Raw genomic sequence first — 60,948 nt, 5'->3', positions numbered from 1 at the left:
CGACATTCGGCACTAGTCCCGAATATCAAGCTGGAGCGAATGTCGAGCCTGATCTGACATCGACATTCGGCACTAGTCCGGAATATCGAGCTGAGGCGAATGTCGAGCCAGCTCTGACATCGACATTCGGAACAAGTCCCGAATATCGAGCTGTGGCGAATATCGAGCCAGCTCTGACATCGACATTCGGAAAATGTCGAGCCAGCTCAGAAATCGACATTTGGCACTAGTCCCGAATATCTAGCTGGTGCGAATGTCGAGCCAGCTCTTATATCGATATTCGGCTTTAGTCCCGAATATCGAGCGGGGGCGAATGCCGAGCCAGCTCTTACATCGACATTCGGCACTAATATCGAATATCTAGCTGGGGCGAATGTCGAGCCACCTCTGACATCTACATTCGGCACTAGTACCGAATATCTAGCTGGGGCAAATGTCGAGCCTGCTCTTACATCGACATTTGGCACGTGTGCTGAATATCGAGCTGGGGCGAATATCGAGCCAGCTCTGACATCGACATTCTACACTAGTCCCGAATATCAAGCTGGGGCGAATGTCGTCCCAGCTCCGACATCGACATTCGGTACTAGTCCCGAATACTAAGCTTGGACAAATGTCGAGCCGGCTCTGACACCGACATTGGGCAAAAATCCCGAATATCAAGATGGGGCGAATGTCGAGCCAGCTCTGACATCAACATTCGACACCAGTCCCGAATATCGAGCTGAGGCGAATGTCGAGCCAGCTCTGACATCGACATTCGACACCAGTCCCGAATATCAAGCTGAGGCGAATGTCGAGCCAGCACTGACATCGTAATTCGGCAATAGTCTCGAATATCGAGCTGGGGCGAATGTCAAGCCAGTTCTGACATCGACATTCGGCACTTGTCCCGAATATCGAGCTGGGGTGAATGTCGAGCGAGCTCTGACATCGACATTCAGCAGTAGTTCAGAATATCGAGCTGTGTGGAATGTCGAGCCAGCTCTGATATCGACATTCGACAATAAACCCGAATATCGAGCTAGGGCGAATGTCGAGCCAGCTCTGACATCGACATTCGGAACTTTTCCCGAATATCGAGTTGGGGCGAATGTCGAGCCAGGTACTTATCCCAAATATCGACATCGACATTCGGCAAAAGTAACGAATATAGAGCTGGGGCGAATATTGAGCCAGCTCTGACATCGACATTTGGCACGTGTGCTGAATATCGAGCTGGGGCGAATATCGAGCCAGCTCTGACATCGACATTCTACACTAGTCCCGAATAACAGGCTGGGCGAATGTTGAGCCAGCTCCGACATCGACATTCGGTACTAGTCCCGAATACTAAGCTGGGACAAATGTCGAGCCGGCTCTGACACCGACATTGGGCAAAAATCCCGAATACCAAGATGGGGCGAATGTCGAGCCAGCTCTGACATCGACATTCGACACCAGTCCCGAATATCGAGCTGGGGCGAATGTCGAGCCACCTCTGACATCGACATTCGACACCAGTCCCGAATATCAAGCTGAGGCGAATGTCGAGAATTCAGAATATCGAGCTGTTTGGAATGTCGAGCCAGCTCTGACATCGACATTCGGCACTAGTCCCGAATATCGAACTGGGGCGAATGTCGAGCCTGCTCTGACATCGACATTCGACACTAGTCAGCAGTAGTTCAGAATATCGAGCTGTTTGGAATGTCGAGCCAGCTCTGACATCGACATTCGGCACTAGTCCCGAATATCGAACTGGGGCGAATGTCGAGCCTGCTCTGACATCGACATTCGACACTAGTCCCGAATATCGAGCTGGGGGAAATGTCGAGCAAGCTCTGACATCGAAATTCAGCACTAGTCCCGAATATCGAGCTGGGCCGAATATTTAGCCAGCTCTGAGATCGACATACGGCACTAGTCCCGATTATCGCGCTGTGGCGAATGTCGAGAAAGCTCTGACATCGACATTCGGCACTAGTCCCGAATATCGAACTGGGGCGAATGTCGAGCCTGCTCTGACATCGACATTCGACACTAGTCCCGAATATCGAGCTGGGGGAAATGTCGAGCAAGCTCTGACATCGAATTTCAGCACTAGTCCCGAATATCGAGCTGGGCCGAATATTTAGCCAGCTCTGAGATCGACATACGGCACTAGTCCCGATTATCGCGCTGTGGCGAATGTCGAGAAAGCTCTGACATCGACATTCGACACTAGTCCCGAATATCGCGCTAGGGCGAATGTCGAGCCAGCTCTGACAAAGACATTCGGCAAGTCTCGAATATCGCGCAGGGGCGAATGTCGAGCCAGCTCTGACATAGACATTCGGCAAGTCTCGAATATCGAGCTGTTGTGAATATGGTGGCAGCCTTGACATCGACATTCGTCTGTAGTCCCGAATATCGAGCTTGGGCGAATATCGAGCCGGGGCGAATATCGAGCTGGGACGAATATCACAAGCGATTAGGTCTGGTATTCCAAAATTAAACCAAATTTAACTAAATTAAACTACATGTTTATAATATAAAAAGTTGGGATTAATATTTCTGTGCACAATCGTCAAGATTATTCATACAAAATGGAAAACTAAAAACAATTAAGAATACTTTCAGAAAAAGAAGTACATAAGGCAGAAAAACAGATGCACAAAATTGGAATCTGTTTTACCAAATTATTGAATTCTAAGAATTGTCTTAGATTTTCTTTAAGATATTTTAGAATACCGGTTCTGCTTTTCAATTTGCAGACTCCGTTTTATAGAAAAAATATAAATACATAATCTGCGACTCCTAAATGTTCATTAAGTATGAAGGGGAATTTGGCAAAATATCGCAGGTAAACTGAGCCTTTCTTAATTTACACACACAACTTTGATCTTCTAAATTTCAGTATGGTACATGAAATTAATGAAAGACAAAAATCAAGTTTGTAATTAAAATCAATTCAATTATGCAATTCATGAATTAACTTCTTTTAAATTTTCAAATTATGCCCTCGATAAAATTGACCGCCTGGGGACTTATAATCCCAGATATTTTCGTTTTTAAATGATTTGTCTGTAATTTGTACTTTTCAATATGTGTTCGAAGACATTTTATTGGTTTTTATGATGATGTTTAAATTTTCAGTTAAGATTTTAATAGTAGGTCCTTTATCCACTAGCAGCCATAAAAGTACTTTACAGTATTTTTTGTATTGTATTTAAATAAAGTATCGCATACACCTTGATTGCATTTACACATACATTTAACACATGTACCAATTTCAGGGAATTACGACTATATATAGTAGAAAGCTGGTAATGTGTCTGGTAATAGCCTGTATGCAAAGTTTAACCAAAAGCGCGCTGATAAGTAGCACACTTTTGGGTTCAATTCCCGATTTTGACCCCCAAGTGCGTGTGACCGCATGGTGTGGTGAGAAGTATACCGCACTTTGAGGTTCAACCCCAGAGTGCGTTGTCACACGCCCGTGTTGGCATGGCCAGTTTCCTCGTACAGCCAAGTCAGCCTCATTTCAGTATATAACAGTCTTACTTGTTGGTTAACTATGTAATGAAATTAATGAAAGGATATAAACTTAGTTGTGCTGCGTTTTTGCTGTTATGAACGCAATGGTCAAACTTATTATTCAAGTGTTTTTTTCGAAATTTAAAACGAACTACGCGAGTATGTGGGGCGAATTCCGAAAACGATAGTCAACGGCGATACATTTGCAATCGAATTGCAGTGTTACATAGTCATATAAACTGATTATTACGGCCTATTTTCATAAGTTGGGCAAAAGAGTAAATGAAAAGCTACTGACGAACTCTTCAAACGAAAACTACACGTATGTGATTGATTAGTTTAAATTTTAACATGACTTGTTTGTACATAATATACAGTAATCTGCTTTCAAAAAGTCGAAGGGCCATATTCTTGTTGTCATATATCCTGTTTCAATAATGAAACGTTTACAAGTATGATACTTTTTACATAATTACTTTATCTTGAGACACATTTAGAGTTAATACATAGCCGATAAATGTTATTAAACACGTTTTAGAATGCATTATATCGCAAAAAGTACGTACCACCAACAAATATCAGAAATACATTGTATGCGCGTTAGATTAAATAATCGATACAAATTCCATCACAAATGAATTTATTTAGTTGTATCAGAACGCCTTAAATTAACGTAGTAATACTATTAATAAAAGCGAATTTTGAAAATGACGTTTTAACTGCACGAAACTAATACTGAAACTATTGTAAACTTCTATTTTGGGGGATTCTTTAAAGCGCATTACCTTCGTATCGATGACCCAAACTGCAGGATTGGCTGTCTCGGATTACCGACAAGCAAAAATGTGTAAAGTTGTAACGTCAAGCAGTTGGTTGTAATTAACGATTGAACTTTAAGAATGTGTCATTATCCTGTATGCAATTTTAAAAATAGATACACGTGTATTTACAATGTATTTTTTATTTTAAAGAAATTTAATAAACAATACAAAGCTGATATGTGCAGTACTGTTAAACCCAAAGTGCGCTGATAAGAAGCACACTTTTGGGTTCAATTCCCGATCTTGACCCCCAAGTGCGTTTGACCGCATGGTGTGGTGAGAAGTATACCGCACTTTGAGGTTCAACCCCAGCGTGCGTTGTAACACGCCCGTGTTTGCATGGACAGTTTCCTCGTACAGCCAAGTCAGCCCCATTTCAGTATATAACAGTCTCACTTTTTGGTTAACTACTAGTATGTAATGAATTTATTTGAAGGATATAAACTTAGTTGTGCTGCGTTCATGCTGTTATGAACGCACTGGTTAAACTTATAATTCAAGTGTTTAATTCGAAATTTAAAACGAACTACGCGAACATGTGGGGCGAATTCCGTAACCGATAGTCAACGGCGATACATTTGCAATCGATTTGCAGTGTTACATAGTCATATAAACTGATTATTACGGCCTATTTTCATAAGTTAGGCAAAAGAGTAAAGAAAAAGCTACTTACGAACTCTTCAAACGAAAACATCACGTATGTGTTTGATTAGTTTAAATTTTAATATGACTTGTTTGTACACAATAAACAGTTATCTGATTTCAAAAAGTCGAAGGGCCATATTCTCTTTGTCATATATCCTGTTTCAATAATGAACGTTTACAAAGTATGATACTGTTTACATAATTGCTTTATCTTAAGACACATTCAAAGTTAATACATAACCGATAAATGTTATTAAACACGTTTTAGAATGCATAATATCGCAAATAGTACGTAACACCAAACAATATCAGAAATACATTGTATGCGCGTTAGATTAAATAATCGATACAAATTCCATCACAAATGAATTTATTTAGTTGCGTCAGAACGCCTTAAATTAACGTAGTAATACTATTAATTAAAGCGAATTTTGAAATGACGTTTTAACTGTACGAAACTAATACTGAAACTATTGTGAACTTCTATTTTGGGGGAGTCTTTAAGCGCATTACCTTCGTATCGATGACCTAAACTGCAGGATTGGCTGTCTCAGAGTTGGTTGTAATTAACGATTGAATTTTAAGAATGTGTCATTATCCTGTATGCAATTTTAAAAATAGATACACGTGTATTTACAATGTATTTTTCCTATTGTAAAGAAATTTAATAAAAAATGCAAAGCTGATATTTGCAGTACTATTTAACCCAAAGTGCGCTGATAAGTAGCACACTTTTAGGTGCAATTCCCTCAAGTGCGTTTGACCGCATTATTACAATTTGAATTTAATTTATATTCTTAACTGAAGAACAGTGAGTGGTTTTTTTTTGCTTGTTTTAAGGAAAGGGTATATTTTACTAGATTTAATGTTTAATTTTTGTATCAGATAGTTATTTTGAAATTAAATATGAACATAAGAGGAACAATAAGAGTTGTGTGTGAGTTCGACTAACTACTATATAATCACCCTGCTTACAAGGAACAACACGACTGTTCTGTGAAGTTGATTTGACTTTGAACGACAAACAAGTATGTGGTGTACAGAGTTTGTGACCTCGGTGAAAGATACACGGTGTCTCCCTGATGAAGCGATATCCATGCAGGATATAGAGACAGATAGACCACCCTCAGCACTGGCAACCCCCGCAGTTGTACCGGTACAGTCCGTAGAGGAGATTAAAAAAAAGGAGTTTGTCTATAAGCCACGTCCAAAAACAAAGGATGTTATCCATAAGCGTCCTTGCACGCCATATTTGGGTGAGCGATTAAGGTAATAATACAATTGAGAAAAAAGAAGCAAATTTATGAAAATATTAATATGTATATTTGTATACTTCTAGGCTGGATAAAGGAATAACCACTAAGAGTAAATCACTTGATTATCAGGTGTAAAAAAATTTAGGAAGCTATAATTCAAGATTAATGTGAATAGTATACGTAGATCTACGTGAGATGCAATAAGTACTTGGAAGAACTGCATTCTTGTTCCCATTAAAATTAAATATTGTTTGGAACCTCATTTGGAAATTCAGATGGGGTAGGTTATTATCTGAAAAATGTAATTAAATATTTTATTTCATCCTCATCTTACTCTCAATTCATCTTAGTAATGAAGCAAATTAATTAAGTCAAGTGGATTGACAAGGATGTTTGTATATGAAATTTTTTTTGGTGAACAAAATATTTTTTGGAATTAAATTGTCCATTTTCTTCAAACAGAAATTAATATAAACATAAAGTACTAGTAGCATTGTCAATATTACTCTGCATTTTATAAAACTTAATTTTTAACGATGCTGCTTCAGCAGCTCGTCTAAGTTATCATACCATGAAACAAGAAATATCTTTAAAAAAAGGGTATACGGCGTTGATTGTGGTAGGATTTGGCGAAAGGTAAAGAGTTCAATGAATGAGATCAGAGATAACGAATGTCTTTTTCTGTGCAGTTCTTAGCAGCATCACACGCAGTACGGGATGTTAAGCGGAGTTTTCGAGGCTTATTTTACATTATTACATATTGGTGGTCATAAACCTATAGATATAAAACAGAAAACCAAAAGAAGAATGGAAGTGAAATTAAAACATATGAGTCAACCGGCCACACGCGAAGTATCCGCACATATTTTAAATATTTATACGCGCGTTCTTCGAACAAACCTGTTTAAGTGGTATGTCGGGCATTGCTATTTGAATCAATTATTAACAGTATCGAGAATCATCGCGCTCATGCTTAATACATTAGTCAATATGGTGGAATAATTCTTGTTAAATTAATCAAAAATAATATTTATCATGATTTATGTTGAAAACACATTAAGAATCTATTATTGGCATACCATAATTATATCGCTGAATATCTTCATTTAACATATTTCTGGTCTAAAGAAAATTTCAAGTCACCATAGTTCATGGATAGCGTCTATATTATATAACGATTATTTTACTGTCCGCGAACTCAGGTAAACACATAAGGTAGTCGTGAAGACGCAGCGATGACTTGTAAATAAACTCTAACATTCACACACACTGGCCGCGAACTGACCCTGATACCTTGCAGGTTGAAATGCAATGCATTTAAGTGAGGCTACGCTTCCATTGCTCTTTATACTTTTACATGTTGACAGGAATATGGAAGTCAGTACTAAATATGAGAACGTAGCCTTTAAGTTCAAACACTCTTGCGCTGGAAATCCTCTGAAAATAAAAGGTGCACGCACAAAATGTATTGATGTCGAGAGTTGAGTGTTAAACTGTTCTATCTATTAAGCCTTTTCACTAGAGATACAATTGTTTCATGCAGTTAAACAGTGTTACAATGACGCGGACATGTTTCCAATGTTCTGGTGGTATACTCAAATCAGCCAATGGAATAAATGAAGTGTATTCATTCGTGTCTAGCCGATGGAAATTGTATTTGAACTTTATTGGACACTTACACAGGTCAGGTAAGGTCAAAAGTGACGTTAAACAGCTACGCCAAAAAATCCTTCACAATGGCTAGCTTTGTAAAAGACCGAGCCAGTCCGATTGAGATAACTCGATTTTTCTAATCGGCATATCTCGCTGATTAGCATTAGGGCTGCAACGAATCCAAAAAATTTGTTCGGATCCGAATCCAAATATGGTTTCTTGCAGTTTTTCGGATCCGGATCCCTCAGATAAGAGAAAATTAGAATTTTCTGTCTAAATTAAAGTAATCATTTTTTTAGAAGTATAATTTGACTAAAAAACATTAAAACATTTATTAACAAAAAACATAACACATTTCTCGTTTAACATTGTAGGGATATCCAAATAAAACGAAACCTTAACGCTTATTCACTTAATGTATGCTCGTTAAAATACACTTTTCACTGTTCATAAGTTTGATGTTTGTTTTCACAAAAATTAACATCAACATTGCCCGGGTCCAGGCAAACCCTATGAGCACTGACAGGGTCTCCTGCTGTGGAGAAGATTCTCTCACTGGGCACTGAGGTTTCTTGCATCACAAGATAGCATTTAAACTTAGTTTATGACGAAATATGCTTTCAAGACAATACATAATGCAGGAACACAATTTGACAGGTCGCGAAATTATGCAAAATTTACCTGAATCAACTTCTAGGCGCACTGGGTCCGCTACCGTTGTTTATAATACAACTCAGAAAGACAATAAGGATTGAAAACTTACTTATTGCCATTATGAATTGCATTTGTAATGTGTAGATCCTCCATGATTTCGAATTAGTTTTGCTCTCGGGGCTCATTACGAAATGTGTAATGACAATAAAGGATCTCGAATGATCTACTTTTTGACTGTCACATGTCAATTAATATCCACTATTACACAAATGATTTATCTTTTAAACAGAACCAGTCTGTATAAAAAAAAACAATACTTGTGAAAACTTCGCTAGGTTACATACAACTATGAAAATAAATATCCGGAACCGAAATTTTAAGGGGTGGATCCGTACCTCCGAATCTGAAGTTGGATCCGATATCATCGGATATTTCGGGTACCCGTTGCAGCCCTAATTAGCATTGTTAACATTCTCCAGCAGAGTTGTCGTTCGTGCCTCAACATACAACAATGGCCGCGCCCAAGAGAAAATTGTTCACACTCGTGTCAAAACTTTCTTACAGCATACATCGGCTTGTTTGGCTATTTAGAAACTGTCATTTAGGATAAATGTGTTATTTATTTAACTAAATCTCCGCTAATGTCAACAATGGATTGAATTCGAAGGATATATTCGATGTGAATGCAGGACTTTCTGGATCTTGACAGCTTGACGCGGCAAAACTGGTATGTTTAACCAGGTTTCCCGAAGGAAAAAACTGGTTATTAGATTTGCGAATCCGGGCGGGCTGGCTGCCGGGCTGGCTGCCGGGCTGGCGGGTTGGCGGGCTGGCTGGCGGGCGGGCGGAACAAGCTTGTCCGCTCTCTTATTCAAATAGTTTTCAGCCGATCTTTACGAAACTTGGTCAGAAGTTGTATCTAGACAATATTTAGGTCAAGTTCGAATATGGGTCATGCCGGGTTAAAATCTAGGTTACGGGGTCACTTAGTGCGTTTTAAACATTGAGCATGTTGTCCGCTCTCTAATTCAAATAGTTTTCATCCGATCTTTACATAACTTGGTCAGAAGTTAAACCTAGACAATATCTAGGACAAGTTCGAATATGGGTCATGCCGGGTTAAAATCTAGGTCACGGGGTCACTTAGTGCGTTTTAAACATTGAGCATGTTGTCCGCTCTCTAATTCAAATAATTTTCATCCGATTTTTACGAAACTTGGTCAGAAGTTGTATCTAGACAATATATAGATCAAGTTCGAATATGGGTCATGCCGGATCAGAAACTAGGTCACGGGGTCGAAAAACAGATTGATTTTGAAACAAGGCGGGTAATTGAGATTAACAATCAGTAGCAATGCACATTTTGAGTTGCAGTTGTCTCCCTTTATGAGACTTTTTTTATTTAAAACCTGGTTTTGTGACAATTTTGTCCCTTGTTAGTTATCAATTTAAGTCACATTTTGCTTTGTAAATTGTAGTCGAGAATTTTGCGACTTATTGAATGACTATGATACCCGATATCATCATATCACATGGGATTTGCAGATCACAAAGCTGTCCTGAAAACATTGATTACAAAGTCTTTACTCAAATTACTGGTTTGTATTCTTTCTTTTTTCTATTTTAGTATTTGATACCAATTTAAAGTCAAATGCACTATGTCACAGTAAAAGAGACATTAAGGCGATTGTGGCCAGTTTGGATCTAGATCAGCCTGAAGTCGCTTGAATGCTGTTTGCTTAAAAGCGGTTTTCTGACAATAACAAAAGGTTTAATTGGATACTGATAAGACTGCCCTTTCCCTTTGACTTGGCTCAAATAATAGTATTGTCATTAATCAAATGATTTTATTTCGAACATTAATCAAGTGTTTTTTTCTGGTCCCTCGGGATCAATGACACCAGCACTTTCGTGTTGAGAATTGAATACTGCTTAAGACGATGCTAGGGGGCGTGAAAGATGTTGCATCTTCCATTATCTCTAATAAACTGACTCAATAATACCGAGTCGGCAATATTTGACTTTATTTTTGGTTTGGTTGATCTGACGAGGGATCGAACAATTTCAGAATCTTCCTAAAAGCCTAGTGGTAGAGTGTCGTCTTTGATTGCAGGAGGTTGTGCTACGGGTTTGATCATCAGAAGCGACATTGTAAACTAGCCAACTTTGTTATCTAAAAGGCTGCTAAACCTGATATACTAAGATAATGTGAATTTTCTCTCACATGATGGTCATCAGTTATATTATATAAAAACTCACAGCAGTAGTAAACAATGGGACAATAATGAATGAACGCATTTTTCATTTGTTTTTGACACTTTGAGTTTGACATGGCCTAGATTGAAATATGTGACTTGACTTTACCAGCACTCTTGTGACAGAGCTAAAGTGTAAATGAACCATTGAATATCACCTAAATCCAGATTGGCTATTATATAGAAGTTCGGAAAGTTTTAAGGTTGTGACAAGTAAGCAAAAATGGGTCATTACCGAGAGGCTACAACTGATCTATGACTGTTTTAAAACAAGAAAAATCAGTGCCCGATTTATATTTCATTACATAGTTCAATAAAAATTAATTTCAGAAGACCGGTAACAGTTTAACGTTAATGTTACCAATGTGTCAGACCAGGGCCTTGATTTTGAAATCTAGGACATGCATGGTCACATGATGTCATTAAAGATCATACATTTTTTTAAACACATATAAATGTTAACTTGTATTTGTAACTAATGTAGATGTTATAAATAGTAAAATGCACTAAGTCAGAAGGCATTTGACTTGTCTGCTGGTATATCAGTATATCAAACTGTATAATTGCAAATATGTGATTAAATTAAATCCAAAATATAAGTCACTCCCATCTCTCTCCCGCAGCGCGCATACCAAAAGGTCCTGCTGTGTACCAATCCAGATCCAGATCCAAAAATATTATACATAATTATGTATCATGTTGTTTAGAGGGGATGATTTTCCCTCTGTTGTATCATTGTATTGTTTTACTTTTTTAATCAGTGTGTTTAAAGATATATTAACATAGCTCCAGCGTCAGAGCTTCAGGCAATGAATATTTCACCCCCTGATCTTTTTTCTAATGGATATTTTAGCTAGTTCCTACATTCAATATAGTCAAATATTATGTTAAGTAGTATCTGTACACATTGGTAGATTAAATGTGTACATTAAATATTATTTTTTAGTATTTAAAAGATATAGTACAAGTGTTCATGCTAGATTAATTAAGAGCCTTAGTCAAGCGGTATTTAAACATTTTTAAATGGTAAAATTTTCTGAAATGAACACATTTTCTCTCGAGCACTGGCAAGATATAAAATGTATACCATTTAACCACTTTTATATGAAGCCCTGACCATATCTCAAATGTTTATCCCTTTTCTCTAGCACCCTGGTCATCTCCTGTTGATCACCTAACAAACACCTATCAAAATGGCAAATTATATGCAGAACAGTTCATTTTAAAAATTCAATGGTTGAATGGAATATTTCAGAAAAAATTGACATCCTTTTCACATGAAAATTTAACTTTCACAGTCATGGAAAAAGAGCTTGCACCGAACACAGATCAAAAATACTTTTCATTTGTGGATCAACCCATATCTATGTGCATTAATATCTCAAGTCTTCATGAAATCAGGAGAATAAAGTGTATTTTATGTACTTAATTGATCTGGCTATAGTTATCAAATTATTAAAAGCTCAATCAGCATATTTATATCATTATTTATGCTTTGTGTATTTTAAACATATACACAATCATGCAGTTACATGATAGCAATAAATAATAACAAAGTCACCCATACTATAATGGTCATTCGCAAAGCCTATGGTAAAAATGTGAACACATTGAGTGTAATCGCCCTCTCGTGCCAGCAAAAACAACACATTGACAGGTAGTCATTTTTGACAGTTCTACTTTCACTTTCATTTTGTGATATCAAACTATCAACAATTATGTGGCTGAGAAAAATATCGCTATTGCTTATTTAACATATTTTCTGTACATATCTTCAATAAACTTACATCAATACACGATTTTCTTCAAACATTCCTGACAGGCTACCACTTTGTTTACATATTTCGCTTACATTTTGACGTGCATATGTAGGACCGCATTACCGCTTACGAAATATGTATGGCGTACCATTTTGGTCGAATGTCAACAAGACCTACTTGGTGACAAGAGAAATATACCATTGAAGATCACTTCGATATAAAATGAAATACACTTTGAATATAAAGAAGTGAAACTGAAGTATAAACTTGTTCGTCGAAGTACAATTTGTTCTTCGACGTACATGTTTGTACTTCGACATACAACATTTCTTAAAAGCCGATCAAAACACTTGTCTCATGAGCCGCTTTTCCTGCAGATTTGTTATGCCCCCCCCCCCTTCGAAGAAGAGGGGGTATATTGTTTTGCACATGTCGGTCCGTCGGTCCGCCTGTCCATCGAATGGTTTCCCGATGATAACTCAAGAACGCTTACGCCTAGGATTATGAAACTTCATAGGTACAGTGATCATGACTCGCAAATGACCCCTATTGATTTTCAGGTCACTAGGTCAAAGGTCACGGTGACTCGAACCAGTAAAATGGTTTCCGGATGATAACTCAAGAAAGCTTACGCCTAGGATCATGAAACTTTATAGGTATATTGATCATGACTCGCAGATGACCCGTATTGATTTTCAGGTCACTAGGTCAAAGGTCAAGGTAACTGACTCGAACCAGTGAAATGGTTTCCGTATTATAACTCAAGAATGCTTACGCCTAGGATCATGAAACTTCAAAGGTTCATTGATCATGACTCGCAGATGACCCCTATTGATTTTTAGGTCACTAGGTCAAAGGTCAAGGTCACGGTGATTTGAACCAGTAAAATGGTTTCCGGATGATAACTCAAGAACGCTTATGCCTAGAATCATGAAACTTCATGGGTATATTGATCATGACTCGCACATGACCCGTATTGATTTTCAGATCACTAGATCAAAGGTCAAGGTCACTGTGACACGAACCAGTTAAATGGTTTCCGGATGATAACTCAAGAACGCTTATGCCTAGGATCATGAAACTTCATAGGTACATTGATCCTGACTCGCAGATGACCCCTATTGATTTTCAGGTCACTAGGTCAAAGGTCAAGGTCACTGACTCGAACCAGTAAAATGGTTTCCGGTTTACTGCTTCAACATGATTTTCAATATCAAGTAAGAGTTTTTTTATATGTTATGTTTTAAATACTGATCATGTCAGAGTAAGGGGTGAAACAATTGTTGTATGCAGAAAATAAGTATTTAATTTGGCTTATATTTACACTTAACATTTTTAATGTTATTTTTTTTTTAATGAGCCTCTGATTTCAAGTATTCTGTTTATTTTTTTGGTTTCATTCCATATTCAAAAGGAAACATATCCTTGAGATAATATTTTCAAATCTCAACCCATTTATTTAGCTAAAGAATTACTTAATTGAGAGCTTGTCACAGTATTTATCAACTTTATGTTGTATATAACAATTTCAATGTTGTGCACGCTTGGAATCAATGAAAATAAAAACTTGACTTTCGTATGTACCGGTATGTAAATGCATTTGTTTTTCTAAATTGAATGGGACATAGACTTAGGGACATTGCCCTTTAAATTATCCTTACAGTCGCAGATATATACGGAATATTACGCTAGTCAATTGTCCCAAGAGTTTGTATCACTCGAGTGGCTTGTGTGATGACGTATCACACGAGAGGCGGAGCCACGAGTGTGATGCGCAATAGCACAAGCCACGAGAGTGATACACACTCTTGGAACAATTGACTAGCGTAATATTCCTTTTATTATATACAACAACTCACGAAAACAGTTAACAAATGTATTTTTTACTTAAACAAAACTGACATAACAATGACTAAAACGGTACGCCATAGTTTACTTAAGACGCGTATGAATACAGTTGATGTAAATTAACGTGTACACATTCGAACCGGGAAAACACAGGTTTCCGACACGCTTACCTTAATGCCATCGTTAATCCAATTTTTATAACAATTAAGTTGAGAACTTTAATCCGATGTTTATAACAAAAACGTTTAAACGATATGCACTTCCACTTCTATCTTCCATGTCTTTATCGAAACTTAGTTTAAACCACACTATTTTATTGTATTCCTATCGAAATATACATTTATGCATGATAAACACACACTCCAAAATACGTTTTTAACACATAGTTTACTGTTAAAAAACACCACGTCCGACATGTCCTTACAGAGTTTAGATAAAACTATTGTGTTTTGTCACAGAAATGACGTCACACGATGTACTACGTAATATATTTCGTAATATAAAATATTTCTATTTTCGGTGCGTGTAATGTGACGTCATTAAATTGGTCGAAGAAGTCCGGCTAGTATGGTAATACGGAATTGGAAACAGCGAGTAGCGTAATACGGGATTTTTTATTTCAACGATTGATACAACCTGTATTTTGTTAAAGGCATTAAACATGTATATAATAAATTTAAATAAATGAGCCTCACTCTTATACAAAGGGGCCTAATACATGTGTGTCACTTGTTGTACCAGATTAACTTGTGCAGTCCGCACAGGGACAAAACTTTCTGTTTTTATGGTATTATTTTTTACAGGATGTATTTTCTTAGCTAACATCAAGTTTAGGCGGAAAGTGTCATCCCTGAGTAGAAAGCACGGGATAATCTGGGACCAAAAATTTCACACATGCATTAAGGTCAGTTTTCCCAGAGCAAGGCTCGTAATAAATATACGGGTAAGCTATGAAGCTCTGTTTTCCCATAATAGCTAGCAGTTTCATGTTCTACTCTTTATGAATACTGCTGTACCATGTCCGCAACATTTTGATTCTGTACCCTTTGATTCATATATGTTTATATAGATATGGTTAAGGGAAGGCACTTTTCAGCTAGTCTGGATTTTCTGTTAAGAACAGACTTTCTTAAAAAATAAATCCATAAATGTGGAAATTGTCATCCCTGATTAGACTGTGTGTACTGCACAGGCTAATCTGGGATGACCTTTTATAAATATGCATGAAACCTGATATATGCATACTGTATGCGCAGGCTTATCACCAATTTCACTTTACAAACATGCATTTAGCAGTGTTTCCCAGAGTGCTGCTGATTAAAAAAACACACAACAAATAAGGGATGGGTTCACGTGCAGAATACCGATTTCACAACTGCACTACTAATTAAAGGAAAGCAGCCATAGCTCTCAGGGAATGGAAGTCCCAGTAGGTACAAGCTTTGCTGTATTATTATTTTCTCTATTTTCAGAAAAAAGTTGTTAGAGGGTCGTGTCGAGCCAACTAAAGGATTACGCTATGAAATGAGAAGTGTAAGCACATGTTTATGCATTCTTTAAGGGAAAGAATGAGTTGAACAATATATAATTTAAATACTTCATAAACAATTTACTCCAGTTACTACGGATAGTTTTTGCAATATTTACATTTAGTTATTTTATAAGACTAACCTCTCAACATTTGTAATATTTTCATTTTAAACAGAAGAAAAAAGGGTATGCATATAAACCTATGCTGTTTAAGAATTTACACAGTGGGACAGTGGTCTAGTGTTATGATGCTGGTCTAGGGATCGGAAGGTCCCTGGTTCGAATCCCGCACAGGGCACTGGATTTTTCTGAGCAAAAAATTAATCCAACACTTGCTCCTCTCCATCCAGGTGTATAAATGGGTACCTGTGAGGGAAATAAGCCAATGTGCCGTGGCTGCCTGGTGCGCCATATGTAAACGGACGACTTAGATCCCAGTGATCGGGGGGTTAATGTCAAAGTCGGTTGAAGATGTATATCGAAGCAGACTATAAACCGCACCTTTAACCTTTAACAATTTTCACTGACACTTTTGTGCAAACCTTTATAATTAAATATAGAGTTGTGTAGCGTACACTTATGATAACTGATTCAGAAATGTAAAGTGCATACAAAGTTTCATATTTAAGTCTTGTACATGCATTTGTGAATTTTTAAAACTAATTCTGTGTTGTTTAGAATTGGAACAGGTGGAGTGAAGCAAGGTATTCCTTGGAGGTCTGGAGAGGAGCTCTGAAGAAAATTGAAGGTAGAAATTAATATTTTTTTGTTAAATGTTCAATAAAAGGAACAATCAATTGAAATAAAAAGGTTTTGATTATGTAAACGAGCCTTCCTCTGGGAAAATGGGGGTAAATGCATTTTGTCAAAGTATCGGGTATCGTCAAAGATAAGACCTGTGCACAGTCCGCACAGGCTAATTAGGAATTTCTGCCTTGAATTGATGTTCCCTTAGAAGAGTTTCCATTAAACGAAAAATACCATAAAAGAGGAAATTGTCATCTCTGATTGGACTTTACGGACTGCACAGGTGGATCTGGGATGACACTTTACACACATGCATGAAGCTATAAATTTTCCCTTCCCTGAGCATGGTACAATTGGTTTTGATTATATCAATTTTTTTTGTCTGCATCAATAATTTATGGCGAATAACCTAAACCATTGACTGGGAGCTTCGAAAGAAACTGAAAATTGGTTTGGGTATGTTGTATGCTTATGGTTGGTGTTTTGTTATTAAAGGAATGGATAAGTACAAACATGTATCTATAGTACTTATCTATAGTACTCAAGGTGACCAAATGGCTGAGCACATCCTCTAGGAATGCAGGGACTTCCAACCACTGCAAAAATATTCATAGCCCAAACCAGCCAGTCTGCAGAAACTGTACCATCTTGTGGAGACTTACAGACAACCGCCCACTAAATCCTTGCCTCCAGACTCCAAGTGTAGTTGTGATTAAGAAGAAGTTTTTAGAGTTTGATTGCTTATTATATAAGCCTTGCCCTGGTTAATCAGGATTTAATGTATGTGCTTAAAGTGTTATCCAAGATTAGCCTGTGTAGTCTGCATAAGCTAATCAGGGACAAGAATATTTGCTTTTCTTATATTCGTCATTAAAGGAAAGTCTCTTGTTAACAAAAATCCAATTTATGCAGAAAGTGTTGTCCCTGAAAAGCCTGTGAGGGCTTCTCAAGCTTATTTAGGATGACACTTTATGCATTAAGCCCCATTCTGCTCGAGCAAGGCTCATATTTAAATCAGTGTTTAATTGAGCCCTTGTTTTTCTATTTCATTGCAGGTCACCAGGGAATGGGCGTGGTGTCCTACTTCACCTTCCTGAGATGGCTGTTCCTCCTCAACTTCTTCATCTTCCTCCTCATCTTCTGGGTGATCACGTTCTTCCAGGTGGCCTTCAAAGCCACAACTGTGTACGACACCGATCTGATTGGCTCAGACTCGAAGTTCAATACAACAATTGCAGAGACGTGTTCGGCGTCATATACTACCAATATTTCCTCGGATGCTTTGACCCTTATTCTGGACTTCTTCCAGGGAACGGTAAGTGCTTGTTTTTACAAAAACACGTTACAAAATCATTTTTGAGGTTCCCAATGTTTACGGTAATAAATGAAAAGGTAAACCAAGAATTGTTGTTTGGATACTGGTCAAAAATTGTATCACAGATCAAATCTACAAGCTTATTTTCACTGTATTAAAATATTCAACTTACGTGTTGTCAATAATATAGTTTAGTTAAGAAAACAACCTTCATTCGAAACTGTTGTGAACTTCAGAAGATGATATTTAAATTCTATATAAATTCTATTAATTAACTGCTAATTTGAACAATACTACTCACAATTCCTCACCTGCAGGGATGGATGGAGGATACAGCAATGTTCAACGGCTTTTACACGGACAAGAAATTGGAGCTGGCTGCCTCCAACTACAACATGCCTCTTGCCTACTTCCTGGTTACGGTTGCCGTGATGCTCATCAGCCTCGTTGTCATGGTGCACAAGTAAGGCAATACGCAGCAACTTTTTCTTGTTGGAGCTGATATATTTTAAGATCAGTGGTGGTATTCTGTTTTTGATGGTCCAGTAAATTGACCCATAACTTTTGAATAATTCTTACACATACAGATTTATTTTATGCTCCCTCGTAAGAATGTGTCAAAGCTTGTGCATTAAACTCCTCTTTTACTTCTGGGTGGATCTTACTCAAACTTTTGCAGTTGAATGGCCTTAATGTTAAGATGATCATGAATAAAGTTCTTTTACATGTAGCTGCAATTTTTTTTGCAAGAATTATTGCGGTTTGTGTGTTTTTGCACTATATAATTAGACAATAACACACGGCTGAGCTCTTGGGCCGTAAGTTATGCCTGCAGGGGGCCGATGATATAGACGTCCGGCCCAGCTCTGCAGTGTGTTATTGTTTATATTACATATCATAATTTTTATTCCTTCATTTAAATTTATCACCAAACCAACTTTCCGTATATGTATTTGTATTCACTTGATTACGCAATTTATGACGTATCTCATATGACGTAATTTATGTGACGAAACGTACCAGTTTTAGTTAGACTAGTATACCTTCAGTGACAACAATTTGTACAAGGTGGATTATTTGACAGTAAAATAATTGTGTAAGCATCGTAAGAATCCAAAACATATCTGATTGTGTGTTTGTGAAGCATAATTGGAAATTTCTGTTGAAATTAAATAAATCGCTCCGACTAATCATTCAATTTTGTAAATCATGTGTTTTGTACAGAATGGTTAGCGGTCAATACTATTTAGTATTTATAAGTTTATTAGCAATTTTAAAAGTTGTCATTGAGGTAAGCGTGTTGTTTACTCAATGTTGTTGTTGGATGACTTCTGTTAAAACTCAAATAGTTTCATCAACCTATCCTACAATACAGTTTCAGTTGAAATCAATATTTTTTTTTATTATTTCAATTATTTAATACACTTACATATTAGTTATTCCAATTATTTGTGGATTTCTGACTTAATTTTATTTATAAACGTTGAATAAGACTGAAAGTGGAGGCCATTTTGTTCAGTTGAAGCCGCGCGAAAGATCTTTTGTTTCAGATATGAAAAATCGGCCCAGCTAAGCGGGTCGATATAAATTATATTGGCCTTCTAGTTACAAATAATGGCCTGCTCGCTACGATATGTAATATTATAATGTCACCTGAAGCTTGTGTTTTCATCTCCTCAAAGTAATTGGCAGATCACTTGCATGGTCCAACGTCTCATTTCAATTACACACTTAAATATTAAAAAGAGAATTTTTGTAGTTTGGTAATTACAACTTGACTTTCTTGTAATTAGCACAAATCTTAATAGGATGTTTTTTCACCTATTTCGAAGAACCTGGCCATATCCCACAACAGAATTTTTTTTTTATTTGTAAGCACTGTTTTATTAGACATAAATATTGTGATAAAGTATACCCGTTTTTGTATTGTTTCTGTAAATGCTGCTGTTGTTGTGAAATGTAAGTGACCAGTATTATCACGTGGTCAATAGGAATTCTACATTATTGACTTATGTGCATGTACAAACTCATTTGCACTCCATATTAAAGGTGTGTCGTTTTTGTTCATGCTCAGTCGCATTTGAAGGTAAGTACTAGGTTTGCACGTTGTCAGAATAGATGCCACCTATTCTATATAGAGAATTGTCATGGCTTAGTACTTAAGCTTAAGTACTTAAACATCACAAATTTTATGCATCCAAATGATGAAGTGCGTGATAAGCATATACAATTGACTATGGTTAATGTAGCATCTAGTGAAGACTCATGTAGAACCTTATTATTTGAAGATTATCTGTAGTGCCAAATAGTATATATGAGATCCTTTTTGAGGAAACCACTCCAAATGCATGAGAATAAAGTGTCTTCCCAGATTTGGAAATGTTGGTCCATCTTTTTATTCGGCTCTATGAGTTGAACCATTGCAACTTAAATGTGAAAGAAACACACCTTTATTTTCAATGGTATAGTTTTTGTATGCACAATACAAAACAACCTTATTTCCCATTTTTAGTAAAAACAAGATTATTCCCAGTCTAAAGCCTTCACACCCAATCTCAAAATGGTGAAAACAAGCTACATTTTACATTATAAAGTACATGTTAACGATCCTTAGGAGAGGATCTTGATCTTTGCAAATATTTATTTATTATATCTTCCTTTCGGACTTAAACTAGCTGTATTATGTTACATACTGTATTTTCTCCATAATCTTTGTATGCATGTAATTGAAACGTTTTAAGTAGTGTTGGGAGATATTCTACTGAAAATATCCTTGTTTGCACGAAGTTTTCATGCTAGTTGAATTGATTACTATTTCAGATATATATATTATCAGGCTGCCTGCTTTTTCTGTATCTATCACATGTATATTTGTATGTGCATTTATTGCTTTCATTATGGTATGATGTTTTTTTATGCTTCCAGCATATTTTCTAAGTCAGTGTTTGGTTGTTATTTATTCAAATTGAATTTTGATATTTCAATACTTGAAATAATGAACTTGACAGAATACAGTAGCGAAAATTGACATTTTTCCTAAACAAAAATTATAATACAGTACATGGTACTGGCACTATTTTAAACTGATGAAAACATTTGTACAAAAGCCTTTGTTCAAGAGCAATTATTCACAACCATAAATAAAACTTTGTTTGTTACGGTTTCAGCACACTTTTCAATGTCAAGAACACAGTGATGCCTAAGGAAAACGCCTACAAGGTCAACGATTGCAATGCCAAAAACACAGTGATGCCTGAGGAAAACACTTCCAAGGTCAACGATTGCAATGCCAACAACACAGTGATGCCTAAGGAAAACGCCTCAAAGGTCAACGAACGCAATGAAGCACGGAGCGTATATTCTCATCTAGAGTTCGTGAATGCAGTATTTGCAGGCGTGGATTTCAACATTGCACAGTCGGAATCAATGAAATTTAAACAGAAGAGCATCCGCCTGGGACTGGTGGTAAATAGCAATACAATAGTGTACTTCATTTGGCTACCAAAGATATAGTACAAAGATTTCACATTGAATTTTAAATATTACACAATATTGAATAATAAATGCAATAAATTAACCCTTTCCTCAGAAAGAAGCAAAGTGAAAATGGCTTTTGCAACCAGCATAAAACCAGAACAGCCTTCGAGTAACTCGCAGTCTGTTCAGGTTTTATGCTGTTTGCTGCTCATCAGTCTCTACAGGTCAAGAATGAAGCCTTGAAAACATTAATTAAGTAAAAAGATGTTTAATTAAATTTAATTTTCTATGGGACTACACATGTGTCAAAATACTTATCATAGTGGTAAAGGGTTAAATAATAAACACAATAAATTCAAGCATTAATATACATCAAAACTATACTCTTTCAACCTCTATTATTTTCCTCTATGTAATGTACTGTTTTCATCTTTGATCAGTCTGAGTTGCAAGAACAGCGACATAAGAAGGAGAAGAAGAACCGCACGAGCGAAGAGAAGTACAACGTGTACACGGCGCGCTTCTTTGTCAACTTCATTATCATTCTGATGCTTGGTGGGGCAGGGGTAGCCATCTACTACGCTGAGGAGTACTCTGCAGATGTAAGTAGTCATATTTAGCAGATCTTGACTGAAGTGATTATACCCCGAAGTGCTTGTGAAATCTGAATTTGCCTGAACCCTTTACCCCCTATAAAAGCATTTTGCCGCATTTGAATTCCTTTAGAAGATCTAATTAATTTTAAGTCCTTTCTTTATACATATATTAAAGTTTGAAAGGCTTCATTTCCAAACCAAAGATAATGATGAGTAACAAACAGCATAAAACCTGACCAGACTGAGAGTTACTAGAGCTTGATTGGTCATTGTCGGCTTGGGTGCTACTAAAATGTACCCTGGGTACTCTTTAAGTATAATTAAATGTACCCAGGGTACGGAAAATATACTGAAACGTACCTTGGAATTCTTACGTTAAATTGGTCATTGCCAGCTTTTTTTGTCAAATTAATTATGTTTATATTTATGTCAATATTCTTTAAAATGGCCTCCTTATGATCGATACTTCTGCTCAAAAAAGCATTTTGAGAATGTTTTTTTTCAAAGAGAATTTTGTTTGAGGCCTTCCAGCGTTCCTACTTTTTCCTACTTTTTCTTACTTTTTTAATAGCTTCCTACTTTTTCCTACTTTTGCTAAAAAAATCCTACTATTCCTACTTTTTGGAAAATAAAGTACGCAAAAAATATATATATGAACTTTGTGCTAGTTATATTTGCAGAAAAGTAAGAAAAGATGTCAAACTGGCTGGTTTCTGTTGTTGAAAGATGTGGCAAACATGTCACTCCCCATGTGCATCATCTTTCATCATCATGAAGGTGAGTCTCTCAGGTATTTTAAATCTTTTTTGGCTGAACTCCAGAAGCATAGAATCCTCACAATGCTATACATGTATAAACCCAATGATGCCATGCTGAGGGTATTTTGGGTTATTTCAAATGTTGTTTTCATTTCCAAAAAAGTATGCAACAAATATAAGAGATGTGATTTCTTTGATTTCCAGTTATAGAAATACATTATCATTTGAAAGTAACCAAAACTATTTGCAAAGCTATTACCAGCTAAAGGAAAATACTATTCCAATTTTATAGCTGCAGCTTTGCATTTCTTTTGCTGTCACTATTAACTTGCTTGGGAAACTCATTTTCACTGACATACATGTATGTTTTTGATTTAATGTTTGTTAAAGAATATAAAAATAGCCATTTGAATAGTGACAGTAAAAGAATTTCATTCTACTAACATACAATGGTTTTGAAAAAATTGCTTTTTATTTGCAGATCATAGATGTAGTTACTTTCCACATGATATAACCGCATGATATAAACTAGCTATGCCAGGTGGAAAAACTAAGTTCAACAGGTCTTGGCTTGTGAAGCTTGACAATAATGGAAATAGTATTGGTGACTGGTGTGTACAGGATTCCTCAAATGAATTTGCTGCATACTGTTTTGTGTGTTCCAAGAGCATCTCTTGTGCGAACAATGGTTTATATCAGGTTATCAACCATGCTGATGGAGCAAAGCACAAACAATGTATAAAGGAATAAAAGACACAGAAACTGCTGTTTGTTGCCAAACCTACTCCTTCAACCCCAACAAGCACTCAAGGAGGAGGAGATGTTGGAAAAAGTGTATACCTACAGCCCCTTGCACACACTGAACAAGTGGCAAAATCTGAAGCTCTATGGGCATTGAACGTTGCAGCAACTGGTTTGTCATACAGTTCATGTGATGGTCTTCCTGAACTATTTAGAGCCATGTTTCTATGACAAGTGTCTGCAGACTTTACCGTGAGCAAGTCCAAAATCTCCTACTAAATTTCTGATGGGATTGGACCTTTCTTAAGGAAAAAGCTGCTTGATCAAATTAATTCCAGTAAAGTTCCATATACAATTAAGTTTGATGAAACAGGGACTTGCCAAGACAAAAAACAATGTGACATTCTTCTGAGATTTTGGAATGTTAAAAAGGGACAAGTGTCAACTGTATATCTCAAAAGCCTACTGTTTGGACATGCCCCAGCTGATGTGGTAACTGCGGGAATTATTGAAACACTAACTGAAAATGGTTTTGAACTGAATGTATAACAGTTAGTTTCTCTTGGTTGTGATGGCCCAAATGTGAACAAGGCAATATGGAAAAAACTCAATGACTATAAGAAGGAGTTAGGGTTTGCAGAGTTGGTGCCATTCATTCCTTGTACCCTTCATGTTGTCCACAACGCCTTCAAGAAAGGAATCTATGTGTATGGGGAAGATGCTAAACAACTGGTAGTGGACATTTTTCAGTGGTTCAAGTCACACATATGTCAGCGGGACGACTTCCAGCAAACCTTGGCAGAACTGGGGCTGGATGATGAAATGTTTGTGCGACATGTTCAGTGTCGGTGGCTAACACTCGTCCCTGCTCTGCAGAGAATACTGCGCAACTGGAAAGCTGTCTGCAAGTATTGCATAACCGACCTCCAGCTATGAGCAAGGAGAATCATGCAGAGTCTAACCTTCGAAAGATCTCCAGGTATCAACGTATTTGTAGTCAGCTAAAGGGCAAAGAAACACTTGCTGAGATCCAGTTCTTGACAAACACAGGGCCTTTGTTTGAATCTTTCCTGGAACTCTTCCAGAAGCAAGAGCCACTTATCCATCTGCTGTACTCTGAATCAGCAGATCTGCTGAAGACAATCATGCTCCCCTTCATGTTGGATGTTCGGAAAGCCGAGTTATGTTCTGATGTTGCTGAAATGGAGATTGGAAATGACACAAAGAAAACATTGTCTACCTTAGAACATGGTTGTGCAAAGAAGGTGTTGTTTAGCATGAGGTCTTTCTACCAGACAGTTGCTGATTATCTACAGAAACACCTACCACTTCAGAGCAATCTGATGAAAGGAGCCCAGTGTCTTCATCCTGAATTTAAAGATCAGGAGGCAGCCCAGAAGTATTTGAAAATACTGTGCAACTCTTTGCCGTTGATCTCAGATCAGAATGTGTCTGCCATAACGGATGAGTGGAAATTGTACAGAGCTGAAGAGATTCCCACATCAGTTCTATATGATAAAGACGAAAACCTGAAAAGGATTGATTCATACTGGGACTATGTGCTTAGCACCAAAACCAAAGATGTGGAAAGGAGTTTGTCCATCAACAAGAAGATATTAACTCCAGAGAGAACCTGTCTCTCGGAGGAGTCACTGACTGGCTTGATAATGTCTGGAGATGTAGTAAGCATGTTTGGCAAGGTGGCAGATGTGCCTGTTACAAAGGAACTGCTGTCATCAGTAAGACAGGCTCATAAAAAATATGCAGAAAGAAAAGAGGCAGAACAAATTGAGACCTTGATGAAAGAGAGAAGAATAGAAGAGGACACACTAAACAGATAAAAAGAGAAGGAATCACTTGAGAAAGAACTGGCGAGAAAGAGAAAGATAAATAAAGAAGAGAAGGATCTCAAAACAAAGGAAAAGGATTTACATGGAGACTTGCAGAGAGCAAATGAGATCTTTGAAGAAGCCAATGAAAGACTGGCTGCAGCCATTAAGGCAAAGGACTTCAAGGAACTGAACATTGCTCAGTCTCTACAAGAGGTGGCTAAAGGAAACATTAAAAAGGTGACAGAGTCAATTGAAACATGCAAAGATAAAAGAGATGAAATAGCAAGAAAGAGAAAGAGGATGATAGATGACTGCCTATCAAAGCAAAATACTGCCTTGCATAATGGCCAATAGAATAGTTTCAATGGGCTTATAGTGCTTGCTTTGTTGATGTATGTTAATATTCAGCTGCTTGCTTCTGGAGTTCACAAATACATATATAATTTTGCATGTAGTTGTGTATTCATATGCCTCTTGTGTTTTGAATCAGTAACTTTACCTTTTATTAACAACTAACATTCTCTTGTGTTTAACCGTTTCCATTTTATACAACATGTGTACTGTATAGATCTGCATTAGCATTAGTGCTCTAATCATTGTAAATCATCTGGCTTACTAATTAACATGTAGCTTGTAACCACATACTAATTTACCACGAACATGCTAGTAAATGCTTTACTAGCATGGTTATGTTATATATAATGTTTGTTAATTTGAGAATAAAAAAAAATTCAGGCTGATGGAAGATGACCACACAGTTCAGCAACAGAAACTGGCAGCATTGGTATACAAGAATAGTCCACATGGCATAAAGAATGGTAGGGTTTTGCATTTAGAACGCCTCCTCGGGTAGGTACAATTTAACTGAAAATATTCCTACTTTTCCTACTTTTTTTTGAAAAAATATTTCTTCTATTTCCTACTTTTCTGTCAGAAAACCTCCTACTTTTTTCCTACTTTTTTTGTGAGTGGCTGCTGGAAGGCCTGTGTTTCGTATTTCGTAGCGCGTAATGCGACATCAGATTGGCCGGGTATGTGTTAGTATAATTTCCGTACCCAGGGTTCGTTTAAATATACTTTAGAGTAACCGGGGTACATGTAAGTAGTAACCGAGCCAACAATGACCAATCAAGATATTTGTCTGTTTCCAGAAATTTTCATGACTCTAGGTGTTTACAGTAATTATTTGATAAATAATTGCAATAGTTGCCATTTATGTCTATTCTCTGTGACAAGTTTTGAATATTGATAAAAACAATCATAACTCATAATAACTTATTAAAATGTTTTGAAATCAGGAATTTTGATTATTGTGGTGTTTAAATTGCTTTCTGTTTGAGCTGTAATTCTACCGGAACATTCAAAGCACTTGAAAAGATTGCCCCAATCCAATCTTTTCCATCAAATACTTCTGTTCCATGGCCTTCAAGACTCAATTCCCTTGTTATAATGTGTTTGTTGGTATATTCAGTTCACCACCCAGTCGGATGTGGCGACTAATAACCACTCCCTGGTTATCCTTCTGGTACAGTTTCTGCCCTCCATTGTGATTGGTGTTCTAAACGGGGCCTACCCTGTCATCTTTGGTCACCTCGGGAAGTTGGAGGGTTGCCGTCCAGCTACAGCTATCCGTTTTCAGCTCATCAGGTAAGAGTAATTTAGATTGTTATATTGATGAAAACTGTTGTATGACTCTATTTTAAAATTATTCACAAGTCATATAGACTTATACGCTGCTTTAAGACTATCTCAATTTAAAACCACCCTGCTAATGCGGATACTGATTATTTGACCATATATTTAATGAGTTCAGTTATACCCATATAGTCCAAGACAACTTTTTGCAGACCGCTAGTGACCCTGCTAAAGCAAACTGCATTTTAAGATGCCTTTTTCTCTAGTTTGAAGCATCAATTAACGGCATATGACTAGAAATATTTGGAAAAATATTTTTTTGATAAGGAATAAGGAGTTTGTTTTTGTAATAGATTTCACTAATTGGTGCTAATTGACACTTTGTGACAGAAGGTAGGTAATTGCAAGTGAAATTGATCAAGGGCTTTATTTAGACCATGACTTTATAGATGTATATGTGTATCTGCATGTGTATAATTATTTATTATACACATGAATTTTTGTCAAATTACAAAATCAACAAAATTTATTTTATGTTTAATTTGTATTTACTCATTTACTGAATCACCACTTGTAATGTTTTTCATAAGTAAACATATACATGAACTAAAGTGGTGGTCTGTCAACCTCATAATAAGACCACATTTTTTTTAGTCCCCAGAGTGGTGTTAGAAACGGGGTTTTACTGAATGCTAACCAGTCTAATGTAAAATTAGGATAAATACAGATAATATTAAAAAAATAAAATAAAGCTGTAGTTAAAATCCATACTCTTCGTATGTTTAGGAACAAAACTTTACACTATTTATTTGTGATGAAATATTATCAACAAACAAATACAAAGAAAAACATGGATTCGGTAAAATACTAATTATAAATTAATTATTAGGCTTATATGTTCTGTAGGTGATTCAGAAAAAAACATTTGTATCAAGTTTTGATAACTTATATTACAGTTCAAACACTTTTAACATTTTCCTTACTAGATGCTTTTATTTCAAACAATATTAATTCCAGAGCAATACATTTTTGTGATTTTATAAAATAAAAGTGTGCATTACAATACAACCCAATTTGTAACACAATGGTGAATTCTGTTTGTTGTGCATTCCAGGATGGTGTTTCTGCGACTGGCCTCTATAGTGATGATAGTTGCCTCCCTTTACGTGCAGATCACATGCAGCTCGGACCTGAACAGCTGCCGTGTGGGAGATGGCAACCCATGTGCTGCTATCCAGGTGAGTAGGATAGATGTGGCATTCAAAATGAACCAAAATTTAAAGGAAAATGCTCGCTTGATTCACTGTAATTGATATTACCCCATTAGTACATAATTAATGGCATTAATATTATAGCCTTGTTCTGGAAAAACAGGGCTTAATGCATATGCATTAAGTGTCATCTCGGATTAGCCGGTGCAGTCTCCACATGATCATGATCATATAATGAGGGACGACTTTTTCCACTATGAATTGATTTTTAGCTCCACTGGCCAAAGGCCAGCAGTGTTATGTCATGGTCCTGTGTCCGTCGTGCGTGCGTCCGTGCGTCCGTGTGTGCGTTAACTTTTCCTTCAAACATCTTCTCCTAAACTACTGGTCCAATTCTGATGAAATTTCAAAGGAATGTTCCTGGGTTGAACCTCTTTCGAATTTGTTCAAATTATACCCCTGGTTTCAAATAAGACTCTGCCCCGAGGGTCACAAAACTGAAAATTTGCTCATATAATGCATATTTTGTGAAAAAGTTGAAAAAAAAATTCTCGTCCATAACCATTGGGCCTAGGGCTATCAAATTGGGTATGTAGAGACATCAAATAGTCCTCTACCAAATTTTTTCAAATTATGCCCCTGGGGTCAATTTGACCCTGCCCAGGGGCTCACAAAATTGAACAAATGCTTATATAGGGTATACTTTGTGAAAACTTTCAAAATCTTTTCGTCCATAACCAGTGGGCCTAGGGCTACCAAATGTGATATGTAGAGACATCTAATAGTCCTCTACCAAATTTTTTAAATTATGCTCCTGGGGTCAAATTTGACCATGCCCCGGGGGTCACAAAATTGAACATATGCTTATATTAGGCCTATTGTGGGAAAACATTAAAAATCTTTTGTCCATAACCGTATGGCATAGGGCTACCAAATTTGGTATGTAGTGGCATGTAATAGTTCTCTTCTTAGTTTGTTCAAATTATGCCCATGGGGTCAAATTTGAAACTGCCCCGGAGTTCACAAAATTGAACATACGCTTATAAAGGGCTTATTTTGTGAAAACTTTAAAAATCTGCTTGTCCACAACCATTGGGCCTAGGGCTACCAAATTTGGTATGTAGTGATATCTTATAGTCATCTACCAAGTTTGGTCAAATTATGCCCCTGGGGTTAAATTTGACCTTGCCCTGGGGGTCACAAAATTGAACATACGCTTATATGGAGCCACACCACGAAATTGAACATACGCTTATATAGGGTCTATTTTGTGAAAACTTTACTAATCTACTCGTCCATAACCATTGTGCCTAGGGCTACCAAATTTGGTATGTAGTGACATCTAATAAACCTTTACCAAATTTGTTCATATAATGCCTCTGGGGTCAACTTTGAACCTGCCCCGGGGGTTCACAAATTTGAATAAACGTTTATAAAGCACCTATTATGTGAAATCTTTAACAATCTTCTTGTCGAAAACCATTCGGACTATGGCTACCAAATTTGGTATGCAGTAACATCTTATAGTCCTGTACCAAGTTTGTTCAAATTATGCCTTTTGGGTCAAATTTGACCCTGACCCGGGGGTCACAAAATTGAATATTTTATACGCTTATATCTTGCTTATTTTGTGAAAACTTTAAAAATATTCTTGTCTTTAACTCTAAGACCTAGGGCTACCACATTTTGTATGTAGTGAGATATAGTAGTCCTCTACAAAGTTTGTTCAAAGTATACCCCTGGGGTTTAATTTGACCCAGCCCAGGGGGTCACAAAAGTGTACATGTGCTTAATTAGGGCCTATATTTAAGTATTTGCACATGCAGAGAATATTTTTTCAGCCTTTTTTTCAGCAGTGGAGCGATACAGGGCCATCATGGCTCTCTTGTTGCTAAGAAGAGACATCCTTTAAACAAAAAATAATGGACTGCTCAGGCTAATCTTGGAGGACACTTTATGAACATGTATTAAGCCCCGTTTTCCCAGATGGAGGCTCAGTTGAATTAGTCTGTGATGTCATTAAAACAGTGTACTTTGATATAATATGTTCAGCTATTTAACTATGCCATATGAAAACTTGTAAGTGATTGTACAAAGAAAATTGGTAATGTTTTTGTTCAATATTGTGTTAGGATGATTCATTCTTTCAAAATAGCTGGGCGTGAGGTTTTGACTATTTATGGCTCTAGCTGAGTTAATCGATTGATCGGGATTTTTAATGATTAATTTGAGAATACTTTTTAGATGCTGAGAAAATGCCTTATTTTATTTTTATCCCCCGCCATAGGCGGAGGGATATTGTTTTGGCGTTATCCGTCCGTCTTTCCAACCGTTCTCACAAATGATACATTGTGCAACTTTTTTATGCCTAGATATACATTGTGTGTCTTAATTTCATTGTGTGACTAGTCGCACAATACATTACCCCAAAGTTCGTCAAAATGTGTCTTGTGCAACTTTAAACCTATCCGGAGAAGTCGCACAACGTTTTTGTCCAAAGTGTGTCCAAAGGATGTCCATGTAAAACTGCCATGGACGAGACCGTAACTTTTATTTTTGCAAGATACGGTGAAAGTTTTAGCGTATATATCTGAGAAAATCAGAAGCCTGTTTAGAAAAAAGACGAGCCAATGAACACCAGGCTTTCTAATCGACGCATGCATGTGCACCCGCGTGTTAGACATGTGGCTTTTGTGTGCAGTGGGACTGTCGAACGTCGCAGAACCCATCATAACGGATAACGGATTTATGTTTTATAGAACCATATGTGAGGTAAGTTTCGTATGTTTTTTTTTCTATTACTATAATCCATTTAGATGTTTTTTTCTGTTTGTGAATAACTTATGGCACCCAGTTTAAGCTATGAAAACAGGAATAATTAAGGTCATTTTGAAATCTGTTTAATTGGCCACACAGTGATCGGGAAATGCAATATATAAATTTTGTCCAATTGTTTTTACATCCAATATGCCATAAGCACAACTAATTTTAAAAGAGTAAACGCACATTGCTTTCAATAGTTGTAAATAATTTCGCTGTTTTTTCACGCGCACCTGCTCGTCGTTAGCAACGTAAAAAGACGCCGCCATTTTGTTTGTAAACAACTTTGCTGCAGCAAATTTTTTTAAGGAAAAAAAGTAAAGCGGCGATGTGGGGCGGAAGCCACCATAATGAGATTTTAATTAGATTAGACAAACTGTAAATGCCAAACTGGTCAAACCCGAGTGCCAAAGTGGCATTTAATTACGATGCCGAGGTAACCAGGTGCCGAAGAAACTAGCTACCTGTCAATTGTAATCATTACCAGTGTGTCTTAAAATGCGGCTTTTTCCAGGGAAACCATGTGTTGTCTGACTACATGTTTAAGTTTTACATCTTACGAGCAAATAAATGTGTATTGCTCAAGCAAAAACGTTGATCATTACACTGTTTTCAGTGAAATATATTATATGATTTCTTATTTTCTTTTAAAGAAGTGCTTCCACCTACAACTTTGAAACTTTATATGTAGATGCACCTTGATGAGTTCTACACGCCACACCCATTTTGGGTCACTAGGTCAAAGGTCAAGGTCACTGTTACCTCTAAAAAAATAATCTGACAAGCTTTCGCAGCCGAAAAGACCAAAATTGTAGAATCCTCATGGTCCTATTGATTTAATTATTGCCACTGTATTGTCTGTTGTAAGCAATAAGGGTTGTAATTTTGTTATAAGTTTTGAAATAGTGTAGCTTGCTTCTATTTGAATAATATTCTTGGTGACTTTTTCAGAAGCATGGACGAAGATGACCACACTATATCAGCTGAGGATGAAGAGAAATTTGAGGGAAAGAGAAAAAGGAAGCCCTAAAAAACGGATGCAAAACGTCAGAAATTCACAGAGGTAGAAACAGAGGAAATAAAAACTTACTTTAGTGAATATCCGAATAGTGGAATTTGTCCGCGGAAACAGCAGGTTGAAGATGCCAAACAGAAAAGTTGTAAGAAAAATGGGCAAATTTGGAAAAGGTCAAACGACAAGATAATTAAGAAAATTAGTGCAATGAATCATAAGAAAAAATAAAAACATGTTTACTACTCTGATTGAACATTATATTATAAGAATACCTACGAGAGACATTGAAAAGTTCATGCGACAGTGACTTGGCAAATATAATTGATGTTTGTATGCAAGTGGTAATTTTTGCGTGAGCATTTTATTTGTTGAATTGAAATTCTACTATGTATATGTCTAAAGGTGGACAAGAATCTGAAGTCTATCTTGTATGCTGCTTTGTAGGTGTACATAGATTAGAAAATTATTATGATCCATTGTTCAGTATCCTTAGTATTACTATATGCCACTAATTATGTATTATGTTAATATTCCAAAGGTCTTCATCACACGTATATATTGTATTTTATTTAATAATATATGACTCATTTATTAATAAGCTTTGGATGTTCTGACTTAAATTGGTGCACTCCATCTTACATCATTGCATCTTGTTTTAGCTCACCTGTGCACAAAGTGCTTATGGTGAGCTATAGTGATTAGTCAATATCCGGGCTTGTGTGTTGTGCATCATGCTCCTTCAACTTTCAGCTCTTTATCACTCAAGGAACCACAGTTGTGACTCAATCTCTATGAACCTTAGTCAGGATGTTTATCTTTGCATTATCCAGACCAAGTTCAATTCTGGGTCAAGTCGGGTCCAAAATTAGGTAAAAAAGTCCAATCTTATAAACGAATTGTTACCACTCTAGATGGCACATTTATGACTCAGTGTTGAAGAAACTTAGTCAGAATGTTTATCTTGGCAATACTTAGTCAAATGATTATCGTGGCAATATTTAGGTTAGTCTTAATCTAGAAATCAGACCAAATCTTTAGACAAAACATTGTTATCACTCAAGAAGCGGCATTTATGTTTCAATCTTTACGAACTATTTTCAGAATGTTTTTCTTGGCAAGTTCTTGGCAAATATTTCATTAGGGTGAAGGTGGGTCAACAAAATAGGTCACTAGATTATCTTAAGAACTAGACAAAATGTCTTCATGAAATCTTCCTGCAGGTCAGTCCTGCTATGGATTAATTAATCATATTGCTGCAATTGGTGTGTAAAAATAAAAAATGTTTCTTAGGTGAGCGATATAGGGTTATCATGGCCCTCTTATTGTAGTTCATGTTACCATGGAAACCTAAATTACATCCCACAAATGTGAGTGAATTTATGTCGCCATCGCAGCCATACTTAATTGTTCTTTATAACCACAAATACCGGTAAATTGAATTTTGTTTTAAAAAGATTCTAGCGGAAAGTATTTGACAGAGGTTTCCATATAATATGAACAAAAATTTGTTACATTTTTGTTTGATGTATGTTATGTCGTAATAATAAATGCTTTATGTGGTTTTGTATGGCTGAAGTGAGAAAGAGAAGAAATTACATTATGAAATACTGCCGCTTTTAATGTGTGAATCAATTTAGGTGTGGTTAAGCGCAATTTGATAAGCAATGCGGATCATTTCATTTATAATGTTTTTGAACATGATAAAGAAAACTTATGTTAATATTCTTTTCGCTTGACTTTTGGGGAAAGTGATAAAAATGGTTGAACTTTTCTACATTCAAAGAAAAGCTGTTGTTTTGTTTCTTTAGAGCACTAGCATAGATTGCAAAGACTTGATTGTATTAGTTTACATTTATATAAGTATGCATTCGTGACGGTTATTTGATACAATATGTTTTTATTGAACAATTTTAACATATGTGTCATGTTTTGTTTTTTGTTGTGTTAAATATATAGTATTCCAGTTGAGTTGTAACTCTTTATTTGACATAATATGATCCCACAATTTATTTGGATGAAAAGATACACAGTGATATAGACACAGAAGTCTGAAAAGTACACAATGTATGTTTCGTTAAAAACAAAAATGAAAAGACCCACAATACTATTTTGATAGCTATATCTTGGAAGTGCTTTGGCGGATTTCATTGAAACTTGGTATAAGTATATATATGAATAAAAGAATGATGCACGCCAAATGGCATTGTACATATAACGGAGTAATGGCCCTTTGTATCTTGATAAAATGCTTTGTTTGTGTGTCTGGAGCCTTGCAAGTGCTTTGGAGGATTTCATTGAAACTTGGTATGGGTATGTATATCAATAAGAGGATGATGCACGGTAAAGGGCATTGTACACCATCTGTTAATAACGAAGTTTTGGCCCTTTGTATCTTGAAAAAAAAAAGCTTTTTTGAGTGTCAAATATAACACTTTTCTGTCCAGAAGCATATTGGCGGGGGATATCAATTCAACGAATTTTCTTGTTTTATTCAAAGATTTTATGTTTTAGTTTTGTTCTTATCTCATATCAACTTGATATTTTTGATTTAATTAGATTAAAAATAAATCAGTATTTTATATTGAACTTTGTTTCAACAACTCATCCTAAATGTTTTGTGGACCAGCAGGCATTTGATGCTTTTTATGCCCCCGGATCGAATGATCGGGGGTATATTAATTTTGGCCTGTCTGTCGGTCTGTCTGTCATTCTGTCTGTCTGTCATTCTGTCCCAAATCTTTAAACTTGGTTTAAGTCAAGATTAAAGTTTTGCAATAACTTTTGCAATATTGAAGATAGCAACTTGATATTTGGCATGCAAGTGTATCTCATAGAGCTGCACATTTTGAGTAGTGAAAGGTCAAGGTCAACCTTTAAGGTCAAAGGTTAAAAATATGGCTTCAAAGCGGCGCAAAAGGGGGCAAACACATCTCTTGTTTTTACATATGTGATTCATTCATCATCAATCTCTATGTTTAGTGTTTAAACATTTCAGCGTTGGAGGATATCAATTTAATACTCAAGATTGAGTTAGATAAAATATAACATTTTTTTTGTCAACATCACACATTTAATGTTTTAAGCAGACATTTGATGCTATATCTTTAAACATTAAACACTTTACCTAATATAAACACACGTTGATGCATTTGTAGTCCAAAAATCTAATTTAATTTAAAATCTTCTTTACTAGAATTAAGTTTTAAAGGCGTCATTTCCAACCTTAAGATTCTGATGGGCAGCTAAGTTCTAACAGCATAAACCAGAACAGACTGTGAGTTACTCACAGACTGTTCTGGTTTTATGCTGTTTGCAAAACATATTTCCACTTTGCTTCTGATTTGGAATGGGTTAATGCACCTTCAAGCACAATTTTTAACATTTCAGTGTTGGGAGACGTATGTAGGGTCAGCCTTCTACAAGCTGATCGTCTTTGACTTCATAATCAACGTGGCAGTCACACTCGGGGTGGACGGACTCAGAAAGTGGGTGTTTAGGATTATATGAGCCTCCTTCTGGCAAAATGGTGCTTAATGCATGTGCGCTAAGTGTCGTCCTAGATTAGTGTCTGCAGTCGGCACAGGCTAATCAGGGACTACACTTTCAGCTTTTATTGATTTTTTTGTTTAAAGTTAGTTTATTTTCAACCAAATCCATGTTAAACAGAAAATGTTTTCCCTTATCAGTCCGTGCAGACTGCACAGGCTTATCTGGAACGACACTTAATGCACATGTGTTAGGCCCAGTTTTCCCAGAACGAGACTCGTATAATGCGTGGAGATGTAACTACAGATTATGATATTTATGTCGAATAATCTCTAACTAATTGTTATTGTTAATGACTGTCAACAAAAAGTGCTGTTATGAATGAAAACATGTCCATGCTTCAGACTTTTAAGTTTTGTTACTTAAGAAGTTTGTATACATGAACACAAAGATTAAAATGCTTTTTTCTTCGTTTACAGTATGTAAAGCATTTGTATTAATTTGTTGGTTGCCAAATTATACATTTACATGATGATTTTAATATTGTTTTTGAAATATAGTAAACATCTAATTTTGTGTTGCGCATGTTATAATGCGGATTGCTTTGTTTTACTTTATTCAGTATGTAATGCATTTGTTAAATTGTATTGGTCTTGATTAATTATAAAGAGTAAAGGTAAAATTAAAAATAATTTACGGATAAAGATATTTGTATTAAAATGTATTTATGACCATGACATATGTGCGGTTTTGATGTTTGTTATCAACAATAAGCCAATGTTGTGTTGATTGTTAACCATGTGCTCATGTATGATAATTTTCAGGTTAATCACAACTAAATGTAACTTTCGTCTTGCGAAAAAAATTGGACAACCTGCATTTGATTTGCCCAGAAATGTACAAGGGCTAGTGAACACCCAGGCATTATTATGGTCAGAACTTTTTGGAAATTTCATTGAATAATAATCTTCGCATTGTAATAAATATTATACCGTATTGTTTTGCAGATTGATATCCTCCAAGTGCCAATGCAGCCTTGTTAAAACAATCGCGCAGTCAGAATTTAATCTTCCGAGTAATATTCTTGATCTAGTTTACTCTCAAACACTGCTATGGTAAGTCATGTGCAATGCTTTTCTTGTATGCATATGAGGAATGGAGCATGTACTGCAAACTCTGGCGTGGTAGCAAAAATGTAACCTGCGCTTTATATTTAGCTTGTATTTGGTATTGCTTGATTTTATTATTTATGGCAATCCAACAGAAAACCAGGCTATATGCATGAAGTGTGTAAAGTGTTAAAGTAATGCTCCAAGCTTTTATGATTTTAGGTATTTGTTTTCAAAAAGTTTCTTATACTTATAAATTGGATACGGTAAGAAAGAGCTGTCCTGTATTAAACTCTACAATCTGCTTTGACTGATCTGGTATGACAAACAGTCCTATATTAACCTCTAAATAAAAAACCATATCGACTGATCTCAAATGACATACAGTCCTGTATTAGTCTCTAAATTTGCATTTACTTGTCTTGGGTATCACACTGTCCCGTATTAGCCTCTAAAACTGAACTGAGTATTCTGGGATGACATACTGTCCTGTATTTGCCTCTAAAACTGTATTGACTGATCTGTAATGACACACTGTCCTGTATTAGCCTCTAAAACTGGATTGACTTGTCTGGGATGACACACTGTCCTGTATAAGCCTCTAAAACTAGATTGACTGATCTGGGATGACACACTGTCTTGTATTAGCCTCTGAAACTGGATTGACCGGTCTGTGATGACACACTTTCCTATATACGCCTCTCAAACTACATTAACTGGTCTGGGTTGACACACTTGCCTGTATTAACTTCTGACCGGTCTGTGATGATACACTGTCCTGTATGAGCGTCTCAAACTGCATTGACTGATCTGGAATGACAAACTGTTCTGTATTAGCCTCTAAAACTGCATTGACTGGTCTGGGATAACACACTGTCCTGTATTAGCCTCTAAAACTGTCTTGACTGGTCTGGGATGACATACTGTCCTGTATAAACCTCTTAAACTGGATTGACTGGTCTGGGTTGACACACTGTCCTGTAGTAGCCTCTCAAACTGCATTGACTGGTCTGGGATGACACACTGTCTTGTATTAGCCTCTAAATCTGTATTGACTGGTCTGGAATGACACACTGTCCTGTTTAAGCCTCTAAAACTGGATTGACTGGTCTGGGATGACACACTGTCCTGTATACGCCTCTAAAACTGCATCGAATGGTCTGGAATGACACACTGTCCCGTATTAGCCTCTAATACTGCATTGACTGGTCTGGGATGACACACTGTCATGTATAAGCCTCTAAAACTGCACTGATTGGTCTGGGATGACACACTGTCCTGTATTAGCCTCTAAAACTGCATTGACTGGTATAAGTTGACACACTGTCCTGTATTAGCCTCTTAAATTGGATTGACTATCTGGGATGACACACTTTCCTGTATACGCCTCTAAAACTGCATTAACTGGTCTGGGTTGACACACTGGCCTGTATTAACCTCTTAAACTGGATTGACCGATCTGGCATGACACACTGTCCTGTATTAGCCTCTAAAACTGGATTGACTGGTCTGGGATGACACACTGTCCTGTATTAGCCTCTAAAAATGTATTGACTAAACTAGGATGACACACTGTCCTGTATTAGCCTCAAACTAGATTGACTGATATGGGATGACACACTGTCCTGTAGCAGCCTCTAAAACTAGATTGACTTGTCTGGGATGACACACTGTCCTGTATTAGCCTCTCAAACTGGATTAAATTGTCTGGGATGACACACTGTCCTGTATTAGCCTCTTAAACTGTATTGACTTGTCTGGGATGACACACTGTCCTGTATTATCCTCTAAAAGTGCATTCACTGACCTTGGATGACACACTGTCCTGTATTAGCCTCTAAAACTGGATTGACTGGTCTGGGATAACACACTGTCCTATATTAACCTCTAAAACTGCATAGACTGGTCTGGGTTGACACACTGTCCTGTAATAAGCTCTTAAACTGCATTGACTGGTCTGGGATGACACACTGTCCTGTATTAACCTCTTAAACTGCATTGACTGGTCTGGGATGACACACTGTCCTGTATTAGCATCTAAAACTGCATTAACTGGTCTGGGATGACACACTGTCCTGTATACGCCTCTAAAACTGTATTGACTGGTCTGGGATGACAAACTGCCCTGATACGCCTCTAAAATGGCATTGACTGGTCTGGGAGGACACACTGTCCTGTATTAGCCTCTAAAACTGGATTGACTGGTCTTGGATGACACACTGTCCCGTATTAGCCTCTTAAACTGGATTGACTGGTCTGGGATGACACACTGTACTGTATACGCCTCTAAAACTGCATCGATTGATCTGGGATGATACACTGTCCTGTATTAGCCTGTAATACTGCATTGACTGATCTGGGATGACACACTGTCCTGTATAAGCCTCTAAAACTGCACTGACTGGTCTGGGATGACACACTGTCCTGTATAAGCCTCTAAAACTGGATTGACTGGTCTGGGATGACATACTTTCCTATATACGCCTCTCAAACTACATTAACTGGTCTGGGTTGACACACTTGCCTGTATTAACTTCTTATACTGGATTGACCGATCTGGCATGACACACTGTCCTAAGCATCTAAAACTGGATTGACTGGTCTGGGATGACACACTGCCCTATATTAGCCTCTAAAACTGGATTGTCTGGTTTCGGATGACACACCGTACTGTATTAGCCTCTACAACTGGATTGACTGGTCTGGGATGACACACTGTCTTGTATTAGCCTCTAAAACAAGATTGACTGGTCTGGGATGACACACTGTCCTGTATTAGCCTCTAAAACTGTATTGACTGATCTGGGATGAAACACTGTCCTACAATAGCCTCTAAGCTAGATTGACTTGTCTGGGATGACACACTGTCATGTATAAGCCTCTAAAACTTCATTGACTGGTCTTTGTTGACACACTGTCCTGTAGTAACCTCTAAAACTAGATTGACTGGTCTGGGTTGACACACCGTCCTGTATTAGCCTCTAAAACTGCATTGACTGATCTGGGATGACACACTGTCCTGTATTAGCCTCTTAAACTGCATTGACTGGTCTGTAATGACACACTGTCCTGTTTTAACCATTTTTACTGCATTGGCTGGTTTGGGATGACACACTATCCTGTATTAACCTCTTTAACTTCATTGACTGGTCTGGGATGACACACTGTCCTGTATTAACCTGTTTAACTGCATTGGCTGGTCTGGTATTACATACAGTCCTGTTTACGCCTCTAAAACTGGATTGACTGGTTTGGGTTGACACACTGTCCTGTATTAACCTCTTAAACTGCATTGACTGGTCTGGGTTGACACACTGTCCTGAAGCAGCCTCTAAAACTGCATTGACTGGTCTGGTATGACATTCTGACCTGTATTAGCCTCTAAAACTGGATTGACTGGTCTGGGATGACACACTGTCCTGTATTAGCCTCTAAAACTGCATAGACTGGTCTGGGTTGACACACTGTCATGTATTAACCTCTAAAACTGCATTGACTGGTCTGGGTTGACACACTGTCCTGTAGTAGCCTCTAAAACTGCATTGACTGGTCTGGGATGACACGATGTCGTATAAGCCTCTAAAACTGGATTGACTGGTCTGTAATGACAAACTGTCCTGTAGTAGCCTCTAAAACTGCATTGACTGGTCTGGGATGACACACTGTCCTGTATTAACCTCTTACACTTCATTGACTGGTCTGAGATGACAAACTGTCCTGTATACGCCTCTAAAACTGTATTGACTTGTTCTGTATAAGACTGTAAAACTGTAATTATTTGTTATATTTGCAAAAGCGTAAAGCCTGGATTTCAGACGTCATGCCACCTGTAGGCTTATATTTTGATTGTTATGTGAGCTTTTTGTGCAGTCCATTACTCATTGTTTGTTTCGAATTATACATGCTGGTTTTTGAGCTTTCCCTTTTGTTTTTATGGAAAAAAACTAACAAAAAATACCACATTTGTTCTGCAATTACTAAATTTATTAGCTGTACTGCTTTTTACATGCTTTAACTTTTATATTTTGCAGAAGTTACTAAAATTATTATTTCTTTTGGATATTAGCAAATAATAGTAAAGGTCACATATTGTATGTTATGCGTGAACTGTTTATTTATTATTTGTTTGCTGTGTTAGACTGCTGAAATGTGCTTTTAAAATGGCTTTGTGCATGATGCTTTTTTTATTTGTTCTACTTTTAGTTTAGAATACATTTTATATGTACTATTGAAATCAACAATATATATTGGCATTTCATGTATGGGTAAAATCATGCGTTTGGTTCATTTGTTTTCTTATATATAGATCTAAATAGTTCCTTCTGAACGTCTTATAAAAACTAACTTACTAAACATATGATTTCTATAAAATTAAAGTTATACAAGAGATTAGATTTTGTGTGAAACAACTGTGTGTATTATATATACAGTATGACATGTTCATTGCAAATCTTATTCTTGTAATTTAAAAGCACTGTTGCAATGCTTGTTATGCATTATGAAGTATATCTCTTTCAGTGCTGGAACCGAATTTTGAAGGCCTTTGCAAACAGTCTCATCAGGATCCAAATTGTTTGCTATTCTGATTGTATTCTTTGAAAAAAACTAAAAGAAAATGATAATTTTAGAAATACAGCAGACGACATTTTAGCATACAAAGGGTTGAAAAAAAACTTGCATAATACTTACAACGGGCTTAACTTTGATTACAGGCGCAATTTAGATTATGGACAGAAATCAGATTACATGTATTATGTAAATAAACCCATATAAGGAAAGGCTTTTTGAAAAAAAAAAGGCGATCGCAAAAGTTCACCATAATCACTTTGTGCTCAGGTTATAAAACAACTAATCAAAATTATGACAAAATATGTTTAACACAGTATCTTTACATTTATTTAAAGATAACTTTAAAAAAGATTGCTCAGCTTGTCACAGAATACCGTTAGTGCCATCGTGGTTACTCATTAAAATTTTAAGGGTGACAATGCGATAGTGCGATAGTACGATGGCGACAATGCGATATTGACAATGCGATATTACGATGGCGACAATACGATGACGACAGTGCGAAAGTACGATGGCGACAATTCGATAGTCATGTCGTTTTGTTGCCATCGTATCATTGCATTGTCCCCATTATACTATCGCGTTATCGCACTTTCGTCATCTAATTATTGCCATCGTACTATCGCACTTTAGCCATCAATGTGTCGCACTGTCATCATCGTATTATCGTAATATCTTATTGTCGCATATTGTTGCACTGTCGTCGTTATATTATCGCATTTTCGCCATCGTACTATAGCGTTATCGTACTGTCGTCATCTTATTATCGCATTGTCGCCATCGAACTATCGCACTGTCGTCATCGTATTGTCGCACTGTCGTCATCGTACTATCAACATTCTATTATGTAAAGTTGGAATACGACATTAATTATAGAATGGACTCTTTCAGCACCGTATGGGCAAGCCCTCTTTGCTCATACACCGCATGGGCAAAACCCCTTTGCTCATGCACCGTATTTTTATGAGCAAAGGGAGTTTGCCCTTACGGTGCGCGAGCAAAGGGGGTTTGCCCATACGGTGAATGAGCAAAGGGGGTTTGCCCATATGGTGCATGAGCAAAGGGGGTTTGCCCATGCGGTGCATGAGTAAAGGTCCATCTATTTTTAATTGATAACTATAATTTATGGCTTTAATCGTTGTTTTTATGACCACTGACATTTGCATGGTAAAAACCAAGCAAATGAAGCTGAAACAGTCCATTCTAGAATTAATGTTGTATTCCAACTTTACATGATAGAATGTTCATCGCATTTTCGCCATCGTATTATACACTGTATCGACAAGATAACGCCAGTGAATTGAATCAGGTAAACAAAAGATATTCCCAGCCAGCTGTACATATCAGTTTATAACTGACTTGTATACATTCCTCTGTAATTATGATGTTTTATTGTTGTGTTCCTAAATGCAAACCTTCAGGATTTGATGAAAATGTTTCCATGTTATTAATTATTTCTTTATCTAAAATCCAAATTTATGCATAAAAACACAAATGTAGCATACTGCCGTTATTAGGTTCAGAACATATATACGCTATTAAAATAACAAGAGATGATAGTATTAAAACTAAGAATCAATAAATGCTTAAACAGGGCTTTTAACAGTTATTCATGTATATTCTTAGGATGAAGGCTTTTAACATTTATTAAATTATGTAAATTACAAGATTATGTAAATTACAATAACATTAATGAAATTATTTAAATTACAAGATTATGTAAATTACAAGAAAATATGGTATTAAAACTAAGAATCAATTAAGGATAAAACAGGGCTTTTAACATTTATTAAATTATATTTTTATGATGCAGGCTTTTAACATTTATAAAATAACGTAAATTACAAGATTATGTAAATTACATGAACATTTATTTAATTTTTTAAATTACACGATTATGTAAATTATAAGAAAAGTAGTATGAAAATTAAGAATCAATAAATGCTTAAACAGGGCTTTTAACAGTAATATCCAATTTTATTCTTAGGATGAAGTCGTTTAATATTTATTAAATTATGTAAATTACAAGATTGTGTAAATTACAAGAACATTTATTAAATTATGTAAATTACAAGATAATGTGAATTACAAGAAAATATAGTATTAAAACTAAGAATCAATAAATGCTTAAACAGGGATTTTAACATGTATTTAATTATATTCTTAGAATTTATTAAATTATGCAAATAACAAGATTACGTAAATTACAAGAACATTTATTAAATTATGTTACTAACAAGATTATGTAAATTACAAGAAAAGATAGTATTACAACTAAGAATCAATAAATGCTTAAACAGGGCTTTTAACATTTATTCAATTATATTCTTAGGATAAAACTATGTTCTATAAACAGATAATTGACCTGCAGATGGTAAATTCTTCATGCATGTGTGATTATGTGGTGTTAAGTGATTATTTATTACTTTTGCTGATAAGCATTGCCAATAGTTGAGAATACTTCTTAACCCTATTGTAAACCACTAGTTATGTAGTGTATTTGAGAGTCGTGTCTCTCATGTTTACCTGTTTCGCTGGCGCGGGAACATTGTCGATAAAGTCTATCGCATTGTCGCCCTCTGGATTTTAATGTGTAACCACGATGGCACTAACGGTATTCTATAGCTTGTAAACAAATCTATAATAATACATTAAATATAAGCTTTTATACACAAATTACAAAAATACATTTAAGATAAGCTTAACAAACATATAATTAAAATAATCATTATATAGGCACCAAATTATTCTATTCTAATATTTGCACATTTTTACACAAACTGTCTATACACATGGCCAATATAAAAAAAGTTCACTCTTCGTCAAGACCTTTCTTCCATTGTTTCCTCCTATAAGAATTTCTCTTTGTTCCTGCATTATTTAGGTCATCGATCGGACTCGACCACTATTCTTGCTCCCCGATCCTATGACACAATCTGAAATGCAAATTGATAATTAGTAATGCGACAATTGAACTATTTCAAACAATGTTATGTCGAATCATCAGCTATTTAAACCGTTGTATCTAATCCAGGGCTCAACAGTGTTTTTTTCACCATATAGGCCCGGCTTCCATTGAATTAGGATTCATATCGTGTCGTTTTGACTAAATTGGAAAATAAATGCTGTTGATTTTCTGCTTACACATACTTTAAAATTGAATTGATCATAAAAGTGATTTTAATAATATATTTTCTAAGGTTCAACTTATTGAGCTGGATTTGGAGATGAATAACATGTATCGACTTATTACAAAAAATTATTCTGTTTTGGAAACCTACACTTTTAATTTTAAGGTCCCATATGGGAAAAAATATTCTTTTTTTCGATTGGGTATTGGTCCCCCTACTGGACCCAAATTTGAATGGAAAAAAAACACTGTTCCAGCTAGGATTCAAAAGGGGCAGGTTTCTTTTTTTTTATTAGGGCACTTTTGTACGCGCTGCGATATTATACCTGTGGCATATTTTCAAAATAAAGTGTATATATTTCATATTGCATGTATTTTCATTTAAAAAATTATTTTGTATAGTTACAAACCTTCTATTCAATACCATATCTACTTACAGTATATGCATATTTACAACAGAATAGGTTTGAAAAAGTGAGAAATATCGCTATTTAGAACTTTTCCATTTCAAACTATTTTTAACGGCCACTTTACTGCGCATTTGCTGGTTACATTAAAACATATACTTGATTAATGCAATAACGTGTATAAATTTACCGCTCAACAAATCCAGCTTTTCTTGTTCAAGGGCTGGTTTGTGCTGATCACCAGGGCACGGTTTCCCACTCCTGTTGACCTCCTGAGTTGGCAAACTTGTGCATGGTAAAAACCTGGTATAAAAGTCCATACATGAGGTGATATCCCCCTTTTGCTCCTTTTTGGCAGCTGATGTACATACTTTCCTTATGATCTTCCGTTCTACGTAGATTTTTCCTTGGGGCAAGAGTGTAACCTTCAAAATTAAAATATAAAAGTACTCATTAAATAGGATGGAAATCAATACGTTTAGTATCATGACAAGAAATAGCTATAAATAAAATTTAAGATGACAATAACCATAAAATCCAGCCAATATAATTCACTGTACACAACATTTACACTTTTTCACTTTTGTATGTTTATCTAATTGTGTTTCAAATTGTGTCGTGTTTTTTTCTTAAAAGTGCAATACAACATAAAAGAATCAGCCTTAGCTATCTTAAAATTGAAAAAAACTTAACATTAAGTGGCAGATTTGTGATTAATAAATAAATTTAAGTATAAGTCATATTGCCATTTTATTAGGTCACCGTGAGTGTTTAGATATTGATCTTTACAGCCATGTAGACACCTTTGACAGCATTATGTCTCTTATATAATGTGAAATACTGCAAAGATAACTTAAGCTTGAGCATTCATTTAAAATTTTTACCTGACCCGCCAAAACAGATATTACTGTAAAACAATATAATTATATAAATATAAATATATAAATATATATATATATATATATATATATATATATATATATATATATATATATATATATATATATATATATATATATATATATATATATATATATATATATATATATATATATATTATATTATATTGTAAGAAAACAATACAAAGTAAATATAGAAACAAACCTGTAAAGTAGTTCAGAGATTTCAAAAAAGGTCCATCATATCTCACTGAATCGCTCTTTTCAGCCTTTTTTACACACAGAATGTTGATTTCCACATTTTACTTAATTATTTCAGAATGTTCATCAAAGTAAGACTATTTCATCATATTATTAAAATTTCAAATTAAAAAAATCTAAACATTGCTTTGAAACTACATTTCAAATTTTAAAGCCACAAACAAGTCTTGCTAACAATGAGCTCTATTTTCAAAATTTCTGACTCACAGTCTGAACCAGAGTCTGTACTATCTGTCTGTAGTATCATATTACCCCATATTACCCATGCATTCTTTGTTTATAACTGGGGGAATACAAAGATAAAGCAACCAAATACTCCCATAAAGCAAATTTTGTGAATGTCTATCACCTGTTATGTATAACTCAATCACTTTTGTAATATATTTTGGATTGAATAATTAACTGCTAGTACATTGGAACAATATGACTTATTAATTTCTGGATATAAATAAATATTATTTATTTTCGCGGAACCGATTGTTGTTTACTGGTTTTTTATAGATACGATTATGTACGGATTGCATCGGTCGAGATCGTTAGTACAATCGAATTACGCAGTATCCGTACCACGTGATATGACGTGACGTCATTCTGCCTTTTGTAAATTGCCTATGCTGGAGTTTAGATTGCCAAAAACTTTTACAATTTATATCTCGATTAATCTTCGGAAACGCCTCGCGGTAGACAAAGGAAGCAAATGGAATCAATGGGAGGACAATACTCAATTTCTGCAACCCGACTCAGGTAGTGTTTTTTATTGAATTTAAGAAGATTTTTCGTGCTCCATTTAGTGTTCGTGCTCCATAAAGTGTTCATTTCAATACAAATTACGAAGCGGGGTGCGGTGTTACTGGGGAATCTGTTACTACATTCAAAAACGTTATCTACGCTTGATTTAGCAAATTATCGGGGGCGACCCCTGAATACGAGTCAGTCACACGAATGACGGCGTTAAGCGCACAATAACTTGGACGCGCCGTGTGAGTCTCGCTTAAACATTTCATGACGAGGGGCGATTATGTGAGCGCGCTTAGTACATTCAATATAATTTTCAAACATTTATTCAGAACATTTCCGTTAAAAATGGACACATTATTTTAAACAAATAATCTTGGTTTAGTACACAAAAATCATATAATAAGTGTGTGACAATAATCTATTTTAATTAAAGCACTGCAGCAAGTCTGTTTTCTACTACGACAGTATTATGTTTTTCATATATATCAAAATATATAGTCTGGTTTGTTTTTTGTTGGCAGTATAGCATGTTCTACCAAAATGATTACTCGTTATTGGTGTTGTTTGTGCACGTTATTTTATTCTAGCAAAACGTCTCTTTTTCTCTTCACAGCAATTGTTTAGAAAATTCTCTTCTCGCGAAAATCCAAAACATATTTGTGTCTACCATATTAATAACTTGTTTTTTGTGTAATCACAGTCTGTTATCATTCCCTAGCTAAAACACGTCGTTTCGTGTATCTGGCATTTGTTAGAAAAACATTTGCCCTGCAAGTGGGGGATAAATTTGTGAAATTTATTGTGGCGGAAAATTCTGTTTGCCGGGGGGTTGGATGGGCATGCGTACTTATTCTACAAAATTTTATCTCTACAAGCTAACCTTAGCGACAATTACTCAACACATTTGCTAAAATGGACTCTGGGCTTCATGCGTAGTATATCCAAGTAATTTAAAGGTTAAGCTTAAAAAAATAGTAGCAATGCCGTAGGGGAAAAAACTTGTATGTGTCAAATCGTATTCAATGTCCGAGTTTTAAAGTGTGGACTCGCTGGTTGAGCGAGTTAAAAAGTGTGAAATCGCTGATCGAGCTATTATTGGAATTAAATGTCCGATTGAAAAGTAATGGTCAAGTGACCATTGGTGTAAAGAGTGTCTAAAGGTATTGTGTTAATGGTCAAGAGACCATTAGTATACAAAGTGTGTAAAGGTATTGTGTTAATGATCATGTGATCATTGGTATAAAAAGTGTGTAAAGGTAATGTGTTAATGGTCAAGTGACCATTGGTATAAAACGCGTGTAAAGGTATTGTGTTAATGGTCAAGTGACCATTGGTATAAAAAGTGATGTGTAACGGTATAGTCGCTGGTTGAGCGATTTATGGTCAAGCGATTGGTAGAGCTAGGCTTAGCCCAAATCAAGTGAATGGTTTTTCCTGGCCCGTTCGCTTGATGAGCAAGAACATTTTTATTTTGGGTAGGCGGTGTTGCTACTTTAGCGGCTTTTACTTCACATCGGTAATTTTACCTGTGCTCGTCCACCTCCGGTAGGCATAATTTTCGGCTGTTTCTGTTTAACGCTGCGGCCATTATATCACACTCTCTTACTTGCATAATATATTATATGGATCTGTTAGTGTATACTTCATACGTGTACATTCGATTTCATTTGTGTGATGTTTATTGGGAGGCAATATATATTGAAATAATTTCATTAAACTAGTTAAATGAACAAATAGGTTGTTCTATCGTGCAGTCGTAGAATAATTGATAATATGACACAGTTCAGAGTTTAATATTGTGTGGTCAGTTAATAAATTAATATTCTCTTACAACTAAATATATTTTTTTTTAAACTGAAATTATCTTTCACATTTTTCACTTCTTTTGAACTAAATACAAGTAAACGAAAGTTTAAAAATAATATGATAATATTAGTAGTATCTATTTATTGTTTTGTTTAAAAAGTACATCTTACTTGAAGAACACTAGGGCAAAATTACATACTTTAATCTCACAACTGTATAAAACTACTGTATAATATTGAATGTTCATTGTGACAGTGTTCTCATTGTTTTCATTGTACATCCGTGTAACATCATTTATTAATTTAAATTGGATATTAAATTGTTCTAAAACAATTTCCATGGTTTCAAATTCCTGCACATTTCATATAAAATGTACTCTAGGATCTGGAGAAACGCATTTTTCATGAAAATGTCTGCTTGATAAGTGCATCTGGTAATTGGATATGGCCCTAAGTAAGATATATGCCAGCATGCTAACTGTCTTTATGGCCTGTTAATTATGCGCTTTCAAGACCCTGCTGATAAGCCTCCATCAGGAGCTTTTTCAAGATTAACAACCTCAGTGCCCATCCGAGTAGGAGTAAGGGATACATTTACTTGACAATTTTCAACTTGCATACAGCCTTTAATTGATCAAGTTTAATGTTAAGACCCTAAATTCAAAGATATGTTAAATACATAGTTGATTTACATGTTCTGTAAGTGTTGTTAGGTAAATTATAACACAGTTATTTAATTATAAGGTCTTAGAAAAATAAGCCTGAGCCAGAATATATATCAATTTTATCCCAAATGGTATTTATCTAAGTTAATTATTTTCCTCCAAATTTTGAGGAATGAAAACTTGCGGCTGAGTTTGTGGATAAGTCCTATTTTTTCAGAGTTGTTCCAGCCTTAAATTTGTGTCATTTCAGGCTCAAAATTTTCAGCCTTTTTTGCATGGGTTAACTTTTGTATTAATTGAACATTAATGTTGTTTTGTGGCAAATGTTTCCTACAATAAACATTCAGAAACATTCTGTCACATGTTTGTACAGAGTACTTAAATTCTGTCTTGCTAAAATGTAGTGCTATAAATCGGCCTTGAAAAAGTTTAGAGTGTTAAAATTCTGTTTGGTGTAATAATATGTACAGATTAAATTCTGCTTCATTGTTATTCTGCCCAGAAAAGACTTTTTTTTTCTTTGCAGATTTTGTGACAGATTCTGTATTTGTGTCTTCTCTGTACAGAATAAATGAATTTTGTCTTCATTCTGCCCAGATTTGGAACAGACTCTGTACAGAATCAGCACAGATTTTTGTACATTAACCTAAGAGTATATTTCATGATTATGCTAAATCACTGTCTCCTATTCAGCTTCTCACAAATAAGTATAAAAATACTTCCAAATATGTTTTTAAATCCGAACATGAACATGATTATTAGATCAAAACTTTGTGCTGAATGAATTATTCTGTAACAAAATAGTTGTGTTCACATTTAATGTTCATTTAATGTACAAATGTATAAAATAAAATATAACAAGACTATTGCCAAGCAATATAGTCCACTACCGGCTCCACTATTGTCAGAAATTCCACCTTTTTTGTTTTGTTGCCATAGCAACCAGAATTTCGACGTAGGAACAAAATTAAATGACGTGCATAATGTCCATATTGCCATCTATCCATATTTTAAGTTTCATAAAAAAAAAATTAAGAACTTTTTAAGTTATCGCAGGATTCAGAAAACCACCATTTTCAGCAGTATTTCTAGACTATTTGTTGCCATAGCACCATAATTTTTGACGTAGGAACAAAATGAAATGACGTGCATAATGTCCTTATTTCCATCTATTTTTAAGTTATCGCAGGATCCAGAAAAGTGTGACTGACAGACTGACCTCTTTGGCTACTCCAAATATTGGATATATATTATTCATTCAATTACAGTAAAAGAAAAATCTGTGAACAAGTGTCTTTAATAACTAAGTCTATTTTGGGAGAGATAGCTATTTTGATGTTCGACTAATATAAATGACTGCCTATTTCAGGATTGGTATCTATTTTGCTCCACTCATTTCTGCTGTTAGCGTCGTATGCTACTTCACGATCTTCTACGTCAAATACGTAAGTAGCCTTGGAACTAACAGGTAACAAGCACTAACATTTTAATCAAACTGATTCAGAAGCCTATTTTTATAAAGCAAAAATATAACACATAATGCATTTGCATATGAGGCGCTACATGTCAAAATTGATCTCAATATAAAGAAGTGAAACTCCAGCTGCTGGAGCAGTATTGAATTTTCATTAAAAACAATTAGTTGGTCCTTTATTTAAGGCAAGTGACCGATTGCCCAAACAGTACAAAACAGCACAATACAGCACAATACAAACCAACATAAACACAAAATATGAATAAAGCTGGGGTCACCGCCTTGGAACGGTCAATGCAAAGCATTGGGGGTTTAAACCTGGTTATAGAGCGCTCAACCTCACACTTGGCCCAGCAATATTCATAATACATTTAAGTGTAAATAAAATTTAACGTCATAGCATTGTAACTCAAATTAAACAATAATAAAAGGGAATTAAAACGCATTCAATTTAATTACTATTTAATTACTCAATTGCATTGAAGATACAAGAGTAACAGAATTACAACTTTTTGACGAACGATCAAATAAAACTATTAACAATTGTCAACTACATTCCTTCTTTATAGAAAAGATTTGAGAATGTAGAATCATAGAGTTAATATCTCAGATAATCATCGCGCAAATACAGGAAGAAGCAGCAATAATGGGTGTAAAAATTCCATATTACATAGCTTGGTTGTTTATGTGACTGCTAAACAAATTAAAAATAATTAAATCAAACAAGAAACGCCTATCAGAGAGAAAATATAAATAAAATGGAACATTATAAACCCAATGACCTATGCATGTAGATTACAACTGGGAAAGTCGGTCGTATGACGTCACAAAAATCCATAATGACATAATGACGTGAACAAATTCCAAGGGCAGTACTAAATAAAAATATTAATGGGGCTGTGCTACTAATAAAACAAGTTTACGTGATTTAATATTAAGAAGCAAATGAATACAAATGGTAATACCATTAAAGCGACATTATTGGAATCAAACAGTATATAGGTGTTTTGACAACTGAAGACAGAAATGATTTGATGTACGATTTGAGTCCAAATGTAGTTTACATGCAGATTTGTTCATACGACACAATGACACAATTTTATTCAACAGTGAAAAATGCCTATAATGTAGTATTCATGCAGATTTGTTCATACGACACAATGACAAAATTTTATTCAACAGTGAAAAATGCCTATAATATCACTAATGATTCCAAATTTTAAGGGAAGAAAGATATAGTGAATCGAAAACCATCAAACCCGTGTTTTTAAGTACATAAGCATCGTATCCTTTTGATAAAAACAAGTTAATTAAATTGAAAAGTTTAATATGAACATTTGGTTTAACATATTTTAATTTGCGGACACGCTTCAAAACATCTCCATAAAATGATGGATGGGAGATTCCATTATTTAAATGCCCTTTTAAAGAAACATTATATTTTGAAATTAAATCACCATACTTAGAGTAAAATCTAGCAAATTTATTTCTTAGGTTATGATACAAAAAGCCTTGTTTTAGCAATTTTTTAGTTAATATTAGATTACGATCATTAAAATCTTTAATACACGAACATGCTCTAGCATAACGTACCAACTGCGAAATGTAAATACCATAGGAAGGTCCTTAAGCCATATGTGGCCAGCGTAGCTCCAGGCAAGCATGTCACAGTCTTGTGTGGAGCTACCCTCTCTGATCATGAAACCACGAAACCTTGCATGACTTGATAGTTGACAGGGTAACTCCTTACTAGACTGTGCTTTTTCGCAGGTTAGTTTGAATAAAACTGGCCACATTTGGCATAAGACCCTCTTTTGCATGACGCAGCTCATATAAAAAAAATCTGCAATTAAATGAAACTCCAGATAGATCAAAATCATAGTAGCAGTTTGTATGTATGTACATTATTGTTTAGATTTATGTGAATATAATGCCAAATTGCTTGCATGCATAGTGTTACTAGTTAGTTTCATCTGCGTCCAATGTTTGTATGAGCGTTCATGTTCAAGCTGCGTTCTAAACAAATGGGCGTAATGCATGTGCGTAAAGTATCATCAAAGATAATCTAGTACAGTCCGCACTGGCTTATCAGGGACAGCACTTTTTAATATTCTAAAAGGAAGTTTCTTCTTAACAAAAATCCAGTATAAGCGGAAAGTATCGTCTCTGATTTATCTGAGACGCCACTTTTAGCACATGCATTCAGTGCAGTTTTCCCAAAACAAGGCTATTTTCATTTTTCAGCTGTCAGCGATGTACTTAACAGTTCCACCTGAGAAACCATACCCGGCCTCCAAATCAAACTCATTCTTCACAATTATCCTCATGGTGGCCTTCTTCATGATTTGTGTGCCTGTAGGCTACGTTTTGTCCAAGTATGTAGCCAGCCTATTGTGCCTCGCTCTGGGTAAAATTGACTTCATGCATGTGCTTAAAGTATCGTCTCATATCAGCATGTGTAGTCTACACAGCTTAATCAGGGTTGACACTTTCCGCCTCAATATAATGTTTGTTTTTTAAGATAGTCCGTTCTTAACAAAATACCTGTTATGGCGAAAATTGTTTTCCCTGATTAGTCTTTGCACACTTCACATGCTAATATGAGAGAACACTTTAAGGACATTAAGCGTATTAAGACCAGTTTTATTTTTTTTGCTCAATTGATCTCAAATCACATTATGCTGCTAGTATTACACAAGATTTTTGGTTCTCATGCTGATATCAGATTATATGACAAAGTTGTGATAGAAGTGGATATCTTAGGATTCAATCCGTCTGAACTTTGTTTAGATGCTGCCATTATCATAGATGATGAGACAAAGTTTTGTTAAATGTGGACATGTGTTTTATCTTTGGTTTCCGTTGACCAAATATGTAATATTGTGCTAGATCTGCTGATTATTATCTTGTTAATTTATTACATAGGTTTGAAATAAATGCAATTTAATTTTAATATTATCTACCAATGGTGTATTTTTCAAAGCATTTATCTGTCACGTACACACATACATGATCCTAGTTACATCAGTATTCAGTAATCAAAGCGCTGAAAGCACTGTAGGTGTTCGCTGTTGTAAAATGTCGTCCTTGATTAGCTTGTGCGCATTGCACAGTCTAATCAGTATGCACAAGCTAATCTTATTTGACATGCATGAAGCACCGTTTTCTCTGAAAGCAGCCAATATGTACAGATTTCAATGATAAACACCAGACTGGCCAATCTCGTTTTACACTATTAGTCATATAAACCCTCTGCAGTGTACCAATACACAGCGGTTCATCACATTCACATGTTGAGGCACGAACGACAACTCTGTTAGGAGATTGACATTTGTCGTCTGCTGTAAAAGGCAGTGGTTGTCTTTCCATACCGTACCTGAGGTTTCAAAGCACATACTGATTTGCAAAATATGGTCTGTAACATAAGTGTGAGCTAACGCTTACACTAAAAACCATTGGCGTTTATTTGACAGCCTGGAACCGTCGCCCATGTGTGGTCCATTCAGAGTGTACAGTGCCCCGGCAGACATTATCAGAGTACAGATAGATAACGCCTCCTTCTGGTTCTCTGTCATATGGAGAGTGGGGACATCGTCAGCATTTGTGGCGACTCTAATCATACTGTTGATGTAAGTGAACGTGTTGTTGTCTGTTTGAATAATTTGAGCTGGGCTCTGGGAAAATGGCACTGAGTGCATGTATTTTAAGTGTTGTCCCAGATTAGCATGTGCACTGAAGGCACATGCATTAAACCCGATTTTATCATTTTTGACCCATCATGGCCCATATTCTTTATTGACCTAGATATTGTCTAGACACAACTTCTGACCAAGTTTGGTGAAGATCGGATGAAACTATTTGAATTAGAGAGCGGACACTGCTGTAGACGCTGCTCGCCCACCGCCCGCTGCCCGCTGCCCGCCGCCGCCCGCCGCCGCCCGCCGCCCGCCAAGGGTGAAACTATAATACGTCCCGTTTTTAAAAACGGGCGTATAGAAAGCTAAATATGGAATAAAATAAAGCATTAATAGATATGTTAGCATGCTGAAAATTATTTAAAAAATCATAGTTTTAATTTGACTGTTCATTATATTATTTAAATTGTTTTGCAGGAAACCGCTGATCTGGATCTATATGTAAATCTAAAAACTGCCATAAAAATGTTGCATGTACACATTCATGTAAGCACACATAAAAACTGACAAGCAGAGCAAACAGAAGGTAGTTATAAATATAAGGTAAACAGATTACATGACAAACAAAATAAAAATGAAGAATGTTCATGGACTGGCATCAAGCAAATAAATCTTACAAGCAAAGCAAGCAGTGGGTAGTATAAGATTTAAGGCAGACAGATTACATAACAAAAAAATAGTCATGAAACATGTTCATTTACTGGCATCATACAAGTAGCTGTGTATATACACATGTATGCATACATGTAAACACATAGTCACATGCATAGACAAATACATATAATGCATTTCAGCACAAGTTTGTAAGCACATAAATTAGCAAAAATAAAAATGCAACTATAAAATGTAAATTGTCATGAAATAAGCAAAAAGCAGTACAAACTATTTAAACACTAAAACTCAGCACAGTAATGGTGACATGCAAAACAAAAGCTCAAAAAGTACCAAAAGCACAAAAAGCATAAAAAGAGCACACACATTTAAACAAAACAGCTCAATTTGCTGTATGCTGTATCTGTGTTGTGGCCCTGTCCCGGGAACAAGAATAACAATTACAAACATTTCCATTCCATGACTGAATAAGGTTTTAAATTGGTTATAATTTATGTTGGACCTAAATTCTTCTGGGAGGGAATTCCACAGCACAGGGGCGCCACACATGAAAGACAGCTTACCATAGATTGATGTTTTACTCTAAGAACCTGTAAACTACAATATCTGAAGTTTATTGAGGAATTTCTTTTTACAACTAAGTAAGAACCACAGGCGCAAGTCCATTTATAATTTTGTAGGTTTCAATAGCCATAATTCCCATTCTTCTGATGTAAAGAGATGGAATTTTAAATATTTGTAGCAAATCTTGGTAAGATGAAGACAAATCATTGTTCACAAATGTGAGTGCCCTTTCTTGCAGTCTTTCCATTTTGCTTGTATTGTTTTCAGAACAGAAATGCCAGGCAATTAGGCAAAAATTGAAATTTGATAGTATAAAAGTATGAAACACTGTCAATTTATTTAGCTTATTTAGATGTTTACCTATTCTTTTAAGGATATTTAATTGCCTACCAGCGTTTTAACAAAAATATTCCCAATTTGATCCTCAAAATTAAGTTTATAATCAATATCAACACTAAGAAGTTTTACCGTTTCATCTTTTTGTAAGATGGGTTTTTTTCTAAAAGATTTTTTGCCTACTGCTTTGGCCTGTAATTTATCTGGATTAGCTAGCATTTTATTAATTCTGAACCAGGATGTTAATTTCATTTTGTAGAACTTTGATAACTTCATTAAAATCTGGTGAATGAAAAGATAAGGTTTTGTCATCAGCATAATTATAAAGTAAGCTTTTATAAATAAAAATGAAAATGTCATTTATAAACACGTTAAAAAGAAGAGGCCCAAAAATGGACCCTTGTGGTACACCTTTGCATATGCTAGCCCAAGAACACTATTTCCAACCTTAATTTTAATTTGTTGTTTTCTGTTTGTTAGGTAAGATCGCAGGAGCCTGGTGGAAGATCCTGATGACCCATACTCATTTAATTTTGATAATAATATTTCATGTTTAGTTTAAAGTAAGACTTCTCTAAACGAAAATCCATTCTAGGTGGAAAGTACTTTCCCAGATTAGCCTGTGTTGACTGCAAAGGCTTATCTGGGGTGACACTTTATACACATTTATTAAGCCCTGTTTTTCCAGAGTTTAACTATTTTGTTCTACCATTGGTATCATATTTTCATCCAATTATTTTATCCAACCAGTATTATACAGAAGGAAACTCTGGGTGTTCTTGTTAACTTGTGCTTTACACGACAGACAAAGTTCACATGATACATTTCCGTTTCTGCAGCCTGCTTGTGTACTACTGCACAGCCCTCAAGTCTGCCCACAAGGACATGATGAAAGATCAATTAAAGCTCGAGGGCATGGACAAGAAGTACCTGTTTGCTCGCATTAACGAGCTAGGGGGCACACCAACAGAAAGTGTCGCCGCAGAACGTTCAAGTGGCGACAGCATCTCCATCCAATCAGAGACAGAAGTATAGAATGGTGTCACGTTAGGCCAGCATTGAATTTAATCTGATAACACTATGGTCTAAAATGGGTTATTTTTGAGTGTTTTTTTTTCAATTATTTAAATGCAGTTGATTTATATAATTATATTTTTTAAATGATGATGGTCTATAAATATGCAACTCATTTACTCTCAGGCATTTACTACTGTAATACCATTTAATTGTACTGAGTTACACGGTTATATCAAATATTAATAATATTTCTCTCTGTTTTCGGTTAGTAATAAATGTTTTCTTTGAACATTGTTGTTGTCAATACAAATGCTTACATTCTTCTGATAAATTCTTTCATGAACATTTTGTTCATCTCGCCAGAACTTGTTCATAGATTTGCTAAATGACAATTTTCTCACCTAACATATAATAAATTTCATAACTGAATGCACAAATTGTCTTAAAAAAGCAAATGGTAATTAATTATAAGAAAAGAAAAGACGATAATAATCTAGTAAGTAAAGAGAGGGAATTAAAATCATTTGAAATCCATGTATTTTTTTAAAGCATCTGTTGTTTCTAAAGCTTGAATTACCCAGTGGGAGCATTTGCTTCCAATGGTTGCATGTTCAAATTATTTTTTTTATTTAATATAATACATACAATATATACATGTATATGGTCATACAACAAAGTGATTGTACAAAGCAATAAAGTTCAACCATGTTATAAAATATATATGCTAATATATATATATATATATACTTTTTTGGTTTCCTTAAGATTAAGAAAAAAAACAAAACTGGGTTAATATGTTTTTTCTTTGTTTGTGATATGTGTTGTTTTTTTAAAAGAGAAAAGAAAAGAACAACATAAGAATAGATATGAAAAATGATGAGCTGTATAAAGTGGGAAGAAAGCATACTGGACTTGTGTGTTTTGTTGTATATTCACAATGATCTTATAAGATTTAAAAAAATATACAAAAATATTTTAGAAAGATAAACTAACATTTGAGTGAAATGTGTATAAGTGGACAAACATTATGAGAATTTAATCCGATTTCATTTTTGTTTAAAGATTTGTAATGTGTCATTACTGAGGGCTATTTCTTTCTCAATCTGGATTTTTAGTTTAAGACTATGGACAAAACAATTAAAATTTGGTACTTGTTTTTTGTACTTCATGTTAAAGATAAAATATTTCATCAATATAAGAATAAAATTCACAATATTATTACAGTCTATTGATTTCAATGAGTAAATTCCGAAACTTACATTTAAGAAAGATAATTTAACGTTTAGTTGCTGTTGTTCAAGAAAAGATACTAATTGATTCCAAATAGGCTTGATGTGTTTGCACTCCCAAAAAATATTTTCTATAGTTTCGATGTTTTCACCGCAGAAGTCACACAGATTTGAGTTAGATAATTTGCATTTAAAGAGCTATTTATTCGTAACTATAATTCTATGGATGTATTTATATTGAAAATTTCTCAGTGTGTTTTCAATAGTTGCTTTATATGGCATGGTAAATATGTGTTTCCAATTAAGTTCATGTTCTCCGAAAAGGACTTGCCATTTATTTTGGATTTTTGGAGTTTTCTGTAGGGTTTTAAATTTGTAGTGTGTAAAATATTTTATTTGTTTTGTTTTTTCTTCTAAGTATGTTTTCTACGAATGTTGTTTGAGTACATGGTGTATTATTTGTATTGATTTCAGATTTAATATGTATGGGTATGCTTTTGATTAGTGTGTAGTACTTCAGAAAATTATTTGAAGGTATTCCGTATATGTAGCATATATCATCAAATGAGTAGAAATCCTTAATTCTGTAGTCATATAATTGGTCGACATATTTAATGCTTCGTTCAAACCAATCTTTATAGAAAAACGTCTTATTGTTTGAATTTATGTTTTTATTGTTCCATAAAATAGTTTTACTGCTGGTTTGGGTTTCTTGGTTGTGAGTGACATCACTCCATGCTGATAGAACATCAGACAGAAATATGTTTTCGTTTGCAATTTCATATAAGATAGTATTGCTGATGTTACATTCAAAGAGTAAGGAGTCACCATATTTTTTTAGGATTATCTGGTAGAATAATTTCCATTTACTCGTATTGGTATTATCTAGGTATCTTTACACACAGCTGCATTTGATTGCATTCAAGAATGAGTCAATGTTCGTTAATTGGATACCTCCATTTCACAGATTGAATTAACTGAGTTCGTTTTATTTTATCAGGCTTACCGTCCCATATGAAATTAAATATTGCTGATTTTATATCGTTAATAACATCATTTGGTGGATTTGGGAGAATTGTTAATACATAAATTAATTTAGGAAGTGCAAACGTTTTCAATACTGTGTTTTTTTGTTGATAAGTGTAAGTTTACGGTGATGCCATGATTTTAAGCAGTTTCTAAAATTCTGTAATTTAGGTAGTATGTTTTTAAGAACTGTATACTTTTCATTATTTGTGAAAGTAATTCCTAACATTGTGGCCTCATCGGATGTCCAATTAAATTTCATTTCTTTTTTATATTGGAAATTACTTTGTTTTAATTTACCTACTCGTAGCACAGTACATTTACTTTTGTTTAGTTTAAGACCCGATGTCATTTCGAAAAGGGTTAGCGACTCTATTAGGTTATGGAAAGAATTGTAATTGTCGTTTAAAATATAAGTTGCATCGTCAGCAAATAGGGACTGTGGACTGTTTGATTTCTTCGTCAGGTTCTAATGATATGCCTTTTATGTGTTTATTTGAATTGATGTGATGTGATAGATACTCGATGCAAATAATAAATAGCGATGATGAGAGTGGACATCCTTGTCGAACCCCTCGTTCGATGTTAAAACTGTTTGAAAAGAAGCCATTGTTTATTATTTTACTGTTAATATCGGTATAGAATAGTTTGACCCATTTAATGAGACTTTCACCAAAGTTCATATTTTCTAAGCAAGAGAACATACATGTAAATGAATGATCAAGCAAATCGAATGCCTTTTCAAAGTCTGCAAAGAATATTAGACCAGGATTATTTGAATTGTTTAAATAGTTTATGCATTCTTGGATAAGACGAACGTTTTCACCAATGTAACGTCCTTTTATGAAACCAGATAGAGATTTTGAAATGATTGATGGTTATATTTTTTTAATTCTGTTTGCTATACTTTTAGTTGCAATTTTATAATCATTGTTTAGTAAACTCATTGGGCGCCAGTTCGATAAGGATTCTAAGTTTTTTCCAGGTTTTGGAAATTAGTGATATAATACCTTGTTTTTGAAGCGTAGTTAGGTTTTCATTATTATATGAATAGTTTAGTGAATTAATTAAATGTGTTTTGATATCATTCCAAAATATTTTATAAAACTCAATGGTGATGCCATCAGATCCTGGACTTTTGTTATTTTGCATTTCTTTTAGTGCTAATCCACATTCATATTCATTTAGTAATCCGTCACACAATAGTTTTTCTACTTGATTTAAAGCGTGATATGTATTTATAAAAAGGGTGTTTTTTTAACATTTTTTCGTTTATAGAGGGTTTCGAAAAATAAACGTTGTTCTTCTAGTATTTGAGTTCTGTTTGTTATATCTTTGCCATTGACTACTAATTTGTGTACAGTTTTTTGTTCACTTCTACGTTTTTCAATGTTTGCGAAGTATTTGGTATTTTTTTCATTGTGTTCAACATACTGTGCACGCGCTCTTAGTATTATTCCATTGAGATGTGTATGATAGATTCCATCTAATATTTGTTTTTTAATGTTATTTCATTTTCAATGTCGGTGGTATCATTTGTGGTTATTTGATGCAATTGTTTTTCAAGTGTTTCAAAGGTTTGGATGGTTTCAGTTTCAAGTTTGTGTGTTTCTTTTTGTTTAAATGATGTGTATCTAATTGTTGTGTTACGTATATTTCCTTTAATTACTTCCAATAAGGTGTTTGGGTTTGCATCTTTATTATTTTGAACTGTATTTAATATTTCCTGTTTTATTTGTGTTTGATATTGTGTATCTAAGAAGATTCTGTTGTTAATTTTAAAGTATCCTGGGCCTATTTCAGGTTGTATATTGTGCAGTTTAAGTTCAACTAGAGAGTGGTCAGTCATAAATCCTGGT

General features: G+C 35.3%; 1 protein-coding gene across 1 annotated transcript; it reads left to right on the top strand.

Moving 5' to 3' along the window:
* Window positions 1–8,901: 8,901 nt before the first annotated feature.
* LOC127854915 (transmembrane channel-like protein 7) lies at window positions 8,902–57,078 on the top strand. Its single transcript, XM_052390024.1, has 15 exons — window positions 8,902–9,254; window positions 15,863–15,923; window positions 16,599–16,668; window positions 17,723–17,982; window positions 18,300–18,445; window positions 21,150–21,447; window positions 21,900–22,061; window positions 26,858–27,033; window positions 28,136–28,259; window positions 35,455–35,552; window positions 36,561–36,668; window positions 50,506–50,581; window positions 52,855–52,985; window positions 54,084–54,239; window positions 56,657–57,078. The coding sequence occupies exons 2-15, from the start codon at window positions 15,915–15,917 to the stop codon at window positions 56,850–56,852; spliced, it is 2,010 nt and encodes a 669-aa protein (XP_052245984.1). The 5' UTR covers window positions 8,902–9,254; window positions 15,863–15,914; the 3' UTR covers window positions 56,853–57,078.
* Window positions 57,079–60,948: the final 3,870 nt, after the last annotated feature.

This window comes from Dreissena polymorpha, chromosome 13 (assembly GCF_020536995.1).
Source record: "Dreissena polymorpha isolate Duluth1 chromosome 13, UMN_Dpol_1.0, whole genome shotgun sequence".
Taxonomy (NCBI): Eukaryota; Metazoa; Mollusca; class Bivalvia; order Myida; family Dreissenidae; genus Dreissena; species Dreissena polymorpha.
The sequence above is the reverse complement of the archived record's forward strand: the minus strand, read 5'-3'. Positions and strand labels throughout refer to the sequence as shown.

Excerpts from the sequence above, each read along its gene's own strand:
- LOC127854915 (XM_052390024.1), top strand. Across the intron at positions 16,669-17,722 it reads AGCTCTGAAGAAAATTGAAG|GTCACCAGGGAATGGGCGTG; the intron begins GTAGAAATTAAT and ends ATTTCATTGCAG. Across the intron at positions 21,448-21,899 it reads GCATCCGCCTGGGACTGGTG|TCTGAGTTGCAAGAACAGCG; the intron begins GTAAATAGCAAT and ends ATCTTTGATCAG.